At 34.9% G+C, this 70861-nt stretch overlaps 7 protein-coding genes and 2 pseudogenes across 15 annotated transcripts in view; 5 read left to right on the forward strand and 4 right to left on the reverse strand.

The window, feature by feature from the left end:
- Window positions 1–2756, forward strand: part of LOC116124486 (probable 26S proteasome non-ATPase regulatory subunit 3) — a 3280-nt gene extending 524 nt beyond the window's left edge. The window contains exons 2-8 of the mRNA XM_031410227.1: window positions 1–55; window positions 143–280; window positions 370–506; window positions 659–713; window positions 822–932; window positions 1348–1587; window positions 1923–2756. The exon at window positions 1–55 is cut by the window's left edge and continues 136 nt beyond it. Coding sequence (XP_031266087.1) covers window positions 1–55; window positions 143–280; window positions 370–506; window positions 659–713; window positions 822–932; window positions 1348–1587; window positions 1923–2435 — 1249 coding nt within the window. The 3' untranslated portion in view covers window positions 2436–2756. The remainder of the gene's footprint in view (window positions 56–142; window positions 281–369; window positions 507–658; window positions 714–821; window positions 933–1347; window positions 1588–1922) is intronic.
- A 557-nt stretch (window positions 2757–3313) lies between these two features.
- Window positions 3314–5431, reverse strand: LOC116124488 (trafficking protein particle complex subunit 2-like protein). Its single transcript, XM_031410229.1, has 5 exons — window positions 5316–5431; window positions 5124–5220; window positions 4591–4669; window positions 4421–4502; window positions 3314–3634 (listed from the first exon to the last, which is right to left on the reverse strand). The coding sequence occupies exons 1-5, from the start codon at window positions 5346–5348 to the stop codon at window positions 3494–3496; spliced, it is 432 nt and encodes a 143-aa protein (XP_031266089.1). The 5' UTR covers window positions 5349–5431; the 3' UTR covers window positions 3314–3493.
- Window positions 5432–8123: 2692 nt separating this feature from the next.
- Window positions 8124–13766, forward strand: LOC116124396 (probable ubiquitin-conjugating enzyme E2 23). Its single transcript, XM_031410123.1, has 8 exons — window positions 8124–8266; window positions 8768–10828; window positions 11269–11409; window positions 11817–12290; window positions 12747–12816; window positions 12917–13056; window positions 13216–13599; window positions 13752–13766. The coding sequence occupies exons 2-8, from the start codon at window positions 8783–8785 to the stop codon at window positions 13764–13766; spliced, it is 3270 nt and encodes a 1089-aa protein (XP_031265983.1). The 5' UTR covers window positions 8124–8266; window positions 8768–8782.
- A 6573-nt stretch (window positions 13767–20339) lies between these two features.
- On the reverse strand, window positions 20340–22457 carry LOC116124466 (trafficking protein particle complex subunit 2-like protein). The gene is made up of 5 exons (XM_031410204.1): window positions 22342–22457; window positions 22150–22246; window positions 21617–21695; window positions 21447–21528; window positions 20340–20660 (listed from the first exon to the last, which is right to left on the reverse strand). Exons 1-5 carry the CDS (start codon window positions 22372–22374, stop codon window positions 20520–20522), a joined length of 432 nt encoding a protein of 143 aa, XP_031266064.1. The 5' UTR covers window positions 22375–22457; the 3' UTR covers window positions 20340–20519.
- Window positions 22458–25807: 3350 nt separating this feature from the next.
- On the forward strand, window positions 25808–32056 carry LOC116124397 (annotated as a pseudogene).
- A 2962-nt stretch (window positions 32057–35018) lies between these two features.
- LOC116124490 lies at window positions 35019–35967 on the reverse strand. The gene has a single exon (XM_031410230.1). The coding sequence runs from the start codon at window positions 35817–35819 to the stop codon at window positions 35355–35357; it is 465 nt and encodes a 154-aa protein (XP_031266090.1). The 5' UTR covers window positions 35820–35967; the 3' UTR covers window positions 35019–35354.
- Window positions 35968–37402: 1435 nt separating this feature from the next.
- Window positions 37403–38324, forward strand: LOC116124503 (basic blue protein-like). Its single transcript, XM_031410242.1, has 2 exons — window positions 37403–37769; window positions 37880–38324. The coding sequence occupies exons 1-2, from the start codon at window positions 37577–37579 to the stop codon at window positions 38233–38235; spliced, it is 549 nt and encodes a 182-aa protein (XP_031266102.1). The 5' UTR covers window positions 37403–37576; the 3' UTR covers window positions 38236–38324.
- Window positions 38325–38490: 166 nt separating this feature from the next.
- Window positions 38491–40314, reverse strand: LOC116124398 (annotated as a pseudogene).
- A 10266-nt stretch (window positions 40315–50580) lies between these two features.
- On the forward strand, window positions 50581–58056 carry LOC116124429. 9 transcript variants are annotated; one of them, XM_031410153.1, is made up of 6 exons: window positions 53761–53983; window positions 54467–54612; window positions 55565–55705; window positions 56540–56759; window positions 56796–56871; window positions 56969–58056. In XM_031410153.1, exons 2-6 carry the CDS (start codon window positions 54489–54491, stop codon window positions 57764–57766), a joined length of 1359 nt encoding a protein of 452 aa, XP_031266013.1. In that variant the 5' UTR covers window positions 53761–53983; window positions 54467–54488; the 3' UTR covers window positions 57767–58056. The 9 variants fall into 9 exon arrangements, with proteins under 9 accessions (XP_031266010.1, XP_031266008.1, XP_031266012.1 ...); XM_031410150.1 differs by lacking the exons at window positions 53761–53983; window positions 54467–54612; window positions 55565–55705 and adding exons at window positions 50581–50756; window positions 51289–51436; window positions 52389–52529 and having other exon boundaries at window positions 56540–56871; XM_031410148.1 differs by lacking the exons at window positions 53761–53983; window positions 54467–54612; window positions 55565–55705 and adding exons at window positions 50583–50807; window positions 51291–51436; window positions 52389–52529 and having other exon boundaries at window positions 56540–56871.
- Window positions 58057–70861: the final 12805 nt, after the last annotated feature.

A 70861-nucleotide genomic window follows, 5' to 3' on the forward strand; every position in this document is an offset into this window, starting at 1 on the left:
TGTTTTGACTCCGGGATCCGACGTGCACACGCGCTTAATCTCGTTTCTTCCCAAGGTAATTTCTGTTATTTTGACCTGATTTTGGGCGGGGGAAGAGGGTTATGTGGAAGTTTTGATTTTGATGTAAAAGTTTTGGTGATAGGAAGATGATCATGAGATGGAAGTTGATACGGCGTCGTCTGTGACTCAAGTGTCTTTGAAACACTCCTTGCCTGAGATAGAGATATTCTGCTACTTGCTTGTGCTGATATTTTTGATTGACAAGAAGAAATACAATGAGGTAGAACATTTAAGGGTTTGTTTCTTGGATTTCTTCATTTATGGATAAATGAATGTTTTGTTAAGTTTGTTGCATTGTGATGTTATAAGGCAAAAGCCTGTTCATCAGCAAGCATTGCACGGTTGAAGAACGTGAATAGGCGAACTGTTGATGTTCTAGCATCCAGACTTTTCTTCTATTACTCTCTTTGCTATGAACTCACTGGTGATCTTGCTGAAATTAGAGGGTGAGCCGTGTATATGCTAAATAATTTTGTACTATTAATCCTTTATGGCGTATTCTGTTTCCTTTTATTGCTAGTTGTAGAATACTTATCAGATAATGAAGGAGATGATTTGGAGTAAATTGTTTTAATTTGATTGTTCATTTGTGAAACAGTAATCTCCTTGCCCTGCACCGTATTGCAACTCTGCGCCACGATGAGCTGGGTCAGGTATATTTTTCAGTTGTGAAAGAAGTTTTGATTGTGTTGCTTAGAAGAATGGGTATTCTGTTTGGTAACCTGCTGATATTTATGCTTGGATACAACACTGTGATGCAGGAAACACTTCTCAATCTGTTGCTTCGCAATTACCTCCATTACAACTTATATGATCAAGCAGAGAAACTGAGGTCCAAGGCACCTCGATTTGAAGCCCACTCAAACCAACAGGCAACTTTAATTTTCTAAACCTGTTTCCATTTTGATATATTTTTTACTGAGACAACAGTATTCTAAGATGTATAAATGCTGAAATGAGGCTTACTGTTTTTTGCATGGTCCAAAATTATATTAGTGTAGCTTATACTAGAGTGAAATATTAAATGAGTTAATAATTAAAGATGTATTTTTGAGAGAAGTGAACAGATTTTATGTTTTAATTTTCTAGCTGTATTGTTAGTCTTGTTTGAGGTTCTAAAAGTAAGTTTTGGGATTTGGGGAGGGTAGGGATATAGGGTTGTATATCCATTGTATTTGATGGAGCATTAGTTATGGCATTGTTTATTGGAGGCTGATTGTGGCTTATTTTTTAAATGATTTTAGTTATTAGTTTTTCATTTTCTGGAACTAACTATTTCTTTTGCAGTTTTGTCGGTACCTCTTTTACTTGGGAAAGATTAGGACAATTCAGTTGGAGTACACAGATGCAAAAGAATCCCTCCTTCAAGCTGCTAGGAAAGCACCTGTTGCAGCCCTTGGCTTTCGAGTTCAATGCAACAAGTGGGCTATCATTGTCCGATTATTGCTAGGAGAGATTCCAGAGAGGACTGTTTTCATGCAGAAAGGCATGGAGAAGGCTTTGAGGCCATATTTTGAGCTGACAAATGTGAGTGTTGGTTTGTCAAACTTGAGCCTTTGGTTTAATTCTTTCATAAGAATAAGTTTTGAAATATTCTGATTCAAAATCGTCTTTGTTCAACTTTAAGACTATGAGGATACTTTTCTGGCTATAATAGGATGTGTTTCCTAAAATTGGCAATCTCCATGCTTGCGGAATCTTGTTAAATTGGGATTACTGCTGTTTTTCTTTCTGTTTTTGTTATTTAATTATTTAACTAAAATTTTAATCCAAATAGTGCTAAAAGATGACCGCTTGGTATAAATCATCCTCTCTTTAGTTATATAAATTATTTTAACTAACTTACCATTAATGATTTTCAGGCTGTCCGCATTGGGGATTTAGAGCTCTTCAAGTCTGTTGCTGAGAAATTCTCAAGTATTTTCAGTTCAGACAGGACAAATAATCTGATTGTTAGGCTGCGGCATAATGTCATAAGGACAGGACTGCGGAACATCAGCATCTCTTATTCTCGCATCTCGCTGGCTGATGTTGCCAAGAAGCTGAGACTGGACTCTGCTAATCCGATCGCTGATGCCGAAAGTATAGTTTCTAAGGCAATCCGAGATGGTGCAATTGACGCAACATTGGATCATGCAAATGAGTGGATGGTATCGAAGGAGACAGGCGACATCTACTCTACAAATGAACCTCAAATGGCATTCAATTCAAGGATTGCGTTCTGCCTCAATATGCATAATGAGGCAGTGCGTGCACTTCGTTTCCCCCCAAATTCCCACAAGGAAAAAGAAAGCGCTGAGAAGAGGAGGGAGAGACAACAACAAGAGCAAGAGCTTGCAAAACACATTGCTGAGGAGGATGACGATGAGTTTTAATTTAGAAATCTTCAAACACATCCATTTGCACCATGGAATGCTTTCATCAAGTTTTTCATCTTCCTCTGAAATACCTCAGTACAAGCATTCCGGATCTCTTGTTCAAGTTGACCTGAATTTATGATAGCTCTTGCTTTTAGTTCATGTTATAGTTATTAAACTTGAGCAACCTCCGCAAATACTATTTTGAATTAATATCTGGGGTTGCTCTTGCGCATCTGCCCTTTGATCTTTTCTTTTTTTTTTTTTTTTTCTCACTTAATTGCTGTATGTTATTGTTTGATGCATCTATGGAGCTGGGAAATGATTAAATTCTCTTCCTCTTTTTGTGTTCTCTCCTTAGGAACCATGCCTCTGTTTTGCAATGGCCAGCATCTGATGATGGCTGGCTCTGCCCCTGCAAGACTCGTTTGAGCCTAGTTCATTAAAATTCTTGAACTCGTGAATGAATTTGGGTTTTCTGCATGCGGTCCCCTCTTAACTTCTTTCAAATTTTCAATTCTTTCATGAACATCCTATTGTTGTCAGAATACTAAGCCAACGAATGCCGGTTTCATATGTATCTCTTTTCTTTTCTCAATTCTATGATTGACAATTTTTTTTAAAATGACTAAATATGTGATTGAAAACCATTGATTTGAAGTATATATGAAAGTATTTATGGGACTTAAATATGCTTTGCAGTTAATGGTCACACAAATGAATGTGAAGCGGTAGTAAAACCTGGAGAAGGAAACAGATTGTTTCTAGTGAAGAATTTACATCTAGGTAACAGGTAGTGAAGATTATGCCATTAACATAGGATTCCAAACAAAATTACAAATTTTGATGTTTGAAGCGAGAGGTGGTTGGTTCTTTCAAGTCACTATTTGCAAAACTAGTAAGAAAGATGATGATCACGAGCTTTATATCTGGTACAATCAGATTCTGAGTTCTTGAAAAAACACCATAAATGATATTAAATCTGTTCGATTTTTGAGTGATGCTGAGGGAAAATAACAAAGGTAATGAATACAAATAAAGGAATATCCAAAAAGGGTACATCTTACAATGGCCAATCACCCAGCTGAACTCAACCCAAATGACTTGACAATGGTGCTAACCCTTTCTGCAAAAGTTGTGGATGTTATCTTTTTACCTGGCACGTGAAATGGGTTTGAAACTGCATCCACATATGCGGCATGGAACCTCCTGAAGAACTATACAATAATTTCATTGACACAGAGAAGAACACGTCAGATCCCTTACTTCAATTGAAAGTCTCCGGCAAATATAAATTTTAACATCTAAAACAAAAACAAAAAATACTCAGCTACAAGCAAACCAACATCCTAAATCACTGTTCTAATTACAAACAAGTAGAAGGGAAGTAGATTGAAAATTTGAAGGGACTTATATCAAGAGAAAATCTTAATCTGTGCATCATTTAGAACTAAATATAAGTAACAAGTGTCTACCTATCTATAAAACAATTAAATTGATGGCAAGAAAATCTAGAATTGATTATATGGAACCCAAGCTAGGATGATTCACTTATCATCAAGAACAGGCACAATAACAGGTGAATAGCAACAGCAGTATTTACAAGGATAACAAAGTTCAGAACCTTGACTAGGAATTGCTGAATCCAGAAGGTCTCACTATACATCAAGACATATCAGCAGTTTAGATGACAAATATATATCAGATGCATCTGATGCCACAAATTGAATGAACCCCCTGTTGTTTATTCATACAAGTTATTTCCAAGCATCAAATTCATGTTTCAGAAGGTTAATCCTTAAAGATTTGTTGCTGGTTGTAACTGAACCAAATCTCAGAATTCTCACAGGAGATAGACATGATGCATTATTGCACCTTAGCAGTGCTATGTCTACCTTAAACAAAAAACATAATGAAGCAGATAACATTCATGAATCATAATTTCAATACTTTCATACAAGTGATTTGGTAAGACATGGCTACCAAAAAAACAAAATACTTACATTCCTTACATCTGCATCTCTGACATCTAAGTCGGTGGCCACTATGATAAACTTCACCTTTGTGTTAGTCAAATAGCCATACCTGAGGAAAACATATTGCATAAGAAAATCAAAAGTTACATAATGACAACCAAAATATATCCAAATGTGTCTATAATATAACTTCTTACACTTTATAGTTTTCAGTCGGATAAAGCAGACCCAAAAATGTCTCATTCAGAGTCGGTCCAGACTTCTTCGGATTGTTAACTGTGCATATTCATATTCACAATCAGAAATCAAAATTTGAAACTCCAACTATTAGTAAACCATGAAAGACTCCGTGATCTATTCTATAACTACATTTACAACGCTAGTGACTTGGAACAAGAAACTAATGGCATATCAAAACAGCGCCCCAGAATTATCAGAATATTACAATATAAACAGATCCCCTTTCCCAAAACCCTACAAAAACTCTAAAACTGAACTGCAAAAGTACAAACTTGAAGCAAAAGACTATCCTTTTTAATGTTTATGAGCATGATCCGAACACTAAATTATCTCAAACAACATATAATCAAAAACCCAGTTCATATCATTCCAAAAATAATCCAAATTCAACTATTTCTTATACTATACAACAAGATCACATCATAAAATAGAAAAAGAAATACAATAAGAAAATAAACGAATGTCGAGATATTCCAATTACTTCTTATACCTCGCTCGTCAACGACATCAAGGGAACAGTGAACGATGTGATGCAGCTTGAGGGCGTCATCTGCCTCTGTGAAGCTCTGTATGTAGAGCGGATTGTTCTACAGAATACAGATAATTAAAAAATAAAGAGGAAAAAGTTAGATTTAAGGGACCGGAGAAAAAAGATGTAAACTTCACAAGAATGAGGGTGCACCTGATGGCCAACGACCGCAACGCACACGATCATCTTCTCCGCTGGATGAAGAAGGTGGTGATTCCCGTTTCTCTCTGCTGAGCTGAATTGAGAAATTATTTTAAGGGGTGGCTGGCAGAATAATCATACTTGAAGGGCTTTTTTGAAAATATCCCAGTCTCTTAATTTCCCTCTCTTACCTGCCAAGGGCAAAGTTGGTAATCCCGAGTAGATCTAATATCAGTTAATGCATCGTCGTTTTGGTAAGTAACCTAATAAATTCATTTTTTTTTTTAATTTTAAAAAAATAATTAAATCTCCTCTAACTAAACAAGATGAGAAAACCATTTAGGGGAAATAAAAATAATGAGTACTATCTTTGGATGGTCGAGTTATTCGGTAGAAACTTTTAGATGTATTACTCAAGAGGTTCTCAGTTTAGTTCCTCCTCGGTTACTAATAAGAGTAGTCACAGCGCTAACCATTATCCGATTGGTATTTCAGAGTCCCGAGATTATTGCATTGTGCTAAGTTGACCCGAATACCCCTAATCATTAAAAAAAAAAATAAGTTTATAAATAAATATCATTATTTTGAATGAATTTTAAGTTTAATGTTTCATAGATGTGAGTTTGTTACATTTTCCTAGAAGAATTTATATTTTTCGAAAATAACGTGTGTGTTGTAACAATAATTAGTTATTAAAATAAAATCCTATATCTAACAAAATTTTAATTTTTTTTTTCTTTTTTTTGGTGACCGAGAGTGTTTGGGTAATTTGCACGCATCTCAACTAATCTTTTTGGACCTTCAAGTTGATAGTATGACAAATCCCTTCATAGTCACTAGGGATAAGCATAATACTCTTTCCCATAGGGACCCGTCCTGCCTACCCTAAACAAGGCAGAGTTTCCTCGAATTATTCGAGGTTTGGGTCGGGCCCAGGCCAAAAATTGGTCCCCGAATTCGGGGACGAGATTGGTCTTGCCCTGTTCCTGTCCCCGTCTATATATATATATATATATATATATATATATAGTAAGGTTTATTTTAACTATTAATCGTATTTTAATTTTATATTGAAATCAATCAATGAAATCATAAATTATAATTGTGTGAATATTTTATAAAACCATACAAATAGGTAATAAATAAATTATATTAAATATAATAATCATTATAAAATTTATATATATAATAAATTTGTATATATGTATAATGTATCATTTGATATACATATATATATGTTATTTATGTATATTTTTATCATTTGATATTTTCATTGATGATAATAATCATTATTAATTTTTTTGTTCATCATTGAATCATTATTTCAATTTCATTACCTAATTGCCTTTATTATATTATGGTAGCTATTTATTTAGAATTTATTATAATATATATGTATAATGTCATTGTAATCATTATGTATATGTTATGTATTATTTAAATATAATGACTATAATATATAGGGTATAATTTATTATTATATATTATACATTATACATGATATACTATAAAACAAAAATTATACATTATATATAAACTAATATGCTATATCGTAATCTAATATCATATATTCATATATTAATACTCGTTACTTAATACATAATACTAATACTATACCATTAATATATATATATTACATTATGTATAATGTATTATATTATATTTTGATATTTTGATTAATTATAATTTTTTTAATCATTAAAAATAAAAAAATTATAATGCAAAACCATAAACGGCTTTGAATTCTTCGTTCGAGCTACGGGTCGGACCAGAGAATCCCCTTGAGCTTTCGGTTGCGGCTAGAGAGAGAGGTCCCTAGCCTGTCCTATCCCTAGTAGTCACTCCTATTAACAACTTAGGTGGATCAAACTTTAAACCTTCTAATTTTAATTTTAATTTTAATGCCACATAGATGTGAGTTTTTACCTTTTTTTTTATTTAAGAAAATTCAAGCCTTCAATAAATGGGGTCTTGAATTCAAAATTAATCAAGAGCTTCAAAGTTTGGTGTTATCAATTTCTAAAATCAATTTAACATATATTGGATGAATATAGATATTAGTGGCGAAGCCAAAATATACTGGAATTCCAATTTATGGGTAAAGTGTTATGCTTAATTTAAAATATCACCAATGAAGGGAGACCTAAATTAGAATATTTTGAATTTACTTAAAAAATTTATAAATATTCTAATTTAATTAAGCTTAAATTGAGTAATATACCTATAATATAAATAAAACCTTGCAAAGAAAGGCTACCTTTCTTGTTCTGAAAATTGTCTCTTGGAAAAGCCATATCAATGCTTCTTTCAACTAGAGATCAAGAAATCAAATTAAAAACTCTTTTTATTTCAACTAATTTAAAACATGTAAAAAATTATAATTAGTTCATTTATTAATTATTAATTAACAATCACTCTTTTTTTTTCATTGTTTTTCAACCTTAAATAATTGTGTTGTCGTGACCATATCTAGTTAAAGTAAGGTAAAACGTAAAAAAAACTAAAAGTAACAAAATGGAAGTCGTAAAACAAATAAAACTTAATTAATTTCTTTTTTATTAAAAGTAAAACAATTTCCTCAAAAAAAAATCCCAACCTGGTAATTCCCATTTTAGTCCACAGATCTAACGGCCACAATAATCATCAAATTGTTTTGGTTAGATAACGTATCATAACTCATCAATCAAGGGTAAATATGTACATTCCTTGTTTCCTACCCTCCCCTCGCCTTCTGAAATTCCATCTCTACCCCTCCTCTCTCTCTCAATTTGCATTATATTCTCAAACGTCCATCAAACAACAGTGACTTCCATAAGAAACCAAAAAAAAAAAAAAAAAAAAATCGAAAAAATTGAAAGAAATATCCGCAAAAACTCTTTTATATTTTCATTTTTAAATCTTCGTTTTATTTCCGCCGGGTTCTCCGTTGATCCCTCTATAATCCACTAATTAAATCTCATTCAGTAAGCTGATAATTTTTTTTTTTTTTTTTTTTGGAAATTTAATGTTCTTCATTTTCTTATCATTACGTTGATTTGAGCTAGCTTTCGTTATTAATCAACATAGCGATCGGTTCTCTAGGTTTTTCAGAGCTGCTGCGAGCCTTTTCTTATATGAATATTAATTCGTATTGTCGTTTTTGAATTGATGCTTTAGTTGTATGTCGATGCTACGTGTCTTTTTTATGCTACTTTCATTGTTAAAAGCTTCTGTATTTGATTAGAGTTCATTTGCTTCAAGGAGAATTAGATAAATGTAGAAAATGAGGTTTCAGTCTGTTTCTTTTTTTTTTTTTTTTTTTTTGATATTATGAATATTCGTTTTTGAATATAGCGTGTGTTTAGGGTTTTGAAAGATGATAGTTGGGAATGAATTGAACATTATATAGATATGTATAAGTTGTGGTATATGTTAATTTTGTATTGAAAATAAGATTGGGAACGACGGTTTTGATGATGTTTTAGTATTTTTGTAGTTAGATGGAGACTGAGAAATGTGATACTGCTTCTGAAGTTAATGGCCCTGCTACAAGTGCATTGGATGAAAATGGTTTGAAGCGTGATGATTCTACAACAAATAGGGTTGTTTGTGAAGCAAGTGTAAATAGTAAAGGCAATGGAGTTAACAGATTGAGTGAGGTTGTTAGGAACTTGCATAGTGTCCCATATATATATAGACAAGATGTTGTGAGAAGTAATAAGAGTCGTGCGACTGGGATTGTGAGTGAAGTTGCTGGTGACTCGGATTCAGATAGTAGCATAACAGATGATGAGGATGATGTTGAAGATGATGATGAGGATGGGGAAGATGAGGAAGGGAATAACAACTCTAATGAGAATGGTAGCGTAAGCAGAGGAAGTGATAGTTATAATTGTGGTTCTCTTCAAACTGATCAGGTGCGGGTACTTTGGATGGATGACACTGAGCCAGTTCAAAATATCAATGATGTAACAGTTATTGATCGGGGATTCTTACATGGGGATTATGTTGCTGCTGCTTCAGAGCCGACCGGGCAAGTGGGTGTCGTGGTGGATGTCAATCTCTCGGTTGATTTGTTAGCTCCTGATGGATCTACTGTAAAAGATATCTCATCCAGAAACTTGCAACGTGTGAGGGATTTCACTGTGGGTGATTATGTTGTACTTGGTCCTTGGCTGGGTAGAATTAATGATGTGTATGACAATGTGACTGTTTTGTTTGATGATGGTTCCTTGTGTAAAGTTATGAGGGCTGAGCCACTGCGCCTCAGACCAACTCCGAAAACTACCATTGAAGATGATGGGCATTTTCCTTACTACCCTGGACAGCGTGTAAGGGCTGCCTCCTCATCGGTTTTCAAGAATTCTAGGTGGTTATCTGGCTTGTGGAAAGCTAATCGTTTGGAAGGTACTGTAACTAAAGTTACAGCTGGATCCGTATTTATTTATTGGATAGCATCTGCTGGCTATGGACCTGATTCTTCTACTCCCCCAGCTGAAGAACAGAGCCCAAAGAACCTAAAACTGTTGTCTTGTTTTGCTCATGCAAATTGGCAAGTAGGTGATTGGTGTCTTCTTCCATCATTGGCAAAAACATCCCCCATTCCTTTAGACAAGGGCTTGTCAAGATTACAACTTAATGATTCTGTCAAAAGTGATTTAGATCCTGATCAACTGGTCAGCAGGTGTGACTCAGAAGAAATTGCAGTGGAGGATTCAAATGAGAATGATGAATCCATGGACCTTGATCCCATAACTGCACCTGATGAAAACAGTGAAACTATTGCAAGTAGAGCCTCTCCTGAATCTAGCTCTTGCAATCGTTCATTGTCAGTTTCAAAGGATACTGGCCATGAACCTTGGCCTGTTCATCGAAAAAAGATTCGTAAGATTGTAATTAAGAGAGACAAGAAGGCTCGAAAGAAAGAGGAAAATTTTGAAAAAGCTCTATTGATTGTCAATACCAGGACGAGGGTTGATGTGGTGTGGCAGGACGGAACCATAGAACGTGGGCTAGGTTCGACAACTTTGATCCCAATTGATAGTCCTGGTGATCATGAATTTGTTCCAGAACAGTATGTGGTAGAGAAGGCAGCTGATGATGGTGATGATACTTGTGAAGCTAGGCGTGTTGGGGTTGTAAAAACGGTTAATGCAAAGGAGCGGACAGCTTGTTTAAGGTGGTTGAAACCCGTTGCTAGGGCAGAAGATCCCCGGGAGTTTGACAAGGAGGAAATTGTAAGTGTATATGAGCTGGAGGGACATACTGATTATGATTATTGTTATGGCGATGTAGTTGTTCGATTGTCTCCAGTTTCAGATTCCATGCAACCAGCCAATGGGGGTTCTGTTGAGGAATCAGAGAATCAAATTGGACCAAATGAGAGTAAACAGGATGTGAAAAAACACTCAGGGTCTAAGAAAGTAGAGGATGCATCCGGAGATGAGTCCTGCACGGACTTTACAGATCTATCTTGGGTTGGGAATATTACTGGCCTCAAGAATGGTGATATTGAAGTTACATGGGCTGATGGCATGGTTTCTATGGTATATTCACTCCCTTATTTGTGAAATCATATATGTTATATTTATGGAATGAATTTTTAAGCTCCATTAACTGTCAATCTCTAACTGACTTGAATTTCTTATATTATGAACCAAGTACTTTACTCTCTTCTACCTTTCTTACGCATGCAAAAACTGCTGTTTTATCTCATTGGATGTTATCATGGAATTGAAGAGTAGTGAATCTGTCATCTGCTTTCATTGACTTAATATGTGTTTGAATGGGATGTTAATGATTTGAGATAAACCTTGGGGCGGTGAGATTGAGCTTGTGACTCCTTTTAGGAGGTTTCTATTTCTAGAAATTGAATAACTCCTGCTGCCTGATATTTTTTCAGTCATTTGATGATGGGTGACCTTCTCAACTTCTAAAATTCAGCATATTTGTTGTTTTGATAACTGAGTCTTTGGCTTTTCTTTAGGTTGGACCTCAAGCAATTTATGTCGTTGGTCGAGATGACGATGATGAGTCTATTGCTGCTGGGAGTGATGTAAGTGATGATGCTGCTAGTTGGGAAACGGTTAATGATGATGAGATGGATGCTCTTGAGAATACTCAAGAGGTTTGTTTGAAACAGTTGTGTGAATGCCCTTAAATTCAAAATCATCTCTTGTCAATCAGATTAAGTTCTACAAAAGTTACCGGCATTACCAGGACAGGTTGAATATGTACTTGCAGTACATCTAGAATTTAGATCAAGCTTCATAGAAAAGGATTAGCTTATATTTGATTCTGACTACCCATTTGCTGAACTGTGTCTCCCATGAGCAGCTGTTGGAAGATCTTCCAATATTCCTTTTTTTTTTTTTTTTTTTTTGAAGATAAATATCTCGCTGGGAAAGGAATTTTTTTTTCTCATATTGACAGTTCATTGATAATAAGTGTTGTTTGAATTTATCAGGTAGTACATAGATGTATGATATGTTGTTGTTGTTGTTCGAGTAATTGACGTCAGTCTGTGGTGTTCAGGAAACTGCATTGCATGATATCACTGGCATATCTTCTGAGGCTGAAGAGAGCATAGAGAATGGTTCTGGAAGAAATGCTGCTTTGTCTCTTCCCTTAGCTGCACTTGGGTTTGTTACCCGACTGGCCAGTGGAATATTCTCCCGGGGGCGAAAAAATGTGGATCCAGTTTGTTTGGATGCCAGAGTTGAAAATGAACTTCCATCACAGGAAATGATTGAAAATTCTGGGGGAAAAGATTCTGGTAATGAGTTGAGTTCTCAAAAATCTGATGTCATTGATAATTGTGGTGGAGAAAACAGTCATGGAAAACATGAAGATGTTGACGTGGAGGCCCCAGAATTTTCTGATGCTGCACAATCTTTGAGAGAACAATCAGAGAAGCCAGCATGTTACATGGAAAACTCTTTCAGTTTCAAGCGCTTTGACATAGCTAAAGATCCTCGGGACCATTATTTTCTTGGTGCAAGTGAACAGGTATATGTAGTTCTGTCTTGATTATATTTTAAGGAGCTTGCGATCTTCTTGGATTATTTAATTTTATGATACATAAATTATGCAGAGATTTTGCCATCATCATGGGATGTATGACATCTTAAACCGTGCTATTTTAGAATTCACCAATATTTTACTGCAATAACTAAGAATGTAATGACAGGGTGAGTGAAAATGGTAGATTAAAATTTTAAGGAAATGCTAAAAACAATGTATTTTTGTTTTTCGTGTGAAACTCTGGAGTCTGTCAAATTGTTGTTTTCCTTTGATGTTTGGGGAAAAAAAAAAAAAAAAAAAGAATTCTTTAGTTAATTAAAGTGATGATTATATTCTGGACATTTATATTGACATGGACATTATTATTGCATGAAGTTGAAACTATAGTTTTACCATTTGGTTTGTCCCTGCCTAGTTACTTTTTTGTCACTACAATTGCAGAATAACAATGGAAGGAAGTGGTTCAAGAAGATTCAGCAGGATTGGAGCATCCTCCAGAACAACTTGCCTGGTAGGGATTATTTTGGTGTATTGTATATAATATATTCTGTCAGAGTTATAACATTATTCATTTTAGCAGCCTTTGATAAAAGCAATTGACAATTTCACAGATGGGATCTATGTACGGGTTTATGAAGATCGAATGGATCTCTTAAGAGCTGTAATAGTTGGGGCATATGGAACACCTTACCAAGATGGCCTCTTTTTCTTTGATTTTCATCTCCCTCCAACATATCCTGATGTTCCACCTGTAAGAAGTGCCCTTCAAATCCTTTTAAATGTTTTTATTTATAAGCTATAAGTTGGTCTTATTTCACTAAATTTACACAATTTTGCTTATCTTTGAATTTGATGACAAAGGATTTAGTAGTCTTTTTGTCTTTTCCTGACCGATTCTGTGATGGTGCAGTCTGCATACTATCATTCTGGTGGTTGGAGGATAAATCCAAATTTATACGAGGAAGGCAATGTGTGCCTTAGCCTTCTGAATACGTGGACTGGCAGAGGAAATGAAGTGTGGGATTCAGCTTCATCTAGCATCCTTCAAGTTCTAGTTTCACTTCAGGGGTTGGTGCTAAATTCTAAGCCATATTTTAATGAAGCTGGGTATGATAAGCAAGTTGGAACAGCTGAGGGAGAGAAAAATTCTTTGGCATACAATGAGAATACTTTCTTGCTTAACTGCAAGACAATGATGTATCTTATGCGGAAACCCCCAAAGGTGATGGTTACTTCCCATTATCCTGCTTATCGTTTACTTTTATCAGTTTCTGGCAATTATAATATTACATTGGTTATTTCTTTAACCTTAAATCGAGAGAGACATGAGTGTCAAAAATATTGGGTCATAATTTTGTTTTTTCAGTTGTTAAAAGTTTTGGATGCATCTCAAAAAACCATGCCATTTCCACCCAAATAACTGATTCTTCGTTTATATTGCTTCAGATTGTTAATGCTTAAAAAAAAAACTTGAGGGCGTCATCTGCCTGTGAAGCTCGTATGTAGAGGGATTGTCTACAGAATACAGATAATTAAAAAATAAAGAAAAAGTTAGATTTAAGGGACCGGAGAAAAAAGATGTAAACTTCACAAGAATGAGGGTGCACCTGATGGCCAACGACCGCAACGCACACGATCATCTTCTCCGCTGGATGAAGAAGGTGGTGATTCCCGTTTCTCTCTGCTGAGCTGAATTGAGAAATTATTTTAAGGGGTGGCTGGAAGAATAATCATACTTGAAGGGCTTTTTTGAAAATATCCCAGTCTCTAATTTCCTCTCTTACCTGCAAGGGCAAAGTTGGTAATCCGAGTATATCTAATATCGTTAATGCATCGTCGTTTTGGTAAGTAACCTAATAAATTCATTTTTTTTTTTTTTAAATAATTAAATCTCCTCTAACTAAACAAGATGAGAAAAACCATTTAGGGGAAATAAAAATGAGTACTATCTTTGGATGGTCGAGTTATTCGTAGAAACTTTTAGATGTATTACTCAGAGGTTCTCAGTTTAGTTCCTCCTCGGTTACTAATAAGAGTAGTCACTAGAGCTCTTTCCGATTGGTATTTCAGAGTCCCAGAGATTAGTGCATTGTGCATAAGTTGACCGAATACCCCTAATCATTAAAAAAAAAAAAATAAGTTTATAATAAATATCATTATTTTGAAGAATTTAAGTTAATGTTTCATAGATGTGAGTTGTTACATTTTCCCTAGAGAATTTATATTTTTTTCGAAAATAACGTGGTGTTGTAACAATAATTAGTTATTAAAATAAAATCCATATATCTAACAAAATTTTAATTTTTTTTTTTTTTTTGGTGACCGAGAGTGTTTGGGTAATTTGCACGCATCTCAACTAATCTTTTTGGACCTCAAGTTGATAGATAATGAACCTATCAATAGTCCTAAGGGATAAGCATAATACTCTTTCATAGGGACCCGTCCTGACCTACCCTAAACAAGGCATAGTTTCCTCGATTATTCGAGGTTTGGGTCGGGCCCAGCCAAAAATTGGTCCCCGAACTACGGGGACGAGATTGGTCTTGCCCTGTTCCTTTGTAATTATTACTATTATAATATTATAAGTGTATATAGGATAATTTAAAATTGAAAATCAAGCATAATGAAATCATAATTATAAATGTGTGATGATATTTTATAAAACCATATACGAAATAGGTAATAAATAAATTAATTAAAATAAATAAAAATGTAAAATATTAAAATATATAATAAATTTGGATCATAATGTGAATATAATGCTAATATGTTGACTATACATAATGTACTATATGTATTATATGATATAAGATTTATCATTTGATATTAATAATATGATATTTAATATCAAATAATTGTATAATTTTTTTGTTCATCCATTAATTCATTATTTTAATTTATACCTATTTAAGCATTTATGATATTATGTAGCTATATTTACATTATTATATAAATATAATAGATAATTTTACTATTACTAATTCAAATATAGTATAATTATATTTATTTAATTTAAATTATACATATACATATACATTACTATATACATATATATATCTAATCATATTCATATATATATATAAACGTCTTAATACATAATAATATAATACTATACTTATTAATAATTACATATGTATAATCATTAATTATAATTTGATTTGATAATTATATTTTTTAATCATTAAAAATAAAAAAAAATTATAATGCAAAACCATAAACGAGCCTTGAATTCTTCGTTCGAGCTACGGGTCGGGACCAGAGAATCCCCTTGAGCTTTCGGTTGCGGCTAGAGAGAGAGGTCCTAGCCGTGCTATCCCTAGTAGCACTCCTATTAGACAACTTAGGTGGATCAAACTTTAAACCTTCTAATTTTAATTTTAATTTTATAATGCCAATAGATGTGAGTTTTTACCTTTTTTTTATTTAAGAGAAAATTCAAGCCTTCAAAAAAATGGGGTCTTGAATTCAAAATTAATCAAGGCTTCAAAGTTTGGTGTTATCAATTCTTAAAATCAATTTAACATATATTGGATGAATATAGATATATAGTGGCGAAGCCAAAATTACTGGAAATTCCGATTATGGGTAAAGTGTTATGCTAATTTAAAAAATCACCATGAAGGAGACCTAAATAATGAAATATTTGAATTTACTTAATAAAATTTATAAATATTCTAATTTAATTAAGCTTAATGAGAAATATACCTATAATATAAATAAAACCTTGCAAAGAAAGGCTACCTTTCTTGTTCTGAAAATTGTCTCTTGGAAAAGCCATATCAATGCTTTTCTTCAACTAGAGATCAAGAAATCAAATAAAAACTCTTTTTATTTCAACTAATTTAAAACATGTAAAATAAATTATAAATTAGTTCATTTATTAATTAATTAATTAACAATCACTCTTTTTTCATTGTTATTTCAACCTTAAATAATTGTGTTGTCGTGACATATTAGTTAAAGTAAGGGTAAAAAGTAAAAAAACTAAAGTAACAAAGATGGAAGTCAGTAAACAAATAAAACGTAATTAAATTTCTTTTTTTATAAAGTAAAACAATTTCCTCAAAAAAAAAATCCCAACCTGGTAAATTCCCATTTTAGTCCACAGATCTAACGGCCAATAAATCATCAAATTGTTTTGGTTAGATAACGTATCATAACTCATCAATCAAGGGTAAATATGTACATTCCTTGTTTCCTACCCTCCCCTCGACTTCTGAATTCCATCTCTACCCCTCCTCTCTCTCTCAATTTGCATTATTCTCAAACGTCCATCAAGAACACAGTGACTCCATAAGAAACCAAAAAAAAAAAAAAAAAAAATCGAAAAAATTGAAAGAAATATCCGCACAAAAACTCTTTTATATTTTCATTTTAAATCTTCGTTTTATTTCCGCCGGGTTCTCCGTTGATCCTCTATAATCCACTAATTAAATCTCATTCAGTAAGCTGATAATTTTTTTTTTTTTTTTTGAAATTTAATGTTCTTCATTTCTTATATTACGTTGATTTGAGCTAGCTTTCGTTATTAATCAACATAGCGATCGGTTCTCTAGGTTTTTCAGAGCTGCTGCGAGCCTTTTCTTATAGAATATTAATTCGTATTGTCGTTTTTGAATTGATGCTTTAGTTGTATGTCGATGCTACGTGTCTCTTTTTATGCTACTTTCATTGTTAAAAGCTTCTGTATTTGATTAGAGTTCATTTGCTTCAAGGAGAATTAGATAAATGTAAAAATGAGTTCAGTCTGTTTCTTTTTTTTTTTTTTTTTTTGATATTATGAATATTCGTTTTGAAATAGCGTGTGTTTGGGTTTTGAAAGATGATAGTTGGGAATGATATGAACATTATATAGATGTATAAGTTGGGTATATGTTAATTTTGTATTGAAAATAAGATTGGGAACGACGGTTTTGATGATGTTTTAGTATTTTGTAGTTAGATGGAGACTGAGAAATGTGATACTGCTTCTGAAGTTAATGGCCCTGCTACAAGTGCATTGGATGAAAATGGTTTGAAGCGTGATGATTCTACAACAAATAGGTTGTTTGTGAAGAAGTGTAAATAGTAAAGGCAATGGAGTTAACAGATTGAGTGAGGTGTTAGGAACTTGCATAGTGTCCATATATATATAGACAAGATGTTGTGAGAAGTAATAAGAGTCGTGCGACTGGGATTGTGAGTGAAGTTGCTGGTGACTCGGATTCAGATAGTAGCATAACAGATGAGAGGATGATGTTGAAGATGATGATGAGGAGGGGAAGATGAGGAAGGGAATACAACTCTAAGAGAATGGTAGCGTAAGCAGGGAAGTGAGATTATAATTGTGGTTCTCTTCAAACTGATCAGGTGGGGTACTTTGGATGGATGACACTGAGCCAGTTCAAAATATCAATGATGTAACAGTTATTGATCGGGATTCTTACATGGGGATTATGTTGCTGCTGCTTCAGAGCCGACCGGGAAGTGGGTGTCGTGGTGGATGTCATCTCTCGGTTGATTTGTTAGCTCCTGATGGATCTACTGTAAAGATATCTCATCCAGAAACTTGCAACGTGTGAGGATTTCACTGTGGGTGATTATGTTGTACTTGGTCCTTGGCTGGGTAGAATTAATGATGTGTATGACAATGTGACTGTTTTGTTTGATGATGGTTCCTTGTGTAAAGTTATGAGGGCTGAGCCACTGCGCCTCAGACCAACTCCGAAAACTACCATTGAAGATGATGGGCATTTTCCTTACTACCCTGGACAGCGTGTAAGGGCTGCCTCCTCATGGTTTTCAAGAATTCTAGGTGGTTATCTGGCTTGTGGAAAGTAATCGTTTGGAAGGTACTGTAACTAAGTACAGCTGGATCCGTTTATTTATTGGATAGCATCTGCTGGCTATGGACGACTTCTTCTATCCCCCAGCTGAAGACAGAGCCCAAAGAACCTAAAACTGTTGTCTTTTTTGCTCATGCAAATTGGCAAGTAGGTGATTGGTGTCTTCTTCCATCATTGGCAAAAACATCCCCCATTCCTTTAGACAAGGGCTTGTCAAGATTACAACTTAATGATTCTGTCAAAAGTGATTTAGATCCTGATCAACTGGTCAGCAGGTGTGACTCAGAAGAATTGCAGTGGAGGATTCAAATGAGAATGATGAATCCAGGACCTTGACCCATAACTGCACCTGATGAAAACAGTGAAACTATTGCAAGTAGAGCCTCTCCTGAATCTAGCTCTTGCAATCGTTCATTGTCAGTTTCAAGGATACTGGCCATGAACCTTGGCCTGTTCATCGAAAAAAGATTCGTAAGATTGTAATTAAGAGAGACAAGAGGCTCGAAAGAAAGAGGAAAATTTTAAAAAGCTCTATTGATTGTCAATACCAGGACGAGGGTTGATGTGGTGTGGCAGGACGGAACCATAGAACGTGGGCTAGGTTCGACAACTTTGATCCCAATTGATAGTCCTGGTGATCATGAATTTGTTCCAGAACAGTATGTGGTAGAGAAGGCAGCTGATGATGGTGATGATACTTGTGAAGCTAGGCGTGTTGGGGTTGTAAAAACGGTTAATGCAAAGGAGCGGACAGCTTGTTTAAGGTGGTTGAAACCCGTTGCTAGGGCAGAAGATCCCCGGAGTTTGACAAGGAGGAAATTGTAAGTGTATATGAGCTGGAGGGACATACTGATTATGATTATTGTTATGGCGATGTGTGTTCGATTGTCTCCAGTTTCAGATTCCATGCAACCAGCCAATGGGGGTTCTGTTGAGGAATCAGAGAATCAAATTGGACCAAATGAGAGTAAACAGGATGTGAAAAAACACTCAGGGTCTAGAAAGTAGAGGATGCATCCGGAGATGAGTCCTGCACGGACTTTACAGATCTATCTTGGGTTGGGATATTACTGGCCTCAAGAATGGTGATATTGAAGTTACATGGGCTGATGGCATGGTTTCTATGGTATATTCACTCCCTTATTGTGAAATCATATATGTTATATTTATGGAGATTTTTAGCTCCATTAACTGTCAATCTCTAACTGACTTGAATTTTTAATTATGAACCAAGTACTTTACTCTCTTCTACCTTTCTTACGCTGCAAAAACTGCTGTTTTATCTCATGGATGTTATCATGGAATTGAAGAGTAGTGAATCTGTCATCTGCTTTCATTGACTTAATATGTGTTTTGAATGGATGTTAATGATTTGAGATAAACCTTGGGCGGTGAGATTGAGCTGTGACTCCTTTTAGGAGGTTTCTATTTCTAGAAATTGAATAACTCCTGCTGCCTGATATTTTTTCAGTCATTTGATGATGGGTGACCTTCTCACTTCTAAATTCAGCATATTTGTTGTTTTGATAACTGAGTCTTTGGCTTTTCTTTAGGTTGGACATCAAGATTTTTTTTTTTTTTTTTCTCACTTAATTGCTGTATGTTATTGTTTGATGCATCTATGGAGCTGGGAAATGATTAAATTCTCTTCCTCTTTTTGTGTTCTCTCCTTAGGAACCATGCCTCTGTTTTGCAATGGCCAGCATCTGATGATGGCTGGCTCTGCCCCTGCAAGACTCGTTTGAGCCTAGTTCATTAAAATTCTTGAACTCGTGAATGAATTTGGGTTTTCTGCATGCGGTCCCCTCTTAACTTCTTTCAAATTTTCAATTCTTTCATGAACATCCTATTGTTGTCAGAATACTAAGCCAACGAATGCCGGTTTCATATGTATCTCTTTTCTTTTCTCAATTCTATGATTGACAATTTTTTTTAAAATGACTAAATATGTGATTGAAAACCATTGATTTGAAGTATATATGAAAGTATTTATGGGACTTAAATATGCTTTGCAGTTAATGGTCACACAAATGAATGTGAAGCGGTAGTAAAACCTGGAGAAGGAAACAGATTGTTTCTAGTGAAGAATTTACATCTAGGTAACAGGTAGTGAAGATTATGCCATTAACATAGGATTCCAAACAAAATTACAAATTTTGATGTTTGAAGCGAGAGGTGGTTGGTTCTTTCAAGTCACTATTTGCAAAACTAGTAAGAAAGATGATGATCACGAGCTTTATATCTGGTACAATCAGATTCTGAGTTCTTGAAAAAACACCATAAATGATATTAAATCTGTTCGATTTTTGAGTGATGCTGAGGGAAAATAACAAAGGTAATGAATACAAATAAAGGAATATCCAAAAAGGGTACATCTTACAATGGCCAATCACCCAGCTGAACTCAACCCAAATGACTTGACAATGGTGCTAACCCTTTCTGCAAAAGTTGTGGATGTTATCTTTTTACCTGGCACGTGAAATGGGTTTGAAACTGCATCCACATATGCGGCATGGAACCTCCTGAAGAACTATACAATAATTTCATTGACACAGAGAAGAACACGTCAGATCCCTTACTTCAATTGAAAGTCTCCGGCAAATATAAATTTTAACATCTAAAACAAAAACAAAAAATACTCAGCTACAAGCAAACCAACATCCTAAATCACTGTTCTAATTACAAACAAGTAGAAGGGAAGTAGATTGAAAATTTGAAGGGACTTATATCAAGAGAAAATCTTAATCTGTGCATCATTTAGAACTAAATATAAGTAACAAGTGTCTACCTATCTATAAAACAATTAAATTGATGGCAAGAAAATCTAGAATTGATTATATGGAACCCAAGCTAGGATGATTCACTTATCATCAAGAACAGGCACAATAACAGGTGAATAGCAACAACAGTATTTACAAGGATAACAAAGTTCAGAACCTTGACTAGGAATTGCTGAATCCAGAAGGTCTCACTATACATCAAGACATATCAGCAGTTTAGATGACAAATATATATCAGATGCATCTGATGCCACAAATTGAATGAACCCCCTGTTGTTTATTCATACAAGTTATTTCCAAGCATCAAATTCATGTTTCAGAAGGTTAATCCTTAAAGATTTGTTGCTGGTTGTAACTGAACCAAATCTCAGAATTCTCACAGGAGATAGACATGATGCATTATTGCACCTTAGCAGTGCTATGTCTACCTTAAACAAAAAACATAATGAAGCAGATAACATTCATGAATCATAATTTCAATACTTTCATACAAGTGATTTGGTAAGACATGGCTACCAAAAAAACAAAATACTTACATTCCTTACATCTGCATCTCTGACATCTAAGTCGGTGGCCACTATGATAAACTTCACCTTTGTGTTAGTCAAATAGCCATACCTGAGGAAAACATATTGCATAAGAAAATCAAAAGTTACATAATGACAACCAAAATATATCCAAATGTGTCTATAATATAACTTCTTACACTTTATAGTTTTCAGTCGGATAAAGCAGACCCAAAAATGTCTCATTCAGAGTCGGTCCAGACTTCTTCGGATTGTTAACTGTGCATATTCATATTCACAATCAGAAATCAAAATTTGAAACTCCAACTATTAGTAAACCATGAAAGACTCCGTGATCTATTCTATAACTACATTTACAACGCTAGTGACTTGGAACAAGAAACTAATGGCATATCAAAACAGCGCCCCAGAATTATCAGAATATTACAATATAAACAGATCCCCTTTCCCAAAACCCTACAAAAACTCTAAAACTGAACTGCAAAAGTACAAACTTGAAGCAAAAGACTATCCTTTTTAATGTTTATGAGCATGATCCGAACACTAAATTATCTCAAACAACATATAATCAAAAACCCAGTTCATATCATTCCAAAAATAATCCAAATTCAACTATTTCTTATACTATACAACAAGATCACATCATAAAATAGAAAAAGAAATACAATAAGAAAATAAACGAATGTCGAGATATTCCAATTACTTCATATACCTCGCTCGTCAACGACATCAAGGGAACAGTGAACGATGTGATGCAGCTTGAGGGCGTCATCTGCCTCTGTGAAGCTCTGTATGTAGAGCGGATTGTTCTACAGAATACAGATAATTAAAAAATAAAGAGGAAAAAGTTAGATTTAAGGGACCGGAGAAAAAAGATGTAAACTTCACAAGAATGAGGGTGCACCTGATGGCCAACGACCGCAACGCACACGATCATCTTCTCCGCTGGATGAAGAAGGTGGTGATTCCCGTTTCTCTCTGCTGAGCTGAATTGAGAAATTATTTTAAGGGGTGGCTGGCAGAATAATCATACTTGAAGGGCTTTTTTGAAAATATCCCAGTCTCTTAATTTCCCTCTCTTACCTGCCAAGGGCAAAGTTGGTAATCCCGAGTAGATCTAATATCAGTTAATGCATCGTCGTTTTGGTAAGTAACCTAATAAATTCATTTTTTTTTTTAATTTTAAAAAAATAATTAAATCTCCTCTAACTAAACAAGATGAGAAAACCATTTAGGGGAAATAAAAATAATGAGTACTATCTTTGGATGGTCGAGTTATTCGGTAGAAACTTTTAGATGTATTACTCAAGAGGTTCTCAGTTTAGTTCCTCCTCGGTTACTAATAAGAGTAGTCACTAGAGCTCTTATCCGATTGGTAATTTCAGAGTCCCAAGAGATTAGTTGCATTGTGCATAAGTTGACCCGAATACCCCTAATCATTAAAAAAAAAAAAATAAGTTTATAAATAAATATCATTATTTTGAATGAAACTTTAAGTTTAATGTTTCATAGATGTGAGTTGTTACATTTTCCCTAGAAGAATTTATATATTTTTTTCGAAAAATAACGTGGTGTTGTAACAATAATTAGTTATTAAAATAAAATTCATATATCTAACAAAATTTTAATTTTTTTTTTCTTTTTTTTGGTGACCGAGAGTGTTTGGGTAATTTGCACGCATCTCAACTAATCTTTTTGGACCCTCAAGTTGATAGTATGATAAATCCCTTCAATAGTCACTAGGGATAAGCATAATACTCTTTCCCATAGGGACCCGTCCTGACCTACCCTAAACAAGGCAGAGTTTCCTCGAATTATTCGAGGTTTGGGTCGGGCCCAGGCCAAAAATTGGTCCCCGAATTCGGGGACGAGATTGGTCTTGCCCTGTTCCTGTCCCCGTCTATATATATATATATATATATATATATATATAGTAAGGTTTAATTTTAACTATTTAATCGTATATTAATTTTAATAATTGAAAATCAATCAATGAAATCATAAATTATAATTGTGTGAATATTTTATAAAACCATATACAAATAGGTAATAAATAAAATTATATTAAATATAATAAATCATTATAAATATTTATAATATATAATAAATTTGGTATATATGTATAATGTATCATTTGATATACATAATATATATGTTATTTATGTATAATTTATCATTTGATATTTTCATTGATGATAATAAATCATTATTAATTTTTTTGTTCATCATTGAATCATTATTTCAATTTCATTACCTAATTGCCTTTATTATATTATGGTAGCTATTTATTTAGAATTTATTATAATATATATGTATAATGTATCATATGTAATACATTATGTATAATGTTATGTATTATTTAAAATATTAATGAGACATTATAATATATATGGTATAATTTATTATTATATATTATACATTATACATGATATACTATAAAACAAAAATTATACATTATATATTAAACATAATATGCTATTATCGTAATCATATATTCATATATCAATATTCTATCTTAATAAACAATACTACATAATACTATACCATTAATATATAATATATTTACATTATGTAAATGTATTATATTAAATTTGATATTTTGATTAATTATAATTTTTTAATCATTAAAAATTAAAAAAAAATATAATGCAAAACCATAAACGAGCCTTGAATTCTTGTTCGAGCTACGGGTCGGGACCAGAGAATCCCCTTGAGCTTTCGGTTGCGGCTAGAGAGAGAGGTCCCTAGCCTGTGCCTACTAGTAGTCACTCCTATTACAAATAGGTGGATCAAACTTTAAACACTTCTAATTTTAATTTTAATTTTATGCCACATAGATGTGAGTTTACCTTTTTTTATTTAAGAGAAAAATTCAAGCCTTCAATAAAAAGGGGTCTTGAATTCAAAATTATCAAGAGCTTCAAAGTTTGGTGTTATCAATTCTTAAAATCAATTTAACTATATTGGGTGAATATGATATATAGTGGCGAAGCCAAAATATACTGGAAATTCCGAATTTATGGGTAAAGTGTTAGCTTAATTTAAAATAATCACCATGAAGGGAGACCTAAATTAGAATATTTTGAATTACTTAAAAATTATAAATATTCTAATTTAATTAAGCTTAAATTGAGTAAATTAACTATAATATAAATAAAACCTTGCAAAGAAAGGCTACCTTTCTGTTCTGAAAATTGTCTCTTGAAAAGCCATATCCATGCTTTTCTTCAACTAGAGATCAAGAAATCAAATTAAAACTCTTTTATTTCAACTAATTTAAAACATGTAAAATAAATTATAAATTAGTTCATTTATTAATTATAATTAACAATCACTCTTTTTTCATTGTTTTTCAACCTTAATAATTGTGTTGTCGGACCATATCTAGTTTAAGTAATGGGTAAAACAGTAAAAAAAACTAAAGTAACAAAGATAAAAGTCAGTAAAACAAATAAAACGTAATTAAATTCTTTTTTTATTAAAAGTAAAACAATTCCCCAAAAAAAATCCCAACCTGGTAAATTCCATTTTAGTCCACAGATCTAACGGCCACAATAAATCATCAAATTGTTTTGGTTAGATAACGTATCAAACTCATCAATCAAGGGTAAATATGTACATTCCTTGTTCCTACTCCCCTCGACTTCTGAATTCCATCTCTACCCCTCCTCTCTCTCTCAATTGGCATATATTCTCAAACGTCCATCAAGAACACAGTGACTTCCATAAGAAACCAAAAAAAAAAAAAAAAAAAATCGAAAAAATTGAAAGAAATATCCACAAAAACTTTTTATATTTTCATTTTTAATCTTCGTTTTATTTCCGCCGGGTTCTCCGTTGATCCCTCTATAATCCACTAATTAAATCATTCAGTAAGCTGATAATTTTTTTTTTTTTTTTGGAAAATAATGTTCTTCATTTCTTATCATTACGTTGATTTGAGCTAGCTTTCGTTATTAATCAAAATAGCGATCGGGTCTCTAGGTTTTTCAGAGCTGCTGCGAGCCTTTTCTTTATGAATATTAATTCGGATTGTCGTTTTTGAATTGATGCTTTAGTTGTATGTCGATGCTACGTGTCTTTTTTATGCTACTTTCATGTTAAAAGCTTCTGTATTTGATTAGAGTTCATTTGCTTCAAGGAGAATTAGATAAATGTAGAAAATGAGGGTTCAGTTGTTCTTTTTTTTTTTTTTTTTTTTTTTTTTTATGAAATATCGTTTTTGAATATAGCGTGTGTTAGGGTTTGAAAGATGATAGTTGGGAATGAATTAGAACATTATATAGATGTATAGTGGGTATATGTTAATTTTGTATTGAAAATAAGATTGGGAACGACGGTTTTGATGATGTTTAGGATTTTGTAGTTAGATGGAGACTGAGAAATGTGATATGCTTCTGAAGTTAATGGCCTGCTACAAGTGCATTGGATGAAAATGGTTTGAAGCGTGATGATTCTACAACAAAAGGGTTGTTTGTGAAGCAAGTGTAAATAGTAAGGCAATGGAGTTAACAGATTGAGTGAGGTTGTTAGGAACTTGCATAGTGTCCCATATATATATAGACAAGATGTTGTGAGAAGTAATAAGAGTCGTGCGACTGGGATTGTGAGTGAAGTTGCTGGTGACTCGGATTCAGATAGTAGCATAACAGATGATGAGGATGATGTTGAAGATGATGATGAGGATGGGGAAGATGAGGAAGGGAATAACAACTCTAATGAGAATGGTAGCGTAAGCAGAGGAAGTGATAGTTATAATGTGGTTCTCTTCAAACGATCAGGTGCGGGTACTTTGGATGGATGACACTGAGCCAGTTCAAAATATCAATGATGTAACAGTTTGATCGGGGATTCTTACATGGGGATTATGTTGCTGCTGCTTCAGAGCCGACCGGGCAGTGGGTGTCGTGGTGGATGTCAATCTCTCGGTTGATTTGTTAGCTCCTGATGGATCTACTGTAAAAAGATATCTCATCCAGAAACTTGCAACGTGTGAGGGATTTCACTGTGGGTGATTATGTTGACTGGTCCTTGGCTGGGTAGAATTAATGATGTGTATGACAATGTGACTGTTTGTTTGATGATGGTTCTTGTGTAAAGTTATGAGGGCTGAGCCACTGCGCCTCAGACCAACTCCGAAAACTACCATTGAAGATGATGGGCATTTTTTTCCTACTACCTGGACAGGTGTAAGGGCTGCCTCCTCACGGTTTTCAAGAATTCTAGGTGGTTATGGCTTGTGGAAAGCTAATCGTTTGGAAGGTACTGTAACTAAAGTTACAGCTGGATCCGTATTTATTTATTGGATAGCATCTGCTGGCTATGGACCTGATTTTCTACTCCCCCAGCTGAAGAACAGAGCCCAAAGAACCTAAAACTGTTGTCTTGTTTTGCTCATGCAAATTGGCAAGTAGGTGATTGGTGTCTTCTTCCATCATTGGCAAAAAACACCCCATTCCTTAGACAAGGCTTGTCAAGATTACAACTTAATGATTCTGTCAAAAGTGATTTAGATCCTGATCAAATGGTCAGCAGGTGTGACTCAGAAGAAATGCAGTGAGGATTCAAATGAGAATGATGAATCCATGGACCTTGATCCCAAACTGCACCTGATGAAAACAGTGAAACTATTGCAAGTAGAGCCTCTCTGAATCTAGCTCTTGCAATCGTTCATTGTCAGTTTCAAAGGATACTGGCCATGAACCTTGGCTGTTCATCGAAAAAAGATTCGTAAGATTGTAATTAAGAGAGACAAGAAGGCTCGAAAGAAAAGAGGAAAATTTTGAAAAAGCTCTTATGATGTGTCAATACCAGGACGAGGGTTGATGTGGTGTGGCAGGACGGAAACCATAGAACGTGGGCTAGGTTCGACAACTTTGATCCCAATTGATAGTCTGGTGATCATGAATTTGTTCCAGAACAGTATGTGGTAGAGAAGGCAGACGTGATGGGTGATACTTGTGAAGCTAGGCGGTGTTGGGGTTGTAAAAACGGTTAATGCAAAGGAGCGGACAGCTGTTTAAGGTGGTTGAAACCCGTTGCTAGGGCAGAAGATCCCCGGGAGTTTGACAAGGAGGAAATTGTAAGTGTATATGAGCTGGAGGGACAATACTGATTATGATTATTGTTATGGCGATTGTAGTTGTTGATTGTCTCCAGTTTCAGATTCCATGCAACCAGCCAATGGGGGTTCTGTTGAGGAATCAGAGAATCAAATTGGACCAAATGAGAGTAAACAGGATGTGAAAAAAACTCAGGGTCTAAGAAAGTAGAGGATGCATCCGGAGATGAGTCCTGCACGGACTTTACAGATCTATCTTGGGTTGGGAATTTACTGGCCTCAAGAATGGTGATATTGAAGTTACATGGGCTGATGGCATGGTTTCTATGGTATATTCACTCCCTTATTGTGAAATCATATATGTTATATTTATGGAATGAATTTTTGAGCTCCATTAACTGTCAATCTCTAACTGACTTGAATTTCTTATATTATGAACCAAGTACTTTACTCTCTTCTACCTTTCTTACGCATGCAAAAACTGCTGTTTTATTCATTGGATGTTATCATGGGATTGAAGAGTAGTGAATCTGTCATCTGCTTTATTGACTTAATATGTGTTTGAATGGGATGTTAATGATTTGAGATAAACCTTGGGGCGGTGAGATTGAGCTGGTGACCTTTTAGGAGGTTTCTATTTCTAGAAATTGAATAAACTCCTGCTGCCTGATATTTTTTCAGTCATTTGATGATGGGTGACCTTCTCAACTTCTAAAATCAGCATATTGGTGTTTGATAACTGAGTCTTTGGCTTTCTTTAGGTTGGACCTCAAGCAATTTATGTCGTTGGTCGAGATGACGATGATGAGTCTATTGCTGCTGGGAGTGATGTAAGTGATGATGCTGCTAGTTGGGAAACGGTTAATGATGATGAGATGGATGCTCTTGAGAATACTCAAGAGGTTTGTTTGAAACAGTTGTGTGAATGCCCTAAATTCAAAATCTCTTGTCAATCAGATTAAGTTCTACAAAAGTTACGGCATACCAGGACAGGTTGAATATGTACTTGCAGTACATCTAGAATTTAGATCAAGCTTCATAGAAAAGGATTAGTATTATTTGATTCTGACTACCCATTTGCTGAACTGTGTCTCCCATGCGACATGCTGTTGGAAGATCTCCAATATTCCTTTTTTTTTTTTTTTTTTTTTTTTTTTGAAGATAAATATCTCGCTGGGAAAGGAATTTTTTTTTCCTATTGACAGGTCATTGATATAAGTGTTGTTGAATTATCAGGTAGTACATAGAGTATGATATTGTTGTTGTTGTTGTTCGAGTAATTGACGTCAGTCTGTGGTGTGTCAGGAAACTGCATTGCATGATATCACGAGCATATCTTTGAGGCTGAGAGAGCATAGAGAATGGTCTGGAAGAAATGCCGCTTTGTCTCTTCCCTTAGCTGCACTTGGGTTTTACCCGACTGGCCAGTGGAATATTCTCCGGGGGCGAAAAAAATGTGGATCAGTTTGTTTGGATGCCAGAGTTGAAAATGAACTTCCATCACAGGAAATGATTGAAAATTCTGGGGGAAAAGATTCTGGTAATGAGTTGAGTTCTCAAAAATCTGATGTCATTAATTGTGGTAGAAAACAGTCATGGAAAACATGAAGATGTTGACGTGGAGGCCCCAGAATTTTCTGATGCTGCACAATCTTTGAGAGAACAATAAGAAGCCAGCATGTTACATGGAAAACTCTTTCAGTTTCAAGCGCTTTGACATAGCTAAAGATCCTCGGGACCATATTTCTTGGTGCAAGTGAAAGGTATAGTAGTTCTGTCTTGGTTATATTTAAGGAGCTTGCGATCTTTTGGATTATTTAATTTTATGATACATAAATTATGCAGAGATTTTGCATCATCATGGGATGTATGACATCTTAAACCGTGCTATTTTAGAATTCACCAATATTTTACTGCAATAACTAAGAATGTAATGACAGGGTGAGTGAAAATGGTAGATTAAATTTAAGGAAATGCAAAAACAAGTATTTTTGTTTTTCGTGTGAACCCTGGAGTCGTCAAAGTGTTTCCTTTGTGAAAACAAAAAAAAAAAAAAAAAAAGAATTCTTTAGTTAATTAAAGTGATGATTATATTCTGGACATTTATATTGACATGGACATTATTATTGCATGAAGTTGAAACTATAGTTTTACCATTTGGTTTGTCCCTGCCTAGTTACTTTTTTGTCACTACAATTGCAGAATAACAATGGAAGGAAGTGGTTCAAGAAGATTCAGCAGGATTGGAGCATCCTCCAGAACAACTTGCCTGGTAGGGATTATTTTGGTGTATTGTATATAATATATTCTGTCAGAGTTATAACATTATTCATTTTAGCAGCCTTTGATAAAAGCAATTGACAATTTCACAGATGGGATCTATGTACGGGTTTATGAAGATCGAATGGATCTCTTAAGAGCTGTAATAGTTGGGGCATATGGAACACCTTACCAAGATGGCCTCTTTTTCTTTGATTTTCATCTCCCTCCAACATATCCTGATGTTCCACCTGTAAGAAGTGCCCTTCAAATCCTTTTAAATGTTTTTATTTATAAGCTATAAGTTGGTCTTATTTCACTAAATTTACACAATTTTGCTTATCTTTGAATTTGATGACAAAGGATTTAGTAGTCTTTTTGTCTTTTCCTGACCGATTCTGTGATGGTGCAGTCTGCATACTATCATTCTGGTGGTTGGAGGATAAATCCAAATTTATACGAGGAAGGCAATGTGTGCCTTAGCCTTCTGAATACGTGGACTGGCAGAGGAAATGAAGTGTGGGATTCAGCTTCATCTAGCATCCTTCAAGTTCTAGTTTCACTTCAGGGGTTGGTGCTAAATTCTAAGCCATATTTTAATGAAGCTGGGTATGATAAGCAAGTTGGAACAGCTGAGGGAGAGAAAAATTCTTTGGCATACAATGAGAATACTTTCTTGCTTAACTGCAAGACAATGATGTATCTTATGCGGAAACCCCCAAAGGTGATGGTTACTTCCCATTATCCTGCTTATCGTTTACTTTTATCAGTTTCTGGCAATTATAATATTACATTGGTTATTTCTTTAACCTTAAATCGAGAGAGACATGAGTGTCAAAAATATTGGGTCATAATTTTGTTTTTTCAGTTGTTAAAAGTTTTGGATGCATCTCAAAAAACCATGCCATTTCCACCCAAATAACTGATTCTTCGTTTATATTGCTTCAGATTGTTAATGCTTAAAAAAAAAAAAAAAATTGACTAAGGCTGTCATTTTCGGTAATCTTAACTTAAGTTTACTTACTATTCTAAAATTATTAAATATCATTTACCTCTTCTTTGTTGCACCTGGCCTAGTTATTTGTCAGTCATGTTGCTAATCTGTTATTGGTATGTGTCTTCTGTGGACTGCGATGAATCTGTTTTAAGATATTTGGAACAAGATTGAGGTGCCACCCCATTGGATTTAGAATTTAGTTTTAACTTGGTGTGCCTTAACATGACTTGGCATCAAGAATCAATTGCATATTCAAGTAACATGGTAAATTTGAGTCAATAAGTATCACTTTCTGTAAGCGATTAATACAGTGATGGTGGTATATTAATATACAGAGCTCAGGAAGTGGTGATTGATTTCTTGCCCATAATTTGTTTCACCGTCCCCTGTCTCGTTTTTTTTTTTTTTTTTTTTTTTTTTTTTTTTTTTTTTTTTTTTTTTGTTGGCTGACTTATTTGCTAGATATGGGATTTTTTCAATTGTTTCTCTTGGTTATTACCAAATGCAAAAACCCTCCGTAGAACAGCAATGTGCTTACTAGTTACTTGTCAACATGTTTATGACACATGCAGGACTTTGAAGAGCTTGTTAAAGACCATTTCAGAAGGCGAGGTTACCACATTCTGAAGGCCTGTGATGCATATATGAAAGGCTACCTAATTGGTTCTCTCACTGAAGATGCGTCTGTAAGTGATAACGATAATGCAAATTCAACTTCCGTAGGTTTCAAGCTGATGTTAGCTAAAATTGTGCCAAAGCTTTTCTTAGCACTGAATGAAGTTGGAGCTGATTGTCATGAATTTAAGCACTTGCAATAGTCATAGTATAAAGTTTGAAGGGCCAACTGCCCAGCATTGCCATGGAACTGGTGAGGTCTTTTTAGTTTCTGCCAGTAATTCCAATTTCCAGTAACCCTTCAATGTAAAGGCTTTCATGGTTTATGAATGCTGTGTTCATATGAATTTTGATTAGAAAATGTTCTTCGGTCTTGCTTTTGGAAGCCTTGTGAATTTTAGGTGCTGGGTTTTGTTGGATCAACTTACAAAGGTCTACTCGTCTTTCTCAGTTTTGAAATGCTTTTTTTTTTTTTTTTATTGGGTCAGCTAACACCACATTCTTTTATCTTTTACCCCACTTAGATTTTTCGGCCGCCAGTTTTTGTTCAACCATTACGACAACAAAGTCTATATAGAACAACTTTCTCTAGGATATGAACAAGGCGTTTAAGTGTTGGATGATTGTTCACTTTATCAATTTGTCTCTAATTCATGAATCAATTATAGTTTTTCCTTGGGTATTCAATTTATGATGTATAATTCTTGTCATGAAGAAGCTATCTTGCAGATACTTTAAACTAGTTACTTTGCTCTTATTTTTTATTCCAATTCTTGCATTCAGTACAGTGAACAGCATATTTTGATCCTCATTCATCGTATTAATTATGCATCTGGACACCTAAGATTTGGAGTTGCACATATTAGGGTTGTAAAACCAGGTTTGGGTTGGATCCGCAGAGTGTTATGATTTTTTTTTTTTTTTTTTATATGACTGAGTGTCTGGGTCAGTTTGTGTGTATTTCAATTAATCTCTCGGAACCTTGAAACTACTAATCGGGTGTAACTGTGTAAGCTCTAGCAGCTATCTGTATTAACAGTCGAGATAAATCGAATTCAAAACCTCTTGAGTAATACATCCAAAAATTTTAATTGATCATTCGGTCATCTAATGGTGGTAAAGTGTTATGGTGTTATCTGGCCAGAGTTAATTTATTTCTGAGGATAATTCTAATAAAATTTTGAAATCATATAATTGGGATCGTTATCATCCAGTATCACAAAATTTATCTATAAACATGATTCCAATAATAAAAAGTAAAAAAATTGTGAATTTATTACCCATTTAAATCTAAACAATCGCTGACGTATTCCAATGTAAACAAGAATAAAAACTTTCAGTTCTTGATGATCCTCCATCCATACCAGAACCTAGCCAACGGAGGCATAAAGTGTGGTCGTTATCTGACTCCCAACCGGCAAAAGCACTTTGTTACACCACACGGCCAAAGCGAGGACCTTGGCGATCTACGCAAGCTCAGCTGTTCGATTTCTGCTTCTTCTTCTCCTCTTCACTCACAAGAACTGGTTTATCACTAACACTACTCTTTGCCCTCAATTAAACCCTTATTCTGATAAATGATAATAAACCCATCATAGGGTTCAGGTGATTGAGTCTCTTCCGGGGTCCAGTGGCAAAAGATTGATCTGACGTCTACATTCTTGATGGCAACGTTGAGTCGCAGAGACCGGTTACAGAGGTGGCAGAGGCGGAGAAATGAATACCATCTATTATTCCTTTTTTTTTTGGGGGTTTAAGATTGGAATGAATTGTAGTAGAGTAGATAAAAACTTGATTCCAGATGACTGTATTTTACATAATTGTCAATAAATTTAAAATATTCCATCAAACTAATGAAATTAAAATCAATAATTAATACAAAATTAGTTATTATTTATAAGAAATATTAACAAATATATGTGAACTACATACAGGTTATATGAATTTATATAGCTCTAAGATATTTGTAATTAGAAAAATAAATGTGTTAAATATAAAAATAAAATAAAAATAAAAACAACTGAAAGTTGTTGGCCCGCTTGGCCGTCGATCTGGCAATTGATGTAGCACAAGCTATTTCCTATCCTCGTATGTTTTATGGTATGAAACTGGGAATCTGTTGAGAGATCTAAGTGGGTGGTGCTTTGGCTTTTCATGAGACATGAAAAGTCTTCCAACATTTTACTAACTGAAAACTTTCAGGCCATGGTAAAAGACTCTGGTTTTGCTAGATTGGCAACTGACACTGATTCACCATGTGTGTCAACCCAAGAGTTAAAGGAACCCATAATACCTCAGAACCTATCAACTTAAAGAGAAGGGTGACGCTTATTCATTAGGTGTGTTACTAGTTGAATTAGTCTCGAGCATATCGGTGGCCTGTGATGAATTACACATGCTTATTCAAGGTTTATATTATAAAACAACCTTGATCATCTGTTTGTTCAAGGTAAATTACCCAGAAATTTACACAACCTACAATCTCTGGTAACCACCTTACATCAATTCAAAAATCTCATTCAACTTTGCAAAAAGCACAAGTTCATATCTTTTTATGAATGCAACAACACAACATGATTGTTGATGCCAAAACAATTATCCACATCCATAAAAAGCACAAGTTTGTATCCTTTTAAGAATGCAACAAAACAACATCTTACAATTATCCACATCCATAAAAAGCACAAGTTTGTATCCTTTTAAGAATGCAACAAAACAGCATCTTACAATTATCCACATCCATAAAAAGCACAAGTTTGTATCCTTTTATGAATGCAACAAAACAACATCTTACAATTATCCACATCCATAAAAAGCACAAGTTTGTATCCTTTTATGAATGCAACAAAACAACATCTTACAATTATCCACTTCCAGAGATCCTACCAGTACAATATGAAAATTATAGCTGTATCACATTTGAGATTGACCAATTCATTTCTTAATTTGCTACTCTCCAAACTAAGCAACCACAAAATCAAGAAACAATACAGTAACTACCAACAATCACTCTCCATTTGGTACTAGGAAAACAAAGACAAACAAGTTTCTAGCTTTAGGTTCCATGCATTTTCACTCTCAAAATAGGCAAAGATGTTGAAGTGAATAATTTTGAAGCTAATATTCCAAAGTTTGGAATCTTTTTTTCCCACGTTCTTCCACTTATGTAAAACAAAATGGGACCAATATCTGTACTGGTAAAAATGTTAAGAAGATTTGTTCATTATGAATAGTTTAAAATTTAAAGTTAAATTTGTATGCCAATGCTAACAGTCGCTAATCAGTGCAACATTAGTTTGTTATCGAGTTCGTACTCCATTTTATGAGTTGTGTTCCATGTTACATCTCCTACCCTCAATATTACTAGTCTTTGAGGGTCTATCCTTCACAATTTATGGCTTTTAGTTCCTAAATTTTTTCCGGCTACCAGTGATGCAAGCCTACTTGTTATTAGGTTTTTATTCTTCCTTCTAGTCATTCCCATCTCTCCCAAATTGATCCAATTTTCACTCAAATTCTAGTATTTATTCTGTTTTCTAGATCAAATAAACACCAAAACGGCAAAACATAACAAAATTTAGCCCACACAAACCATCGCAAACATGATTGCAGTACAAAAACTTTAAATTTGTTACCCATTTGAAGCTTTTAACTTTCAAGTATCTCAATAACTATCCCTCCTCTATCCTTCTTCAAAATCAACATAAAGAAAAACAACACACAAATTGATCGAATTCCTATATCCTTCTCAATTAAATACACACCAAAACATAACAAAATTTACCCCGCAATAACCATCACATTCATGTGTATAAAATTTCCATAAACACTATTGCAGTACCAAAATGGTAAATTTATTTCCCATTTAAATCTTTCAACTTTCAAATTTTTCAAAGCCTAATCCTTCTCTATCCTTCTTCAAAACCAACCAAAGCAAAATCATTACAACAAAGTCCCGCATATATAAAAATTAAAATTAAACCTTTCATACACTGCTCTTGATGACCTTCCTTCTAGCCAAGAACCTAGCCACAGGAGGCGTAAGTGCGATCGTTATCGGAACCCTAATCGGAAAAAGCGCTTTGTTACATAACAAAGCCAAAGCCAGGGCCCCACCAGATGACGCCGCAAGCTCAGCCGTCCGATTCCTCTGCTTCTTCTCCTCTTCGATCACAACCGTTGATTTATTACTAACACTACTATTACCCTCAATAAAATCCGTATTGTCATGAATAGTAATCAACCCATCAGAGGGTTGAGGTGATTGAGTCTCCTCCGGGTTTTTTGAGAGTCCGGGGAGGTGCCAAGTGGCGAAGATTGATTCGACGTCGACGTTGTTCTTGATGGCAATGTAGAGGCCTGTTATGGAGGCGCCGGAGACAGAGAAGTGGACTCCGAGAGCTACTTTTCCGTACTTTTTAAATAGCTCTTTGAATCGGCCACCTGCCATTGTTGAATTTTTTAACGTGGGAACTGGGGCTTTTGTGGTGGTTTTGTTTAGGGCTTTTAGGGTTTTGGGACGAAGTAAGACTGCTGTGATTCAGGGGAGCGAAAGCACTGGGGCTTTGAGTTACTGAAACGACGGCGTTTCGAATTGCCGCAAAGTTTTAAGTAAAGAGTGATGCTATTTACCTCAATTACTATCTTATTAACATATTTGTTATACAATTTTAGCTTTTATTAAAATCACTGGCCAAGAACAAAAAAAAAAAAAAAAAAGATATTAATTATACTTTAAAACAATAATTTATTTTCTTGATAAAATATTATACCAATAATACTATATAATAGAACGATCTAGTTATATAAAAATAAAAGCTATAGATAATTTCAATACTACAACTTAAAAAAAAATGTAATAATAATAAAGAAATTGTTGTGCGGAGAATCTGGAACAGATAAATTCCCTTTTAGATCCAAGTAGATATCTCAGGATATGAATCCCATGATTAAGGACAAAGATCAAGCTACTTCCGTTTTATCGAATTTGAGTTTATTTCCAACTCGACCGTGTAACTGACATTATATAAACTTAGTTTTAATCTGTTTTTAAGAGAAATAAGTCGCAAAAAACTAATTACAAATTTATTGTAAAGCAAATTACTATTTCAACACATTCAATAATATAACAGTGAACGTATGATCTATATTAGGATCCGAACTAGGATTTGTATCAGGCATTCGAACCACTTTAAAAATCTTTTCCTTTGCTATTATTTGATTTCTCATTCATCCATCAATCCAACATCACAATCACGGGTTTTATATAAACTTTTACATAGATTCCACCACAGATCTTACATATTTCTTCGTTTGTGCAAATTTTAGTATCAACAGAAATATACCATGAAAAATGCTTATTTTATTTGACATGGCATGTGTAGCATATATTATTTCCTGTTAAAGCCAAAAATCATATCTTTTGTTTCAAGTTTCTCCTACAATCATTTTGGACAGTTTATGTATCCATCAATGTCCCTTTCCCTCTTCACGCCTGGAAAGTGAAGTATTCCAAACAACCAGAAATGCCTATTAACCAACCTCAATTAACCCTTCTGGAATATTGTGTGGTTCTGCTTGTGCAAGCACCTCGACTAGTCCCCAAAAAATATTAAACACCCTACAAACCCAACATTTTAAAGTAAACTATGAATATGATAGATGACCATAAGATTTGAACCCAAAAAAATTAATTAAAGGAGTAAATTTTTTTGACCGTCAAATCAACCTTTTAAGGTTGGTTCTCCCTGTTCATAGAGAATAAATTTGTAATCTTACGTATACAAAAGAGAAGACTTTTGATTAATCAGCAGGAAACATAGAGGCCATCTTTCATTACCTAATATTTATGACTTTGGCTCGACTGGGTCCCGTGTATATTTCTTGTTTATTGATAAACTATACCCATATGGGCTAATTGACTATTGATTAATGTTAATTAAGTAACGCAATAATCTTAACATTATGGTTTGTATCTAGTTTTACTTTGTTATAACAAACAAGCTTTATATAATTATTTGACAACCAGGCAAAACGATCCCAAAAATATAAAGAAATGATCACATTACTTAATTCCACCGTCTGCAACATCTTGATTGAGTCTTTGCTTCATATAGAAATAACCTCAATACATCCTCCAGCCAGTTACAACCATCAATACTCTTAATTCATTTCATTGCTGTTCTTCCATTAATTTTCTTTCAAGCCATGGAAGATCATAAGATGATGATCTTCCTATATTATAGGTCAATAGTACTACTCTTTCTCTTGATTAATTTTTTGTTCTTGAAGGGCATCAAGTCTGAAGTTTATACAGTTGGTGATGAGCAACACTGGAACGCAGAAGTCAATTTTGATTCATGGGTTCAAGAATACAATTTCACTGTCGGTGATGTTCTTGGTATGATCTCTAATCCTTCCTTCATCGCTCTCATTAATTAGTCTCTTGTTGAATATTTGTGTAATTTGGATGATTTTTTTTTTTTTTTTTTTTTTAATTATTTGTTGCAGTTTTCAAATACAGCAAGGGGCAGCATAATGTGTATGAAGTAACAGAAGCGACATATCGATCTTGTGATGCGAGCAGTGGAGTATTAGGTGAATACGAAAGTGGAAATGATCAAATCACACTCGAAGAGGCAAAGAAGTATTGGTTTATTTGTAATATTGCAGGCCATTGCCTTGGAGGAATGAGGTTCGGCATTAATGTAAAAGAAGCTACTTCGTCTAATACTAATTCCACAAGTGATTCTCCATTGCCACCAGTGGAACCAACTAATTATTCTTCTGTAATCCATGGTTTTCAAAGATGGAACTTTGGGATTCTCTTTCTTTCATCTGCAGTTTTGTTATTTAAATTGTATTAAGAGATGGGGGAATTTTGTTATTTCGATAAATTTGTTGTAGCTTTCATCCATATGATATGCCGATTCAATTTCACAAGAAGAAGAAAATTTTATTTGTGTTGGAACAAACAAACTAATTAGGTGTCCATAAAAGATTGTTACTGTATTAAAAACTGTCCTTATTGACAATCATACATAAGGGAAACTGATTAAAACTAAGGTCAAAGAAGTGTCTTCTTTATATGGTCAAACTCTAAGGTGCTGCGATGAGGAGGATTATACTCCACTCCATTGATGCATTCTGAAGTTTTTGGCTTTTTGCCATCTCATGAGGCATACTCTACACGGGTTTCTTGCTAGCTCCAGCAAGGAATCCTTCATAATGATCAGCTTGAACCATCTCGTTAATCTTTTTTCTGCAACCAAGAAGTTCATAATAATTAGAACAATTAATATTAAGAGAGTAGTTTAATTTTGCTATCTAAAACGTGTTCATAATTTTACCTCTACTTTGAACACATTAGAAATAACTCCACTAAAACTGGTTATATTTGCATTTGTCACTTCCAGACCCAATGAATTCAAAGCTTCCATTAATCTTACAAATCCACCAGGCCTATGTTCGCATAACAGATTAACAAAGAACTCATTTCTATCTAATTGAGCCACTTCAACTTGCACCTCAAATGTACATTTGCTCCATACAATAAAATTGACATATGGAAAGCCTAATTTAAGAGAAGAAGAAGATGTTATATTTAGAGTTCGTTACCTCCATTTGTTGTGTCTTGTCATTAGTGAATTCTAAGTCCTGCTTCTGAAGTTTAGGAAGAGTACTGCCATTACCTGAAGCAGCTGCAACCACATGAAACCTATTTGAAGTTTTATCATGTTCAGTTTTAGGCCCGAGAATGGTTCCACTTTGACTGAAAACCTCCGGCTTCACGATGTTGTGGTTCCCATTTATGCTCGCATTATTGTTCTTGGCGCCCCCTTCATCATCTGAATGCTCCTCCAGTTCATGTTGAAGCTCTTTCGCTTGCTTTTGCAACTCCTCCACAAATTCTATCACGTCTCCAAGGGTCGAAGCTCTATCCAACTGAAAACATCGAACATCGAATCATTCTATAATACTGTTACAATTTATTTATCGTTAGAAGATAAAAGATGATAATTAAAGAAAGGATGATTTACTTTTGAAATTTTGGGAACCAAAGCTCGAAGAGCATAAAGCCTATCATTGAGTCTCTTCCTTATTTTCCTCTCAGCTACAAGGTTTCTAGATTGAGGTCCCTTGTTCTCCTCCGATACTTGGCATCAACCTCGTCATCAATCTGGTCACTGCAATCTGAGATTGAATCTGACTGTTCAGTCTCCGGTTTGTTCGGAGTCCTTTTCATTCCCTTGTAGCTGCTCCTCGTTGGCCAAATTAGGCTCCATGAACTGCATATGCATAGTAGTTACTGAATTATTCAATGCATTATGTGTATCCATCTCTTGATGAATCATCCCACATTGTGATGAAGAATAAAACGAGTTCATTTGCTTATCAGAAAGTAAATGATGATGTTGATCATGATGTGGTCCTTCAAAGAAGACATCAGTAGTTCTGGTTTTATTATTTTCATAGGCAGTAGTGGCGAAATTAAATTGCTGCAAGAAGTTCATTGGAGAAGTAGTAGTACTACTGCATAAACGAATTCGACCAACAGAGATATCATATGGAACCTGATGATGATCTAAATTTTCTAACGCTGTTGAAACTTGTGGCGCCAAATGAATATCATTGTTCATCTCATTCACATTATTAACTGGTGATGAGAAATTAGCATCCATGTTGCTTGTATTGATCATTGCAGCTTCCTGCTCCATTGATATGTTGCATTGCGCTGTGATAAAATCAATCGCATGTGGATCTTCAGGTACCTGAAATTATCATGAAACTTAAATACCATGCAACATGCAAAACCAAGCAATTATAGCCAGTGTCTAGCTCGTTGGGTTTCTCAAATTAATCTTATATGTTAAACAAAAAGAATAAGTAGAGAGGGTAACGTATACTTCTTTAGTTGCTAACGGCACAATCAGTCCTTCCACCATTGGTATCAAGACCCTAATCCAAACTGTTTCTTGGAAATTATAGCGAGGAAAGTAATGTTAGATCAACAATTTTTAAAATAGAAAAATGTGTAATGGATACACATACATTCTATCAACGACAATGTCCGATCAAAGATATGAATGTGTCGGAATTATGAGGTAAAGAGACTCAAGGAAGATACTTATTGTTCAATTGTAATTGAATTCACTAGTTATCTACAATTGAATCACTAATTTATCTCCTTGAATCTTCTTTGTTTATAATTTCGAATGGTACAGAACTTTCAGATACTCGTATGTCCTCTTTTTTTTTTTTTTTTTTTTTTTAACAATGGTCAACAACAGAGCATTCAAAGGACTCAGGTGAAAATATGACTATGGAAATCCGGATTTTGTGAAGAAGATATGTCAGATTTTCTAATAACAGTCGGAAGAATTCAGTAACAAGAAATTATCCGCCAAGGAGAAAAAATTTCAACGATTGAGACTTTCCTCCATTTTGTGGGCCAAATGCTCCATGTCTTAATGAGGAAAAGTGCAACGAAATAGCTTCCTTAAAGGGATTGGATTTTGTTACTGTGCAGACTGTGAAGAAGAGAATGGCATCGCAAAATTGAATGTTTTTATATGATTCTGACGAAATTTGCATATTTAGTTCTTGGATGCTGAATTATAACATCCCTACAGAAAGAACTGGAGAAACTTGGAAAATGAAGCTCTTCTCCGCCATTAATCTGTTTAGTATTATTGATTATCTTATTCCAGCACAACAGCAATCCATCCACTCATACATAAACTCAAAGAGTTCGTATTAATAATGTAAGCGCCCGGATCTACAAGCATAAACATAGATCACGAAAAGATGAAGAAGAGAATATAATTGATAGTTGATATACATAGTTTCTTATATAAATTAACTGACCTTTGATCATCACTAAATCTCCAGAAAACACAGAATCCCATCCTTCTAATCCTACAGTTGCCTCAGTAGCTCCATTAAATTTTGGACAAATCTCGGGTTCCAATTAAGCCATGGAAACATTCAAACTAAACACTTCCAGGACTAGAAGTACATTTACAAGTTCTCAAAAGCAACTTCATTTGACTGGACAAACAGAAAAAAAACAAACGCAAAGATCCTTAATTGAAAGGAATGGTTAACTGCACATCATGATCGTCCAAAACCTGCAAACCCATGTCAGCAAATAAGGTAAAAACAAGTGCCTTATCGAAAATATCGGGTGATGAAGTTATTTGAAATTAGAAGAAGAAACAAATTATATATAAAGGATTTTCTTTGATAAGGAGATGTGTGTATATATATATATATATTATATATATAGTATATATATATATATATATATATATATATATATATATATATGAGTAATGCTATTTGTACAAACTCTTATACAAAAAATGTTTGTAAAACTAGGGGTGTTCAAAAAAATCGATTGGAACCAGAACCGGCGGGTACCCGGGTTTGGTTCGGTTCCTACCCAGAACCAGCCGTCAACGGGTAGGTTTCGGTTCCAAATTTTTGGCACCGTTACTGTGACGGTTCGGTTCTTATAGTTAGGCCAGACGGAACAGGAACCGAGACTAATATAAAATAATTAAAAAGTAGGGGTTAATAAAACTTTTGTAGAAAAAGTAATATGAATACATTATATTATATTTCATAACATTTAAAGTAAGTTGGTTTGGCTTTTGAGAATCTATTTTTACAAAGTAATGGAGTTTGTAATTTTGAATTTATAATTATATTTTATTTTTGTTAACAAGCTCCAGGTGGGAGTATTGTAAGTTTTAAAGGGTTTTTTTGTCATTTTAAAGCTTTTGGGGTCATGTAATTTTACAGGACTCAGAATCGGAACCGAACCGTTGTTACAGGTTCCGGTTCTGGGTACCTAGAACCGGAACCGTCGGTTCCGGTTCAAATTTCAAGGAACCGTCGGTTCCGGTTTCAGTTCCTTCAAAAAAATGCAAGGTACGCAGAATCGAACACCCTAATACAAACTGACTGGCATGTCACAAAACATGTCATGTGTATTGGGATCCACGTAACTTAATGTCACATTAATGTTATGTGACCCTCATGTCACGTGACACTCATGATGGTCCATCACTTTATAACAACTTTCTTATAACAAATTAGGGGAAAAAAACTGGTTAACCGGTATCTTGAACCGAACCAGTTTTCGGTTTTAAAAAAAAATTGAACGAAACTGGTCCGTTAATAAACCGGTTTAAACCGAATCAAAAATTCGATTCGGTTAACCGTTTATATAATGGGCTACTTTGTTCGGCCCAATTCGGTCAAACCCTCCACTTTGGCCCTTTTTTTCCAGGTTTTTTTAAACTTGAATTAAGTTTATTTATTGTAATTGAATAATTTGAATTCATATAATTTTAATGTACATCAAGTTTAATAATTAAAATTACATTAGTGAAGACCTAGATAATTTTTTTTTAAAATGGCAAATATAAAATTATTTTTAAAAATGAATTTTGGAAAATGCACATTAGTGAAGAGGATAATTTTTTAAAAACTGAAAAATATAAATTTTTTTTTATTATTAAACGGTTTAAAAATCCGTTCGATTAACCTTTTTGTTATTTTAAAAAACTAAAACTGAACCGATTATTCGGTTTATAAAATGTGGTAAATTGAAACCAGAAAAACCAATTTTTGAATCGATTTTTTGATTCGTCTGATTTTTGGTTTTTTTCTTTTCTACTTCTAATCAAATAATAGTATATATATATATAGTATATATATATATATAATATGAGATGTAAAATAGTGGTTAGTTTGGCAGGTGAAGTTGATGTGTTTGCAAGAGAAAGAGATATTTTATATATATATGATTTGTAAACTTGTAATGATGGCAAGAGCATGTTGCATGACCTAATAACATAAAAACACAAACAAAAAAAGGCCGAAAAGAAGCACGCAAACTCACAAAAAAACTATCATGCAAATGTCATGTCGTAATGCCATATAATCAAATTGGCCAAATGTCAACTGGCGCCAACACAAAACTTGGCAGAAAAGTTTCTCTATGTTCAAGTCTCACTTTTTTGATGTGGTATAATAATAATACTAAAACAAAACTATATATGTAACTTAACATGACATAAGTACAAATCAATAAATTTATTAAAAGTCAACTCACTAATATATAACGAATATAAAATCAATAAAAAATAATATCTATCAATTGTATATTTAATTTGTGCATACATAAACATTACTTTTTTTTAATACTCGTGTTAACGATAATAGTGTGTATATAATGGCATACATTATTTTATTTTTGATTATCTTGATTACAATCCCATTAATTTAAATGCTCAAATAGTTGTAAATATACATATTATGAGAGTTGTATAATGGAAAGAATATGTTGGGTTTGTCGTCTCCCAATCCCAATTTAAGGAAAAATCAACTGTACACTAAGCAAGCGCTGAAAAAGAGGAATAATACTTCCAATTTTATATAAAATGCACAAGTGTTGATCATATAACATATTTAATTCAGAGTATATATATACATATATATAAACCGGATTTGTATTATAAGTATCATTAAGAATTCAACTGCGTCTAGTGCTTGAGAGATCACCTAACAAAAACAATTGAAAGATTAACATTTCAAATTCCAAACAATATTACTAAGAAATCTAATATACCATATATTTTGTGAGTATAAAACACAAACTTAATAAATATAAGAGAAACGACTTTTTCCCACCCAACGTTTGCTTTAATAACACTTTCTCACCTAAAAGTTTTAAAAACCCATTAACCACTTTCACCCAAGTTAATATTCTGTCACTACTCAAAGCCGATTTTGCAGAAAAATTCTCTCCGTCACCACTATTTAATCTTTGGTCTCCTCTTACAAAACTCTCTCGCTCTCTCCTGATTTCTTATCTTTTTTTACCGCAATTAGGTTTTTTGTCCTTAGTTGATTTTGGTTGATTCGGACTGCGAATATTCAATCGGTCACTCCATTTGATTTACCAGTCTCCACTCTACAAAACACTCTACTTTGGCTCTTGGTAACTTGTTAAATGTCGATTGAAAAAGTGAAGTATATTTTGGATATTAACGGAATATAAATTTTGGGTGAGAAAGTGGTATTTTGAAACTTTTTGGTGAAAGTGTCATTAAGGCAAACCTTAGGTGGGAAAAGTTGTTTACTCTAAATAAGTAAATATGTGCTTGTTTTAGCATTTTGTATAGTATTTTTGAAAATATAAGAGTTGGTGGTTATTACGAGGTAGGATTTGAGAATTAATAAAAACACCCTTGTAATAAAACATTAAAAATTAACAAAAACACCCCCACCCACCCATTAAATATCGGCAACTGGCCACCACCATCGGAGGATGGTCGAAGTCGCCGTTTCAGAGCAAGACCAGTTGGATTTGGCTGGTTGTGCGTCAATATGACATTTTCTAGCCAGATCTACAACTAGATCCAGCCATTGACGGTTAGATCTGATTGTGTTTGGTCATCAACGATAGCCAAAGATATGGCCGTCGTTGACGACTAGCTAAGACCATATCTTTGGTCGTAGATTTGGCCTTTTCTGGCTAGATCCACGATGGATCTGGCCGGAAAAAGCTAGATCAGTGCACTACCGACTAGATCCAGTCGATAGTACGCCATTATACCAGATTCTGGCCACCTTCCAGCTGTGGTAGCCAGAATCTAGCAAATGTGGGTGGGTGGGGGTGTTTTTGTCAATTTCTAAACTTTTTTTGGTGTTTAGTTAAATTAAAAAATTTACGAGGTTTAAAAATAATTGAATAAAATATAATAGTTTTTTCAGAATAGGGAAACAAATGTGTATTTTGGAAATGATAGGAATATAATAGAGCAAAAATAGGGAAACAAACGCACCCATAACAATTATAGAGAGAGAAATAAGGAGATTTTGTTACAGGTAATCGAGTATGATGTTGGATCAGGCCGCCGGCCTACCTTCTAAAAGTCTTAGGGGGTGTTTGTCTAAGCTAATGAAAATTAGCTTATAAGCAACAAGTGCTTAGAAGCTAATTTTAGCTTATAAGCATTTGAGATTTTAAGCAATTACGTGTTTGGTTAAAGTACTTATAAATGACTGATAAGTAGTTGACGTGTTTAGTAAAATGTGGCTTATAAGTAGGGATGGGCACGAGCCGGGGCAGGGCCGAGGACCCCTGTCTCCAGCCCCGGCCCAAAAGCCCAAGGGGATTCCTCCATCTCGGCCCGAAGCCCGTTCGGGGAATCCCCAAAAAAAGCTCGTTCCCCAAACGGGGAATTCGGGGAATAGGTTTTTTGTATTTTTGTATCCTTAGTTTTATTCTCCTTTTCTCCAAATTATATATACCAAAAAAAAAAAAATTAAATATATAATATACATATTAAACGTAAAGACCATATCATCAAAAAAGAAATTAAATATATAATGTACATATTAAATGTAAAAACCATCATACTAATATACAATGTATAATGTATAATATCAAATGTATATCATATATAATGTATAATGTATAATGTCAAATGTATAACTTTATACATATATATATATAAAATCTAGTTTTATAAATATATTACAAATATTTATAATGATTTATTATATTTAATCTAGTTTTATTTATTACCTATTTCTATATAGTTTCATAAAATACTTACACAAATATAATTTATCATAATTGATTTTTAAATATTAAAATTATTATAGGTATATATGATTTATTTTCAATTATTAAAATTAAAATTGATATATATATATATATATTATACTGGCTGGGGAATTCGAGGTCGGGGCGGGCCGGGGCAAAACCTATCCCGACCCCGGCCCATAATATCATGCCCCTTATTTGAGTAGTGAGAAATTAGAACAGTGAAAGAAAAGAGAAAGAACAGAGAGAAAAACAGAGTAAAAGTAGAGAAAGAATAGAGAAGAATGGGGAAATGTGAAGTAAGAAAATAAATTCAGAATTTAAGCAAAGGAAAGAGAAGGAATCAACATCCCGATATGTTTTTATGCTAGCCGAAAGTGGCCATTTCAAGCCAGATTAATGGATGTGGCCGTTAATGACCATGGTTTTGGCCATTAACGGCCACATTCATCGATCTGGCTAAATCTATGACCATCTGAACATTTTCGGCCATCAATATGGCCGAAAACAGGCCCAATTGTTTAAAGTCAATTTCTTGACATAAGCTTTGTAATCCCAAATCTTCATATAAGACAAATTGGGCTTTCATCCACTCCACAGTTCATATGGAGTCTTATCCATAGACTTTGACGACACTTGGTTAAGTACATGAGTCGTAGTCTCTAGGGCATAACCATATAATGATGAGGGTAGATCACTAAAACTTATCATGGACCTAACCATATCAAGTAAGGTCCTATTCCTCTTTCATAAAATACTTACACAAATATAATTTGTCATTGTATAATGTATAATTGATTTTCAAATATTAAAATTATTATAGGTATATATGATTGATTTTCAATTATTAAAATTAATATTGATATATATATACTGGCCGGGGAATTCGGGGCTGGGGCAAGCTAGGGCTAAACCTATCCCAGCCCCGGCCCTGGCCTCGACCCAAAGCCTGAACAATTCGAGGAAAATCTGTCCCGTTCGGGCCGGGTCGGGGCGAGTCCCCACGGGGCCTGGCTTTGTGCCCATCCCTACTTATAAGTATATTTTATTATAAAATAACTAAAAATGGTACTACATTAAACAAGTGTATACTATGGAATTTTCAAATTAAACAAGGATAATGTGGTAATATACTTGATCAAACTAGCTTATAAGCAAAAAAAAAATAAAAAAATAAAAAAATAAAAAATAATAATAATAATAATTATAATAATAATAATAAGTTTGGAAAAAAACAAAAAAAGTACCTCCTCCCAAACTTATTATTATTATTATTATTATTATTTTTTGCTTATAGCTCAAAAAAGTTATAAACAAACAAGTTAGCTTAATTTTAGAGTTTATAAGCTAGTTTGACCAGTTTATAAGCTTATACAAACACTCCCTTAAAAGAACCCTTTTGGAAATGTCGTAGATGCAGTATCTCGAATCATATCTTTTATTTAAACTTCTACATAAACAAATCCGAAGATATATTTTTTGATATTTATATAATAGGAAGCCAAATAATATAAATACCAAAGAAAGAATTTTCATCATAATAAAATAATATCATTTTAGAAGATTTAAACATCAAGAAAGAATCTTACTTCATATTTTAAAACTTAACATAGTAGTTGACTAGTTGTACCAAATTTTGAGTTAGAAATTAAAAGGCCGTCTCACATTAGAAATTAAAAGGCCGTCTCACATTCTTTATACTACTTGTTCTTCCTTTTTTTCATTTTTTTTTTTGGCATTAATAACCAATATAAGAAACTGTCAATAACTACCATTAATTAACCAGTTGATGCCAAACGGGTCATTACATAGTGGGTTATTTGTCTATTATTTTAGGGCTTGAGTCATCTCAATCTTAGAACTTTATATTAAAAAAAAAAAAAAAAAAAAAACGCATTATATAAAAAATCTCCAAATGTTATGTAACCATTCACTTTACAAATCACAAAATTTGGTCCTTGGTAACCTAACCATGTTCCATTGACATGGTCCTTGCCAACTCAACTTTCTTTCTTTCTTAGCTTAAAGTTTTCTTCAACTTTATTTTAATTTAATTAAATATACGTCTATACTTGAATCAAATTCTTGTTGGACGGTCTATTTTTAATATGAATTCATTATATTGCCACCCTGTGAGATTTGGTGTGAAGAAACTTTTTCCTCAATTTTGGGTTGATAAACATCTGTCAATATTGGTTAAATGACAGGTTAATTTTTTTTTGGTAACCGAAGTGTCTAGATTAATTTGTACATATCTTAACTAATCTCCGAAGTTCAGTGAAAACCCTATAAGTACAAAGAACTAGATAAATCACAATATGGTAGATAATTCTAAGGTTTAAACCCAAAAACTTAATTGAAAATAGCAAACCTCTTTGGCCACAAAGTCAACCCCTTAAGGTTACAATTGACTATTTTTACGTTCAAGAATTATAATAGTATTAAAACAATCATCGGTTTGACCAAAACTTCAAATTATTTGTCAAAAAAAATGTCGTCTGATATAAAATGTCTATGGTTATTCAAAATATTTTTTCTATGTCTTAAACCGTTATATTTAATCGACAGAAACATTAGTCTAGTCGTTTGTGCCTGTTTTGAAGGTTTTAATGTCAAACTATCCTTCGGAACCTTGGAATTACCAATCGGGTAAAAGTTTTAGTAGTCACTCCTATTAGGGGTCGTGGAGACTCAAACTCAAGAGATCATGTTAAACCCTCATTTTGTTCTTTTACTATTAAGTCACCCAGTAGTTTAAATTGATCTATTTGAAGTCTTCAATCAATATTTTATTAAATGATAATAATAATAATTTTAACATATAGGAGAATGGTAAGATATTCCAGATAAATCTAATTAATCATCTAAAATGTGAAATAAATAAATCCCATTTAAAACGTTAAAATAATTAATATATTTTAATCCAACCATTATTTTCTCAATGGAATTTTCTACGAAATCAAGGCGTCGGAATTCTGAAAGAGGCAAAACAACTTTTTTATATATTTATTTCAAAAAAATAAAATAATTGTGGACACTTATAATTATCTCGATTCCTCATTTATCTTTACAACAAATATTTTTAATTAATTTAATCCAATAATTTTGCTGAAATCACCCATGAATATCAACTTTATTTACAAAATCTCGATTTAATTAATTAATTAATCTCGATTTAATTCGTAATTATATTAGAAGGCATGTTTTTCACAGTTAACATGTGAACAAGAACAAAGTGAAAGCACTAAATGAAAGTAAATGTGGTCCACGTGTAGGCCAACTAGCTGCCCCCACGTGTTCTAGCTTTGTGCCAGAAGCTCAAAGTAGATTTAGTGGTTGGCGAAGCCATCCAAAGGTAAGCTGGATTAATACAACTCTTAACTTAAAAAGCCCCTTTATATTTCTAAACTAACACTCAGATCCCCGTATCAAAGAAAATTTACTAAAACATTCACAAGACTTTCTTTTGCTAAGCGGTGAGACTGTTCGTTTAAATAATGTTCCGACTTATCAAGTATGTAATAGTGTTTTTCAAGTCATTCACCTATCATAATTTGTTAAGATCGGGCACATACGACTAGACTAAAAGTTATAACTTGCAACAGAAGCATAACCTTATTTTCTTAAACTGTTAGCTCTATGCTCACGGTTTGAGTGGTGACTCAATCCATTAGCCTTTGTCACGGTGGGATGTTGGTCCACCTAGCCAACAATCCCCCTTCAGCATTTGCTTACAAGCAGTAAGCTCTTTAAGGGATTCAAACTTGTGACTTGGTTTTGATGTCACTTCTTAGGATCAATTGCATACCACCAAACCAAAAGTTATAGCTTATAGTAGAGGTGTAACTTTATTTCCTTAAATCATCAATCTTGTGTCACTGTTTGTGGTGACTCAACCCATCGGCCTTTGCCACGACAGGATGCTGACCCACCAAGCCAACTATAACAATAATAATCAATAAATTATGATGATGATTATAAATTGATCTCACAAAAGAGGTGGTAAAATCATCTTACATAAGTTTCGCTCAAAAATACTTACGTTGGCCTAATTGCGTGTTTAGAAACTTCTAAGGAATTCATAAAAAGTGAAGAAACTCATACAATTATTTCAAGAAAACCTCAAATTGAAATTGATCAAAAAGAAATTCAAAATATATAAAAAAGAAAAACCAAGAATTATAAAAAAAAAAAAATATATATATATATATATATATAGCAAACTTAAAAGGGTTTTAGTATGTTCTGGTTATGTTTGAAAATTTGGATTTTTATGAATAAAAGTTTTTTAAAAGATTACCGAGAAGTCAAAACCAAGTGAATACTTAACTTTGGGGAATGAATAATATTTTCGAAACAATAGGGGTCTATAGTTAGCTTTCCAAAGTACAGGGGTTGTATTAACCCCAACGCACAGCTGAGTCAACTAAAAATCACAACGGTCCATCTCCCGTCTGCCAGATATTATTAAAGCCGCTTATCGTTATGGGGTCATTTTGTGGATTCATCTTCTTGTGTCATGTGTGAGAGTGGGGTTAACTTCAGAGAAGACCATTATTAAGCCAATTAAATAATAACTTTTCAAAAAGTGACCAACAGTCAACATTTGCGAACATCCCAAGAACAGAAGAACTCATGGTTAAGGACAAATGACATAGTAGTGTGTTTGGTCAATTAAATGCACCCTCTAGAAACTTGGCAAAGAAACAAAGTCCATCATTCATTCCACACCTCCTAAATTGAAAATCAAGAAAGAAAAAAAAGGTACTATTCTGTATTCTCTCAAGAGCCTCTTTCACAAAGCTTATCTGGGTAATTTTTCTTTCTCTGAATTCCTCTTCTTTCTTTGTGGTTTATTGTTGCATGGAAGTTTTGCTATCCTGAGTATGTTTAAGTTTGTGTTTTTGGTTGATGGAGTGATTTGTAAATAATCTTTCTTAATTTTGAAGGGATTTTTTTTCTGTTATTTCTGGAAAAAAGGTTCAGTTTTTTGCCAAAGGTTTGGTTTTGAATTGGTCTATTCATACCTATTTCAGTTTAAATGTTATTTTTTTTCAATTGGATGTGAAAATTTGCAGCCATCAAGCAGTGATTTTGTTTACGGAGTTGGTATATTTATTACCTAATCTCAAGCCTATAAGAAGATTCTTGTTTAAAAGGTGTTTGTATGCAGTATGATTTTCAATCAAAGAAAAGACTTTTTTGGGATTGAACAATATGGGGTTATTGTGTGATTGGATAAGAAACTTCTCTTGATATAAAGCAGGTTGTTTTAATGATTTTTGGGATTTGCAGGTTGGGCAAACTCAACTAGGATATGGCTCAAAACGGGAGAGTTCACCCGAATTGTGTGAATGCTAATAATCCTTACCATGAGTGTGGTATGTATTGCTTGGAAAAGATTGCTCAGGGACAGGGACAGAAGGAAAAAAAGAAGTCGGGTAAGTATGGTTATTTCTTGCAGGTATTTTTTGGTTCATATGTTCTATGATTGTGCTATATTTCTAGAGATTACAGTTGATTGATGATCTTTAAGTTTCTTAAATTTGTTGTTTTACGAGGCAGTGCTACCTCCTTTGTTAGCAGAACTTTATTTTCACGGTATTGGTTCCATGGAAAAGTGATACTCCATATGACGCTTTGTGTTGTTTGATTTATTGGATCTTGGAGAGGCAATTTGCATTTTATATGCTTGTTGATGGACTCTACTTCTAAATATAGAGATAGATGATAACCTTTTCATTCTGTTTTTCCGACATAGTTTGAATTTGATAGATACTCAATTTGTTTTCCGATCATGTTATGATATATTTTCATTACAGTTTATCATTTTCTTGTTGTCCCTATATGTTTGCTGAACTTATTTTACTTACTGGGTGTAGAATTCCATTCCCCTCATTTGGCGATTTCTGTTTTTTCCTTGACTAGCTGCAGTGTTTATTCCATTTACATTTTTTTTTCTTCTGACAATGATAAGTGTGATATACTCGCTTTACATTTGTGTTTTGTGAAACATCCTACCCCTGGGGTGGCCTTCCAGCTTCCATTAGTCCTTTGATTCTAAAACATTTGGATGATTGACACTCATCCAGTTCTTGTTTATTATATGTGAAAGAACCTCTTGGCGAAACTCTCACCTAATTTTGGTTCACAGATTTTTTTATATGAATCATTTCTTGAAGATTGATTGTAGATAGTAAATTGTCTGGTGGGTTTCATGTAAGTTTGGTAATCTTGACCTGTTGGTAAGTCTCATTTGACATTTTTGCTAGCTTAATTGCGCATGACAATAATCTAGGATTATAAGGGACCAGTTAAGTGATAATAATATTGGATTAAGAAGTGTTTGAATTTTTCCGTTTCTTTTAGATAATCACAATGGTATAAATGTAGTTGCAGTTACCAAAAAGAAGGATGAACAGAGAAAAGTGCATCCAAATTGTCCTAAAGCGTCTAATCCTTACCACGAATGTGGTGACTATTGCATGAACAGAAATGGCGAGGTCAATGCTCTTGGGTTTAAAAAAGAATCAGGTCTTTATTTTTTTTCCTTTGTTTATTTGTATTCTGTTTTTCATCAAATTGTTTGAAATAATTTCGATCTTGCTTGATTTTTTCACTTTTCCTGTTTTTCATCCTTCTATCGACCCCAAGAGAATGATGATGTGCTGATGCATAATTTTCATAAGCCCTCTAGTGATCTGAATTAAGAGTGAGTTTTGGAAAAATGAATATTTTGTCACTAGCAAACGTACCCTTTATCAATTCTATGTTCCTAGTTACTCTGAAAGTATAACCCTTAGTGGTAAAAGCCCTTGGTTTCAACAAAGAGGAAAAGGATTCAAATCTGATTTTTGCCATCTACTTGGGGTATTATATCCCACAAGTTTCTTAGATACCAAGGTTGTAAGGTCTAGAAGTAGCTCACATTTTAGAGCTCTGTGAACATGTAGGGAAGGTTGAGGGATTTTTGAGTCAAAAAAAAAAAAAAAAAAAAAAGCGTGGCCGTGAAAATTAGAGCAATGGATAAGCTTTTGCTAGAAGTTTTAGATGGTTTCTGGTATGGGAATGTTATTTAAAGTAAGCGGGGATATAGATATTATGCTGGAAGCTTTTTCTGCTGCAAGTAGAATGAATAACATTCTTCCTTCAATTTTTCAATTATTTTGCAGATTTTGTAGAAATCATCTTACATAAGTTTCGCTCAAAAATACTTACGTTGGCCTAATTGCGTGTTTAGAAACTTCTAAGGAATTCATAAAAAGTGAAGAAACTCATACAATTATTTCAAGAAAACCTCAAATTGAAATTGATCAAAAAGAAATTCAAAATATATAAAAAAGAAAAACCAAGAATTATAAAAAAAAAAAAATATATATATATATATATATATAGCAAACTTAAAAGGGTTTTAGTATGTTCTGGTTATGTTTGAAAATTTGGATTTTTATGAATAAAAGTTTTTTAAAAGATTACCGAGAAGTCAAAACCAAGTGAATACTTAACTTTGGGGAATGAATAATATTTTCGAAACAATAGGGGTCTATAGTTAGCTTTCCAAAGTACAGGGGTTGTATTAACCCCAACGCACAGCTGAGTCAACTAAAAATCACAACGGTCCATCTCCCGTCTGCCAGATATTATTAAAGCCGCTTATCGTTATGGGGTCATTTTGTGGATTCATCTTCTTGTGTCATGTGTGAGAGTGGGGTTAACTTCAGAGAAGACCATTATTAAGCCAATTAAATAATAACTTTTCAAAAAGTGACCAACAGTCAACATTTGCGAACATCCCAAGAACAGAAGAACTCATGGTTAAGGACAAATGACATAGTAGTGTGTTTGGTCAATTAAATGCACCCTCTAGAAACTTGGCAAAGAAACAAAGTCCATCATTCATTCCACACCTCCTAAATTGAAAATCAAGAAAGAAAAAAAAGGTACTATTCTGTATTCTCTCAAGAGCCTCTTTCACAAAGCTTATCTGGGTAATTTTTCTTTCTCTGAATTCCTCTTCTTTCTTTGTGGTTTATTGTTGCATGGAAGTTTTGCTATCCTGAGTATGTTTAAGTTTGTGTTTTTGGTTGATGGAGTGATTTGTAAATAATCTTTCTTAATTTTGAAGGGATTTTTTTTCTGTTATTTCTGGAAAAAAGGTTCAGTTTTTTGCCAAAGGTTTGGTTTTGAATTGGTCTATTCATACCTATTTCAGTTTAAATGTTATTTTTTTTCAATTGGATGTGAAAATTTGCAGCCATCAAGCAGTGATTTTGTTTACGGAGTTGGTATATTTATTACCTAATCTCAAGCCTATAAGAAGATTCTTGTTTAAAAGGTGTTTGTATGCAGTATGATTTTCAATCAAAGAAAAGACTTTTTTGGGATTGAACAATATGGGGTTATTGTGTGATTGGATAAGAAACTTCTCTTGATATAAAGCAGGTTGTTTTAATGATTTTTGGGATTTGCAGGTTGGGCAAACTCAACTAGGATATGGCTCAAAACGGGAGAGTTCACCCGAATTGTGTGAATGCTAATAATCCTTACCATGAGTGTGGTATGTATTGCTTGGAAAAGATTGCTCAGGGACAGGGACAGAAGGAAAAAAAGAAGTCGGGTAAGTATGGTTATTTCTTGCAGGTATTTTTTGGTTCATATGTTCTATGATTGTGCTATATTTCTAGAGATTACAGTTGATTGATGATCTTTAAGTTTCTTAAATTTGTTGTTTTACGAGGCAGTGCTACCTCCTTTGTTAGCAGAACTTTATTTTCACGGTATTGGTTCCATGGAAAAGTGATACTCCATATGACGCTTTGTGTTGTTTGATTTATTGGATCTTGGAGAGGCAATTTGCATTTTATATGCTTGTTGATGGACTCTACTTCTAAATATAGAGATAGATGATAACCTTTTCATTCTGTTTTTCCGACATAGTTTGAATTTGATAGATACTCAATTTGTTTTCCGATCATGTTATGATATATTTTCATTACAGTTTATCATTTTCTTGTTGTCCCTATATGTTTGCTGAACTTATTTTACTTACTGGGTGTAGAATTCCATTCCCCTCATTTGGCGATTTCTGTTTTTTCCTTGACTAGCTGCAGTGTTTATTCCATTTACATTTTTTTTTCTTCTGACAATGATAAGTGTGATATACTCGCTTTACATTTGTGTTTTGTGAAACATCCTACCCCTGGGGTGGCCTTCCAGCTTCCATTAGTCCTTTGATTCTAAAACATTTGGATGATTGACACTCATCCAGTTCTTGTTTATTATATGTGAAAGAACCTCTTGGCGAAACTCTCACCTAATTTTGGTTCACAGATTTTTTTATATGAATCATTTCTTGAAGATTGATTGTAGATAGTAAATTGTCTGGTGGGTTTCATGTAAGTTTGGTAATCTTGACCTGTTGGTAAGTCTCATTTGACATTTTTGCTAGCTTAATTGCGCATGACAATAATCTAGGATTATAAGGGACCAGTTAAGTGATAATAATATTGGATTAAGAAGTGTTTGAATTTTTCCGTTTCTTTTAGATAATCACAATGGTATAAATGTAGTTGCAGTTACCAAAAAGAAGGATGAACAGAGAAAAGTGCATCCAAATTGTCCTAAAGCGTCTAATCCTTACCACGAATGTGGTGACTATTGCATGAACAGAAATGGCGAGGTCAATGCTCTTGGGTTTAAAAAAGAATCAGGTCTTTATTTTTTTTCCTTTGTTTATTTGTATTCTGTTTTTCATCAAATTGTTTGAAATAATTTCGATCTTGCTTGATTTTTTCACTTTTCCTGTTTTTCATCCTTCTATCGACCCCAAGAGAATGATGATGTGCTGATGCATAATTTTCATAAGCCCTCTAGTGATCTGAATTAAGAGTGAGTTTTGGAAAAATGAATATTTTGTCACTAGCAAACGTACCCTTTATCAATTCTATGTTCCTAGTTACTCTGAAAGTATAACCCTTAGTGGTAAAAGCCCTTGGTTTCAACAAAGAGGAAAAGGATTCAAATCTGATTTTTGCCATCTACTTGGGGTATTATATCCCACAAGTTTCTTAGATACCAAGGTTGTAAGGTCTAGAAGTAGCTCACATTTTAGAGCTCTGTGAACATGTAGGGAAGGTTGAGGGATTTTTGAGTCAAAAAAAAAAAAAAAAAAAAAAGCGTGGCCGTGAAAATTAGAGCAATGGATAAGCTTTTGCTAGAAGTTTTAGATGGTTTCTGGTATGGGAATGTTATTTAAAGTAAGCGGGGATATAGATATTATGCTGGAAGCTTTTTCTGCTGCAAGTAGAATGAATAACATTCTTCCTTCAATTTTTCAATTATTTTGCAGATTTTGTAGAGAGATAAGAAAGTAAAAGAAAGAAAGAGTACTAGTTTATTTAAATTATATGTACTTCAGAGATAATTGTATCTAGTTTTCCTGATTGACAAAATTGCAGAGTCCACCTCAAGGAGGATATTTCTCATTCCACAGCACACCAACTCTTTAATGTGTGACTTCTAACGTGGTGCATTTCTCATTGCAGGCTCCTGGAGCTTTGGCAGGAAAAAGAAAGCATATGCAAGTCAACCAAATTCTCCTCGAGATGTCTCTTTTGGAGGTATCAAGCCTGATGCTAGAAATGCTCAATCCGAACATAATCCTAAGAAAAAGGTCGATTCAGAGAAAAATGGGTCCTTCTCTTCCGAACAATATTCTGCTGAAATTTATCCTCAAGATAATCCTTTCAGCAAGGAGCAAGTTAAATCCACTCAATCAATACCTCCATCTGGGAATATGATATCCACTCAATCAATACCTCCATCTGGGAATATGATATCCTCTCAATCAATACCTCTATCTGGGAATATGATGATGGTGCTTATCCTTCTCTCTCACTTTCTGTCATGTTATGTTGGATCAATAATCTGTTATTGATATCCGTTTGACTCATCCGCATCCTCTTCTCTAACAGAATAATAGGTCCAAAGATCCTCCAAAGGAGATTGTTCCTGTTGCTGATGAAGAATCACCAGCCAAACATGAAAAGGATGAGAAGCATAAAGCCTCCCCGAAGGCCGAGGACACTGGAGAAGAAATTGCTAGGTCACCTGTTGGGTCTAGGAACTTTAGTTTCTTAGGTGTCAACGATGTTGAAGAAGACAGTGATGATGATGCAGAATCTGTAATTTCAGATTCATGTGTCTCGGTAGGAAAATACCAAGTGAAAGCAAGTGTTTCTTCCATTTTGCAGACGATCTTGGACAAATATGGAGATATAGCAGCAAACTGTCAATTGAAATCAAATTCCATGCGTGCGTACTATTTAGAATGCCTTTGCGCCGTGGTTCAAGAGCTGCAAGCTACTTCGTTTATGCAGATTACCAAAGCCAAAGTCAAAGAAATGTTAGCTGTTGTTAAAGATGTCGAATCTGCTCAAATTGATGTCGAATGGCTGCGCAATATTCTCAATGAAATCTCAGAAGCCATCGAGCTTACTACCCGGCACCAAACCATCGAAAGAGCAAAAGCTAGCTGTGATAATCTCTTGGCATCAACAAGGACAGAACTGGAATCCCAAATGGAAGATTTAGCTCTCAAGGAAAAAGAATACCAAGCTGCAAAGGCTCGTGTCGCTGAAACCAAAACCCGCTTGTGCGAGCTGGAATCCGAATCTTCTGAGCTAGAGAAAACCATTGAATCTACAAGGTCCAAAGTCGAAAAGTTCAAAAGCAAGTCCCTGGCAGATTATCTGCAAAACAAGAATTTCTAGTAATTATAACTCAATTGTTTGTTCTTCTTGTTTAATAGTAGTAGTTTGATGCAATAAGGTAAGTCTGTAACTGATTCTGATTGTACTTGTACTAAAATCGGGTGGGAAATGTAGTGTGAGTATTTTGAATTGACATTGTATACATTTGAGAGTCTTAAGGGTGTGCCTTTGTTGCTATAAGCCTCTGCAATTTTAGGTCTGCACTCGTGGGAATTCAAGTAGTGCCTTTATGAGTGCTAAAACGTGTTTGAGTTTATGTAAGGTTTTAAGGTTCTTGTGATTTGTGTTAATCATTTTACATGTGCAAGCAAAGATATAATAGATATATATAATATATATATATTATATATATATATATTATATATATATATATATATATATTCTTTTTATTATGTTTCAAACTTGTTTACGTAAAAATTTATCAGAAGATTATTATATATGATGGGTTATGTTACAGTGTGTTGGCCATTTGGAAGTTATTATTAGGAGTGAACATTTTCTCTAGTATTTTTAAAATATTATTTTATTATTTAAATTTATATTTGTTTTTATTTTAGTATTGTTGTGACCTTATATCATCATATTCTTCTTTATCATTATTCATCAAAATCCTTTAAACCATATTTTTGTCGACCTTGTCAATCACCAAAATGGAACGATTAGGGTTTGTGCAACGTCTCTTCCAAATTAAATTCTAACAAATTTTGTCACTAAAATTACAATTCCATCACTAAACTTGTCGGCTCTCTCTTCAAAAGTATTAATAGCCTAAAAAGAGTTTGTTTTCAGTTTGTTGGCTTGAAAATAAATTTGGATAGTAAAATAATATTTTAAAAGTTTGTGGGTGGAAAAAGAGTCATTAAACATTATTGGGTGGGAAAAAATTGTTAACTCTTATTATTATTATCACTGTAATAATGGTTGAAACTGGTCGGTAAATACAAAGTATAACCCAATAGTTCAAACTTGAAACTTCAAAAAAAAAAAAGTTAGATTTTGTTAATATCTTTCCTAAAAGCATGTCAAATTTACCCATTTTATAATAATAATAATAATAAATAATAATAATAATAAATTATGCTTAAATATACAATATTATATTACTTCAAATTTAATAATTAGATGTAAAATTCATTGAGAATATTTACTTAAAAAAGTGGGGAAAAGATAAATATAGAAGTGTCATTCGAAACCGAAACGGACTCGGATCTGAACCGTTATTGTACTGCCTGAAAGGGAAATCCGCAGATCAATCTGGGGGAGTTTATTAAAAAGACATTTGAAGTTTACATTTAATTAAACGGCTATCAAGTTTTAAAGTGTTAACTAAATAGCCATATTATGATTAAGGGTAATTAGTGCTTAATTGGTAATGTAATCTTTTCAAAATTATACTATATTTCCACAAACCCGAAATTGTTGCAAACAAACCCAAAACACCTTCTTCTTCCTCCGCCATTAACGCATCTCTACCTCTGCATCTCTTCTCTTCTTCTTGGCTTCGTCTACATCTTTTCTTCTTCCTCCTTCCTGTACATCTTCTTTCCTCATTCCTCTATATCTTCTTGTTCCTCCGCATTAACATTTCTTCTTCCTCACCATTAACATCTTCTCCGGCAAAGATCCCCCTCCTCCTCTCCCTCTCCTCCTGACATTTCGTCTAAGTATGTGTATCCCTTTTACATTTTATTTAGATTTACAAAGATTTAATAATGGATGGGGTTTGGGTTATGATTTTGATTTAGTTGTTTAGGTTGTTGGGTTGTGTTTGATGTAATGCAAGTTGAAAGGAGTGAATTTGTTGAAAATTTTCTGGGTATTTATTCTGGGTATGATGGATCGATGTGAGGTGGAGATGACTGAAAATGTGTTGGGTACGATGGATCGCTTAAGCGATCTAGTAGGTCTGGTAATGCAGCAGATAGATGCTTAAGCGATCAGGTATGTGGCATAAGATCGCTTATGCGATTTGGTTAAAGTCTGTTGTATGGGAGCAGATCGCTTAAGCGATAGTAAATGGCATAAGATCGCTTAAGCGATCATGGTTATATACTGGATCGCTTAAGCGATCAAGTGTATCGCTTAAGCGATCAGTATAAATAACCATGAACGGTTAAGCGATACATCAGACCAAATATGCGAATGGGCAGATTTTTAAAATATTTGAACCCTTAGGACATCATTTAAGAATATTGTTTTTCTTGCATTACAGGTAGTTAGCTATTATTATAGATGGGACCAGTTGTTTTGGGTGTTGAATATTTTGGTGAGTGGGTGGAGGAAGAAGTAGGTGGAAGTGGATGGGAAGAGCAAAGAAGTTAAACCAATTGCTGTGAGCACAAGGTTAGTTTTGATGAGTTGATTGATGAAATAATTAGAAGAGGTAATTGAGTTGCTCGCGTAGGGATATAGTTGTGAAGTATGGTTAATAGAGAGCTCCTGAAAATTATAAGACTCCTGCTTATTAACGTCGGATGAAAGTGTGAAGTTATTTATGATTGATATGGCCGATAGTGGTTCGAGGCCAATTTTAAGGGTTTCTTATGTAGAAAAACCGTTGGAAGTTGGTTCCAAGGAAGGGGTAACGCGGATGTAGGCGGAGATTTGCCTGGTGTTAATTGAACTACGAGGCCATTGATTTGTTAGCTGAAAAATCAAGAGTAGACGGTGAATTGGGTGGTGAGGAGGACACTATGGAAGAGGTTGGTGATGGGGGGCAGAATGAAAATGTTGAGGAGGAGGACCCGTAGAGTTCCCACGAATGTAGAGATTCCTTTAATACAGATTATGCAGAAGGCGTAGATTGTGAGGAAGAGAACACTATGGTCGTTTATGCAGGTTCAAAGGGGGCAATTGGAGGTAGTGTGGATCATCTATGTCTTACGGATGGATCAGAGTTGGCATAGGGATTATTTGACAACAAAGAGGAAGTGGTGAGGAAGCTAAAACTTGGTGCTGTGAAAGGTAATTTTGAGTTTATCACCAAAAAGTCAAATTCATTGGCGGTGACGGTTGCATGTCGTGACCGAAAGTGCAAGTGGCGGGTTTATGTAGAAGGTTGGCGGAGTTGGAAAAGTTTTCTTAGCACATATACCCTGAGACACACTGTGGTTTGGGACATATTTCAGGTGAGCATCGACAAGCGTCCGCTGATGTATTGGACAATTTGTCAAAGGGTTCGTCGAAGGGAAAGGTCCATTCCTAAAGACATTCAGAGAATTGTGGCGCACAGAGTTGGGATATGCTATTAGTTACTGGAAATGTGAAAAGGGAGACAACATGCACAAGATTTTGTGAGGGGCAGCCGGAGCACGGGTACGCAGTATTAGAAGCATAACGTTAAGCTTGAGTTGACAAACAAGGTAGCAAGACGGCTTTGAAGTGGGACGGAATTGATGTTAAATATTTTTTGTTGCTTATGGTTCTGCATATAAGGGGTTTTGTAAACATGAGAAAGGTGTTGGCTGTTGATGGTTGCTTTCTGACGGGAAAGTATGGAGGTACATTATGGTGGCACTGCACAGGACAGTGAGAATCACGCATATCTGTTGCATGGTGTGTGGTTGACTGAGAATGACGAGTTGGGGACTTGGTTTTCAGTAGTTACGTACGATAGTGCTGACAGTGACGAGTTGTGCATAATATTCGATAGGCACAACTCTATAAAGAAGGGGATTGCCACTATTTACCGTTAAGCACAGCACGGATTCTGTAGAGGCACCTTGGTGAAGACATAAAAACAAAAGTTTAAGTGTGCTGGCCTCCTTCAGACAACTACATGGCAGCAAAATCTTATCGGGTTGATGAGTTCGAGGAGCACTTCCAGCAAATCTGATCAAGGATGTTAGAGTTGTTAGTACTTGAGCATGATGTTGGTTTCGAGAGATGGAGTAGAGCTTACTTTCCGGAAGAAGGTTTGATGTCATGACCACGAACATAGCTGAGTCCTAAATTCGAAGTTGTTAATAGAAAAAGAGTTTCCAATAGTTGCACTTTTTGATGCAATCCAAAGGACACTGTCGCGGTGGTCCATGAGCGTCGTACGGAGTCAGTCAAATTTTACTACAACCCTTGTTCCATCACTGAAAAATTATGCGAGAACATATGGAACTGTCAAATGCACTGTTTGCCTATCCTCTAATGCTCAGAGGTTACTGTGCACGGCTATGGTCCGGATGCTAGTTAACCTTGTTACAAAAACTTGCAGCTGTAAAGTGCTGACATTCAATGGTTACCTTGTCCTCATGCCTAACAGCACTGAAACACCAACGGAAGCTGGATTTGGTTCAAGATTTACATGGAACTTTGCTCCCCTTTCTATATGACAGACACTACATGCTAGCATATTCAGAAACGATATATCCGGTGCCTCCAGAAGAGCAGTGGGTAGTGCCGCCAGAGGGGGCTGACATTATCCTCCAGCCGCCATTCAAGAAGACACCCAAAGGGGAGAAAAAGGGTTAAGCGTATTCCATCAGCCTTTGAGGTTCCCAGAAGATGAATAAGTGCTCAATTTGCAAGCAACCTGTCACAAGAGAAGCAGTTGCCAGAAGTAATTAGGTTCGATTCGAAGAAGGATGAAGTTCAGGGAGTTGCGAAGGGCAACCGTTGATGAGTTATGTTTCAATATTGATGTTTTAAATTTTATTGTTACCTTAATAAATATTATCATATTGTGTATTTATTACATGGTCTAAATATTTGGTTGGTGATTTTAGTTGGAATTAGGTTGTCAAATTGAGGAAAAAGTATGGAATTAATACGTGTTGGTAATTTTAGTTTGTCAAAATTCAGGGGAAAAGGTGCAAAAGTTATATATTGCCACGATCGCTTAAGCGACTAAGTGTAACTTAAGCGACAAAGTGTTTGTAACAGGATCGCTTAAGCGATACACAGATCGCTTAAGCGATCATGTACCTGGACTGATTGATTCTGCCCAGGTGCATGATCGCTTAAGCGATCCACGATCGCTTAATCGACCATGGGAAAAAGACAAGATTCGCTTAAGCGATATCACGGATCGCTTAAGCGATCATGCACCTGGGCAGATTTGCTTTTGCCAATCACATGATAGCTTAAGCGATCCATTGTATCTCTTAAGCGATTCTGTGCAAATGGTTTTAAAATTAACAGATACACCCCATCTACCCAGGTGCCAGATTTTGGCCATGGAGCTAAAATCTTCGGGAAAGGGCGTTACGATGCACAGTGGTCGGATCTGGCCAATAGGGCCTCTATATGGCCTTTTCCGACTAGATCGACCACGGATGTGGCGGAAAAGGCCAGACGATCCGCCAGAACTGGTCGTAGAACGAACGAAAAAGTCCAGATCTTGCCGTCTGCGACAGCCAATATATGGCCGTCGTTGTCAGTCAATGATGGCCAACATTGGCGTCGTTGACCGTCAAAGTCGGACATTTCATTGAAAGTCCATGACGGCAAGATGTGGCCTTTTCGGCCACATCCACGGTGGATTGACCAGAAAAAGGTCACATCTGGCCATTACCGGCCATTTTTGATCGTGTTTGTTGCTGTCACGGTAGCCAGAATCTGGGAAGTTGGGTGGGGTGGGGGTGTTTTTGTTAATTTTTAAACTTTTTCTTCGGTATAATGAAATTAATTCACTAATGGGGCAAATTAATTAAAATATACTAATATTTCCTAAATAATTAAGCAAACAAATATAAAAATATACTGAACGAATCGTAAACCCATATGTTTAGCATAGTGTAGGTGCACTAAACGAATCGTAAACCCTATAGGTTTCATACTGACGTAAAAGAACTATATGTTTTATAAAATGGAATAACGGAACGGTGCTCTGAACGAATCGTAAACCCTATAGGTTTCATACTGACGTGTAAAAGAACTATATGTTTATATAAATGTATAAAGGAACAGGTGCTCTGAACGAATCGTAAACCCATAGGTTCATACTGACGTGGAAAAGAACTATATGTTTTATTAAATGTAATAACGGAACAGGTGCTCTGAACGAATCGTAAAACCTATAGGTTTCATACTGACGTGTAAAAGAACTATATGTTTATATAAATGTAAAACGGAACAGGTACTCTGAACGAATCGTAAACCCTATAGGTTTCATACTGACGTGTAAAAGAACTATATGTTTATATAAATGTAATAACGGAACAGGTGCTCTGAACGAATGTAAACCCTAGGTTTCATACTGACGTGTAAAAGAAACTATAGTTTTATTAAATGTAATAACGGAACAGGTGCTCTGAACGAATCGTAAACCCTATAGGTTTCATACTGACGTGTAAAAGAACTATATGTTTATGTAATGTAATAACGAAACAGGTGCTCTGAAGAAATCGTAAACCCTATAGGTTTCATACTGACGTGTAAAAGAACTATATGTTTTATATAAAGTAATAACGGAACAGGTGCTCTGAACTATAGTCGAAACCCTAAGGTTTCATACTGACGTGTAAAAGAACTATATGTTTAATATAAATGTAATAACGGAACAGGTGCTCTGAACGAATCGTAAACCCTATAGGTTTCATCTTTTCCGAGGCAGAATGACAACTGCCCAGACTATGATCACTTAAGCGACCCATTTATATCGCTTAAGCGTTCTTCCTAAAGACACATGGTCGCTTAAGCGATTTATGATCGCTCAGCGATCTTTCTTAAGGCAGAATGACATCTGCCCAGACTATGATGCTAAGCGACCATTATCGTTAAGCGATTCTTCCTAAAAGACACATGGTTGCTAACGATTTATGATCGCTTAAGCGATTCTGAGGCAGAATGAGATCTGCCCAGACTTAGAGCTTAAGCGACCCATTTATATCGCTTAAGCGATTCTTCCTAAAGACACATGGCGCTTAAGCGATTTATGACGCTTAAGCGATCTTTTCCGAGGCAGATGACATCTGCCCAGACTATGATCGCTTAAGCGACCTTACGTATCGCTTAGCGATTCTTTCTAAAATGACATATGCCCAGAACTTGGTTGCTTAAGCGATCGTTTCTGGAAAAGTCTTGGTCGTTTAGAGAGATATGTGGACAAACAAAAATATCTTATATGGACACAACCATACATAGTAAATTGAAACTGTTGATGAATATATTATATGGACAAACAAAAAATATATCCCAAATATCAGATCCAATTTTACAATGATCACACCATACATAGTAAATTATTTACAATTTCCTATACAGCCTTTAATTTAGTTTTGATGTCCAAAGAGTTTAGAATCCACAGTGAATGGTATCAGGGCAGTCCATGCTTGAAAAGATGCCACGACATCATTCTTCCCGATGCTTTCTGACTCTGCACTAGCATCTAACAAATTCAGATGATATCTACAAGGGTGCTAATATGGTGCCTCGGTTGACTTCTGTGGAGATTGACCATTCCACTTAGTGACCTACAGTTTAAAACATCATAATATGAGAAGAGCATGAATTAGAAAATAGCCAAGCCAATGAGAACAAATTAATAAGCAGTTCTGACACAAAGTACAAATCAAACACCATTGAAATGAACATGTATATACACCCTTATTGTAATTATAACAGGTATCACATAAACTCAACCAAAAAACCAAGTATGAACATCAACATCACATAAATTACAAAATTCAGCGTCCAAATTTCATACCTTTGATTGGGTTCTGGTCACTCAAAACGGATCCATCTGCCCATGGAAGCAGTCGACAGCCTAGCGCTCCCAACAGTCTCTCATTGTTTTGTCATTCAAGCTGTCCATCGGGGTTGGTCATGTCGAATGATAATTTTCAGGGCATATGCCACATTCAGCGCTACAATAGGAGAAGACACTTAGCATTATAATAAACTTATAGAACAATTGTATTATGTAAGTTAGTTTTAAACAAAATTTACCTTGACTCATTTATTGGACAGGTAGAGCGCTGAATTGGCCCTTTCCGGTTAGTACCTGATCACCCAAGTGCCCAAACATCCGCTGTCACATAACAGCCGCGAGAACAACCTGGACAGTGGTCCAACTCGACTCCAACTGCTTGTCTCGACAAATGGTTGGGTTGCAGTCAAGGATCTTCAGAAACCCCTCCTCTAGATGCACAACGACTGCTATCCAGTGCATCTCTTTGATGAGGAGATGCAGTACACTCTTTTAACAAAGGCCCAACCGTGGCCATATTTGGGCCGATCCCCCTTACGTACTGCATAATCCTGTCATCAACCGGAAAACATCAAGGATAGTCCGACTGTTGTGCGGCCAATCGTTTTCGCTTCGGTCCTTTTGCTACACCACTAGCAACGGCATTTTAATTAAAGTGCGATATGTCGAAACAAGCGTTTGCCCAAACGCCACATCGGTGATAGCACAGTCGGGATACAACAGATCACCATCACTAGTCTGTCATAGCCTCATTAGTGCCATATTCTCATCGATGTGCTGCATCAAATAAAAACAACAAGATAAGTATGGAAACACAGGCAAAATAAGGAAAATTAAGTGAAAATAACTCACCGAGTCCTCAAGCCACGTCCCATCGTCAACAACTTCTGAAACCATTCCCAAGAGAATCCCCTGTCTTACACTTATATGGCCATCACTTCTGATCTATTGTAATAGGCAAAAAGAGTTTTTTCTTTCCTCTATTGGCCTATACAAATCGACATTTGAGTTCCAATTTCCCTTCCCCACTTCCTCCCCCTTCCTCATTTTACACCCCGCTTCCTTCGCCTCCCATCCCCCTCCTCCATTATCAAGCCCCCACTTTACACAACCTCCTCAACCTCCTCCATTTCTGGTTGTTCCTCCATTTGTTTCTTCATTTCTTTCTTACCTGTGTCACTACCATGTAAGGCGATTTCACAAACTTGCTCTTTCGGCCTCTCTTTTCAGCCAGTTTGCACTTCAACCGCCTTTAATTCTCCACAACTTCCTCCTCCATTGTACCAACTTCGCCCTCCATTGTATACTTTCTCTCCCAGCTTATCCACTTTCTCCTCCACCATTTTCATTGTTTCTTCCATCTTGTCAAACCTTGCATAAACGGCTGTGTTAAAACTCTCAAACAGGCCGTTTATGAGGTCAACAACCTCATTCTCCCCACGCCGATGTCTCGGCAAAGCGGCGTACTGTTGTACCGGTTTGCGAGGCATACGAACCTCTTCCTCCCTCTTCTCCTCCTCACCTCATCTCGGCCCCCGAGATTCATTATCCTCAGCATCAACGACATTGTCAAGCAATGGCCCTGCAACTGCCATCAAATGCGTGACCCCTTTTAGGTCCCGCATCAGGCGGTTTATCTGTTCCCCTTTCATCCTCCCATTGCTCTGAAAGATGTGACATAGTCTTCTTCCGCTTCATCCCCAAGCGGTCAGAAGGGAAGGACGACACTCTGCAATAAGAAATAAAAATCAATCAGATTGAAGCAAAATAAAAAAACAACTGCATATTCAAAGCTTAATCTTTCAATCTTACCCAGTTGCTTGAATCTCAATCTCTAATTGGCCATAATCCCAATGGTTACAGTTCCTGACATGCCACCGCAACATCCTAGGAAATTGCTGTTGCACATCCAAATTGTTGCTCCTCCCCCCCACCTTAGCGAAGACAGGGATGGCCTCGTACATCCAAGCCTACATTGTAAAAAAACAGTCCATGTCATTTTCAAACACACATATTATAAAAAATATAACAGAGAACTATTAAATTTACCTGCATTGCCCAGGGAAGCCAACCAAATTATACGTGCTTGGTTTAGCTTCTCGCCCCATTCGGCATGCTTTAACGCCATGTCTGGTTTTTTCAGGCTCTGATGGTTCGCTCAAATGATATCCGACTGTACCTAGCCTTTTCTCTAAAACTTGTCCTGTAATAGACTTTGCCCTTTCAAAACTTATCACAAAACCTTATGGCTCCCACACTCGTCCTTATTGCGTCTGCCTCCACCTTAGTTGGCACTTCCCCGCATCCTAAGCCCGTCATGTAACACCTCCTCTTTAGTACTATTCTTATAATACATACTATGTAAAATATAGATATGTATATAATATGAGATAGTGGGCTCAAATTTTTCTTTACTCATAAAATAAATTCTTTATAAATACAAATACAATGTATAAAAAACTTTCTAATTAATACAAAATATCATAGCTGGTGGACAGTAGTGCCAATACTCTTCGCTCGTCGACGTCCATCCGACCGCTGCTCCTATTCCTGCAAAAAAGAGAAGAAAAACGGGGTGACACAACAATGCTCGGTAAGTAAATCCTTTACTACCTGTCCCCGAACTCACTCTTTGGTTCTTTCCTTACTCTACTGTTCTTCTATTTCTATTTCTCACTGTTTCCTCTTTCTTTCTAATATTATTCTTCTCCTCTAACTCTGTTCTGCTATTTACTCTTTCTTTCTCTCTATTCTTTTCTCTTATTCTTACTCACCATGAAGGACAATATGGTCTCTCTCTATTCTCATCCATACTCACCATGAAGGAAAATCATGGTTCTCGCCGGTACAAGCTCTACATGAAATTAATACGAAAGAACTGCATGTTCTTTCTTCTGCTCTCTATTCGTATTAGCTCAATCCAATTCTTTCTCATACTCTCTCTCTCTTTCTATCTCATTCTTTCTCAAGCTTTCTCATTCTTTAATTCTTTCTATTATATCATTCTCATTTCGTTCCTTTCTCGTAACTCTTTTTTGTCAACTCTCTCTTTCGTAGTCACGGCCTCATCTTACGGAGGCACGGTCGGGACTCGTCCGCTCTACATGACTTCCTCTCATTTTAGCTGATCGGACTTGGTTATGCATGGATTCAGAACCCTTGGCCACGTGAGTGTATAATCTCTCTCTCGGGTACGGGTATAGCCCTCATCCGCATGCACTCTCACGGGCTACACCACTTTTCTATCTCATACTCATGTCGCTCTCTCAATGCGGCGTACATGCGGGAATACTCTACCCATTATCCTGGGTTCCCCATCGCATAACCTACTCTAGCTCGTGTCTCTCTCTTATTCTTTCTCATTTGCTCATCTCTTCTCAAGCTAGTACTCATACTCAAGCTAGAACTCACAGGACAGCTTAACTCTTAGCTTTTCTCATCTGTTGTCTTTGTATTTCGTTTCTTTTTGTTCTTTCTCATTCTTACTCATTGGAATGTCACAACCTCATCTGACCGGAGGCACGGCTGGGCGCTACCCATCTACGTGACTCTGCTCATTTCACTACCGATCGGATTTAGTCATGCATGGATTCAGAACCTTTGGCCATGTGAGTGTATTCTCTCTCTCTCTCTCTGAATGTCACGGCCCCATCCTACGGAGGCACGGCTGGAACCTCATGTTCCACTTGCGTGACGGTCACGGCCTCATCTGACCGGAGGCACGGTGGGGATCACAAAGCACCCACTCTCGTGACTCTACTCGTCACTCACAGGTTCCCCATCGCAAACTTACTCTATTCTTCTCTTAACTCTTGTGCACAAGATCTCTACTCTTTCTCTAGCTAACCATCATAATGTAGCTTAACTCTTAGAGTAACTCTCTACTCTTTCTCAACTTTTCTCTTTACTATCGGAGTATTCCATTCTCTTTACTCTTAAGAGTTTTTATTCCCAACATTCTCTACTCTTTCACTCAAACTATTACTCATAGTATAGCTTATACTCAAAATTCTCTACTCTTAAGCTAGTACTCACAAGGTAGCTCATACTCAAATTCTCTATTCTTTCAAACTACTTCTCAATGACAATTAATGCATATGGATGGTTCATACTATTAATGACTTTGAAATGCCAAATGCAGATTTCCTCAAAACAGTCATTCTGCACAGGTTGACTAAAAAGACCCTAACTTGCGTTAACACCTCGGATTGCTACGGTTTTGGTTCGTTTCAAAGCTTAGAAACAGGGCTATAACTTGATGTTTTGGTCTCAGCCCAGTTCAATCCGTAAAATGCCCAAAAATCACTTAGAACGTCACGGCTGTGACAGGGCATATTTCACTTAGGCATTTCATCAAGCAACTTATGTGCATACAAAAAATCTCTCAACTACAACTCTCCTTCTCTTTTTAACCATCCAAAATGGGAGGAAACTCCCTTTATGGGCATGGTTCCTATCATAAAAGAACACTCTCAAATTATCTACTCAATCTCTTCCAACTTCATCTCAATTTCACTCTCTCATCACACATCAAAAAAAATTTCTCATAAAGGGAATATCCAACCAACATAACATAACTACTTCTCAACTCAATTCCTCAACAAATAGACATACATCTCTACTCAATTTTCTCAACAAGCATCATATATACATGCAAAATAATCTCTACTTAAGAATTTCTTAAACTTTAGCTTGAGTTGGATTTACTTACCTCATATGAGTAGTCTCCATTAAAGCTCTCTACTCTTGTTGGATCATAACTTTCCCTTATTTCCTAAGCATAAACTTAGTAAGAACTTAACCTTACATGAATAAAATTCATCTCTAAAGTAGGGATTCTTACCTCTTCTTGCTTAGGATCATATTTTGTCAAATTCCAACTCAAAACTCTCAAAAATCCCTTAGAAAATTGAGTGAGGAATTGAGAGAATGGGAGATGAAGAGGCGGTGGAAATGGGTAAAATGAATGGGTTTAGAGAACTCAACCCTTATTAGCTCATATAATATCCACTCTTTCCGATTTTGCCATCTCTTTCTTGAAATTTCCACCTTATCCTTTGATTCTTTACAAACTCACCCCCATTTTACACTATTCTCCATGAAATTTCCTTGCATTTTACTCCCCACTTTTCCTGTAATTAGGGGTAGAATGGTCATTGTGCCCCAAAGAAGAATTCTCTAGAAACTCAAGAAACTTTCTGCCGTCTATCGCCGCGGCGAAGAACTTCATCGCCCCGGCGAAACGTCCAGAATCGACACCGCCAACACAAAACCAACGTCGCCGCGGCGAAGCTTCTCCCTGCCCCGACGAAGATTGCAACTCCAAAATTTGCTAAGTCTTGATCAATTCCAGGGTACATACTCAACCAAACCAAAAACATAAACTCAATCAAAGGCAACCAAACAACATGAACATATACAAACTCATTTAGGGGCAATTCAGGAATCCTTTA

Source organism: Pistacia vera, unplaced genomic scaffold, assembly GCF_008641045.1.
Source record: "Pistacia vera cultivar Batoury unplaced genomic scaffold, PisVer_v2 Contig152, whole genome shotgun sequence".
Lineage (NCBI taxonomy): Eukaryota > Viridiplantae > Streptophyta > Magnoliopsida > Sapindales > Anacardiaceae > Pistacia > Pistacia vera.

What these genes read in the sequence shown, in the direction of transcription:
- LOC116124490 (XM_031410230.1), bottom strand. Translation starts at nt 35,819, where the DNA reads ATGGCAGGTGGCCGATTCAAAGAGCTATTTAAAAAGTACGGAAAAGTA.
- LOC116124429 (XM_031410150.1), top strand. Translation starts at nt 51,313, where the DNA reads ATGGCTCAAAACGGGAGAGTTCACCCGAATTGTGTGAATGCTAATAAT. An exon ending in GAAGGAAAAAAAGAAGTCGG is followed by an intron (nt 51,437 to 52,388) that starts GTAAGTATGGTT and finishes GTATAAATGTAG; the next exon opens with TTGCAGTTACCAAAAAGAAG. An exon ending in TGGGTTTAAAAAAGAATCAG is followed by an intron (nt 52,530 to 56,539) that starts GTCTTTATTTTT and finishes TTCTCATTGCAG; the next exon opens with GCTCCTGGAGCTTTGGCAGG.
- LOC116124396 (XM_031410123.1), top strand. Translation starts at nt 8,783, where the DNA reads ATGGAGACTGAGAAATGTGATACTGCTTCTGAAGTTAATGGCCCTGCT. An exon ending in CTCTTGAGAATACTCAAGAG is followed by an intron (nt 11,410 to 11,816) that starts GTTTGTTTGAAA and finishes TGTGGTGTTCAG; the next exon opens with GAAACTGCATTGCATGATAT. An exon ending in CCTCCAGAACAACTTGCCTG is followed by an intron (nt 12,817 to 12,916) that starts GTAGGGATTATT and finishes ACAATTTCACAG; the next exon opens with ATGGGATCTATGTACGGGTT.
- LOC116124503 (XM_031410242.1), top strand. Translation starts at nt 37,577, where the DNA reads ATGGAAGATCATAAGATGATGATCTTCCTATATTATAGGTCAATAGTA. An exon ending in CACTGTCGGTGATGTTCTTG is followed by an intron (nt 37,770 to 37,879) that starts GTATGATCTCTA and finishes TATTTGTTGCAG; the next exon opens with TTTTCAAATACAGCAAGGGG.
- LOC116124488 (XM_031410229.1), bottom strand. Translation starts at nt 5,348, where the DNA reads ATGATCGTGTGCGTTGCGGTCGTTGGCCATCAG. An exon ending in TGATGTCGTTGACGAGCGAG is followed by an intron (nt 4,670 to 5,123) that starts GTATAAGAAGTA and finishes GAATATGCACAG; the next exon opens with TTAACAATCCGAAGAAGTCT. An exon ending in GAGATGCAGATGTAAGGAAT is followed by an intron (nt 3,635 to 4,420) that starts GTAAGTATTTTG and finishes ATTATTGTATAG; the next exon opens with TTCTTCAGGAGGTTCCATGC.
- LOC116124466 (XM_031410204.1), bottom strand. Translation starts at nt 22,374, where the DNA reads ATGATCGTGTGCGTTGCGGTCGTTGGCCATCAG. An exon ending in TGATGTCGTTGACGAGCGAG is followed by an intron (nt 21,696 to 22,149) that starts GTATATGAAGTA and finishes GAATATGCACAG; the next exon opens with TTAACAATCCGAAGAAGTCT. An exon ending in GAGATGCAGATGTAAGGAAT is followed by an intron (nt 20,661 to 21,446) that starts GTAAGTATTTTG and finishes ATTATTGTATAG; the next exon opens with TTCTTCAGGAGGTTCCATGC.